Source organism: Ictalurus punctatus, chromosome 15, assembly GCF_001660625.3.
Source record: "Ictalurus punctatus breed USDA103 chromosome 15, Coco_2.0, whole genome shotgun sequence".
Lineage (NCBI taxonomy): Eukaryota > Metazoa > Chordata > Actinopteri > Siluriformes > Ictaluridae > Ictalurus > Ictalurus punctatus.
In genome coordinates, this window is record NC_030430.2 from 462,911 (window position 1) to 534,999 (window position 72,089).

Sequence of the window (72,089 nt, forward strand, 5' to 3'; positions counted from 1 at the left end):
TATTTATATCCCTATGGTTTCCTTTATTTAAATGGTTAGTAGTCATATGGATCCCAGCACAGCTGGGACAGGCATGCCTTTAAGATTTATTAGTTGGAACGTCAGAGGTATGGGTAATCCTGTCAAGAGATCTAAGGTTTTTACACATTTGAAACGTTTAAACTCGGATATAGTATTTTTACAGGAGACGCACCTACGTATTAAAGATCATCAAAGGTTACTCTGCCCTTGGGTGAGTCAAGTCTTCCACTCGAACTTTAATTCAAACGCAAGAGGGGTCGCTATTTTAATTGACAAAAGGTCACAGTTTTCCTCCACTAACGTTATCGCTGATGCGAACGGTAGATATATTATAGTTGCCGGTACTCTAATGCAAAGACAGGTGTTGTTGGTAAATGTACACGCTCCAAACTTTGATGATGTGGAATTTGCTAATAGATTGTTGAGCAACCTCCCTTTCTTAAATACTCACCTGTTGATTTTCGGGGGAGATTTAAACTGTGTTTTTGACCCAAACTTGGATCGGTCTAATTCCCGTACTCTGAATCAATCTGCTATGTCTAAAACATTTTCCGATTTTATGTGTCAGAACGGTCTCATTGATCCCTGGAGATCCCGTAACCCCGCTCTTAAAAAGTTTTCTTTCTTCTCCCAGGTGCATCATTCCTATTCGAGGATTGATTATTTTTTTATAGACAGCACTCTTTATCCTTGTGTAGTTTCTTCTGACTATTCAGGTATTGTAATTTCTGACCATGCGCCTCTACAATTAGATATACATCTTTCTATTTATAAACGTAGCCCACCGCCTTGGAGATTTAATTCTCTTCTTTTAGCAGACAGTGAATTCTGTGAGTTTATTTCTACTTCTATTGATGACTTTCTTTTCTTCAATCAGAATGACTCCACCTCTTATTCATTGTTATGGGAGACACTTAAATCCTTTGTCAGAGGGCAGATTATTTCTTACTCTGCTCTCTGTAATAAAAAACGCACCGCTAGGGTTAATGAACTTACATCTGCGATCAGTAACCTCGATCAGAGATGTGCATTGAACCCTTCTCCAGAACTTCTTAAACAGCGTCTCGACTTACAGGCAGAATTCAATCTTATTTCGACTAAAGAGGCGGAACGCTTGTTGTTGCGTACTCGTGGTTCACACTATGAACATGGCGACAAGCCGAGTCGTTTACTGGCACATCAGCTACGGCGACAGGCCGCTTCCCATCTCATAACCAGTATTAAAAACACTTATAATATCGTCACTACAGATCCCATGGAAATTAATGCTACTTTTAAATCGTTTTACTCTTCTCTTTATAAATCTGAATTTCCTGCAGACGATACTAAAGTGAATGCATTTCTTCAAAACCTTTGTCACCCTGTTATTGATTCGAATACTGCCAAGCAACTGGACTCCCCACTCTCTCTTGAAGTAATTTTAAATTCAGTTAAAACTATGCAATCTAACTAAGCTCCTGGCCCGGACGGGTTTCCAATCGAATTTTTAGAAACGTTTATTGTAAAATTAGCTCCATTGCTTTTGGCCATGTTCAACGAATCCTTGGAATGTGGGTCTTTGCCTCCGACTCTGACACAAGCCACGATAGCTCTCCTTCTTAAGAAGGGTAAAGATCCATCCTCCTGTGGTTCTTATAGACCGCTGTCTCTGCTTAATGCAGATGTAAAGGTGCTGGTGAAAGTAATGGCATCTTGTTTAGAGAATGTACTCGCTTATATTATATGTGAAGAACGGTATTATAAAGGGACGTCAGTTGTTTTTTAATACCCGTACGCTCTTTAATATAATTTATTCAAAGCATTCGTCTGTGCTCCCTGAGATTGTGATTTCATTAGATGCTGAAAAAGCATTTGATAGGGTTGAATGGGAGTATTTGTTTGCAGTCTTGAGGAAATTCGGATTCAGAGATAAATTTATTTCTTGGATTAGCCTCCTTTACTCATCCCCCAAAGCCAGGGTTCAGACAAACGATATTTATTCGGATTATTTTGCTCTCGGACGAGAGTGTTGTCAAGGCTGTCCTTTATCCCCTCTGCTTTTTGCTGTCGCCATCGAGCCGCTGTCTACTGCACTAAAATCTTCTCCCTTGTTTAAAGGAATAGTTCGATACGGTGTCGAACACAAATTGTCGCTATATGCTGATGATTTGTTATTGTATGTAACCGATCCTGTTGCCTCTATGCCTGCTGTCTTGGGTGTTCTGGAGTCCTTTGGTGTTGTCTCTGGTTATAAATTAAATTTGGAGAAAAGCAACTGTTTTCCTGTCAATACTGCAGCATTTTCTCTCCAACAGTCAGATCTACCTTTTCCATTTAGTCAGTCAGGGTTTAAATACCTAGGTATCAACGTGACACGTTCTTTATCTAATCTTTTATCAGCTAATTTCACTCCCCTTATCTCAAAGGTAAAATCCAACATTCAGAGTTGGGGTAACCGCCCCCTTTCTCTAATTGGCAGGATCAGTGTTGTCAAAATGAATATATTACCGAAGTTTCTTTTCTTGTTCCAGCAAGTGCCTCTTTCTCTGCCAAAATCACTCTTCGATTCATTGGATAAGATAATTAGTACTTTTATTTGGGGTGGGAAGCCACCAAGGGTTCGTAAATCTTTATTGCAGAAATGTAGACTTAGTGGAGGACTTGCATTACCCAATTTTCAATTCTGTTACTGGGCTGCGCACATCCATAAACTCTGCTACTGGGTTAAATCTCCTGGATCTTCTTTGTGTAAATTGGAGCTATCTTCTTGTAGGGAATCCTCTTTACCTGCTTTACTTTATTCCTCTCTACCTACAAAACTCTCCCTATATACTGATAATCAAGTTGTCCTTAACACACTTAAGATTTGGTATCAATTTAGACAGCGCTTTAAATTTGTAGGTGCATCCTCTTTGGGTCCTTTAGACAACAACCACCTATTTCCTCCATCGTGTTTGGACTCATTTTCAGTGTGGTATGACAAGGGCATTAAACAAGTTAGAAATGTGTATCCCGATGGTGTGTTTGATAGCTTTGCCAATCTGTCATCTACTTATGACCTCCCTGTGACGCATCTCTTTCGATATTTTCAAATTCGGAATTTTGTTTCTAGATGTTTTCCTGATTTCCCCTCTGCGCCTCCTGAACAGGCTTGGGAAAGCTTGTTTTCAAACAATCCAGAGAGGAATTCCTCAGAGTGGAATGATTTCTAGGATTTATGATTTTATTCTGGCGCTAGGTAGTGAGTTGAGTAACAAAATTAGGAATGCGTGGGAAACGGAGTTAGGAGTACAGATGAGTGAAGAGTGTTGGGAAGGTGCTATAGGGAGGGTTCAGTCTACCACTTCTTGTGCTCGTCTTGGACTTATACAGTTCAAAGTTTTAAATAGAGTCCATCTGTCCAAGTCGAGACTTTCTGTGATGTATCCGGACGTAGAGGACAAGTGTGATAAATGCCATGGCTCTTCCTGTCATCTTGGCCATATGTTTTTCTTCTGCCCTGATCTCCATGGTTTTTGGTCTGGTTTCTTTACCATCATGTCCACTATTCTCAGAATAGATTTAAAACCTTGCCCATTGATTGCTGTATTTGGGATTCCTGATGTCTCAGTTCCATTGAGCTCGATACAAAAGGATGTTATCGCTTTCACATCCCTTATAGCAAGACGTTCCCTACTGTTGCATTGGAAGTCTGCTAAATATCCATCTATCTCCCAGTGGCTAAAGGACGTGATGTTTTTTTTTAAAACTCGAGAAAATAAGGTATACAATGAGGGGTTGTACTGACAAGTTTTTTTATATATATAAATGGCAACCTTTTATTGCATATTTTATGGAGTTATAGACACGTCCCACTTAAATTTTTGTGCCTGTTGTTGGGTTTTACAATATCTATATAACCAGCGATAGTTATTGGTTAGCCATGATGAGCCGGTGATTTTATCGTTGCATATGGGAAGCCAAACAACTCAAAAGCTGGTCCAAAGGGAGCTACTCAGAAGAACTGCGCAGCGCAGACCAAATACCTGTGTGACTCACCGGGTAGCCTGGCACACACCACTGAAGAACGTAACACGTCCCAATTCACCTAAGTGATCCCAGCGTGATCCATGAGACCCGTGCGACCCTCTGATCAGTGTGCTGCAAAATAAACTGGGAGAGACATAGATTTTCATTTGATTACTTAAAACCAAGCAAATAGGCTTACAGTTATGTGTTCTTGCTCTCTAAAGATAAACATTTACTTTACATTTGTGGCATTTGGCAGACACCCTTATCCAGAGCAACTTACATTTATATATCTGAGCAGTTGAAGGTTAAGGGCCTTACTCAAGGGCCCAAAAGTGACATCTTGGCAGCATTGGGGTTTGAACTCATGACCTTCCAATCAGTAGGCCAACATCTTAACCACTGAGCTACTACTGCCCAAGCTGATGATGAATACACTGCAGTGAGACCTCTGATATCTGAAGAGTTTTCTTATGTTTGCAAACCGTTTTCTGCCGTGTGTCTAAATATTTTTTCTTTCAAGGGCTTCATCAATTCCATTAACAATTTTAGAATTGTAGCTTTTTTAATTAGTTTAAAAGCTACTGCTACTGGTTGCCATAGTAACATGGGTGGCGCAACATGGGTGGCGATGGCATTAGTTAAGGGAAAAGCCAACCCTATAGTTTTCGGAAGAGCTCCGCTAAGAATAAAAGATGTTTAAAGGTTTGAAAAAGGTGTTTTCAAAGTGCTAAACACCCCCCCCGTATAGGCATAAGGTCTGTTTATTTAAGTTTACTGGTTGGTCAAATGACTATTGTGTATGGTTAAAGATATGTTAATGTAAGAGAAAAGGGTAATGAAAAAGAGCATAATGCACAATTGTATTTTGTTTTACCATTCAGCTCTCATGGTGGTTTGCTGGACGGAGATATTTTAAGGAAGATGTGTTATGCAATAAATCCTAGGGCTGAGCAGTACAGCTAAAAAAATTATACAATATAATGTTTCATGTCATTCTGTATCGATAATTATTGATAAATTTTTATATTTTTTAAACAAAGACCAGTAGAAAAAAAGGGTTTGAATTTAACCACTGTATTTTTAGTTTACCCACTTTATTAAGGCAAACAACAAATAATTGTAGTTTTAACAGTCAAAAACAAAATAGAATTTAAACAAATATCTCCTTGTCACGATCCGTAGGCGGAGACGGAAGCAGTTGCAGGTATACAGAATCAAAGCAATATAATCCAAAGGGAAAGGCAAAGTTCATTGTCGTGAAACAGGCAGGGGTGTCATGTATCAGGAAACTCTGGACTCCAGTTCCCATCAGCCACTACACTGCACTACATGTCACATGACCACCTGCACCTGATTCACATTCTGTTAATGCACTCTTGTGTATATATAGTCATTGTCTGCACTGTTTCTCTGTCTTTCGTTGTCTTAGACTTCTGTCTTCTATGTCACGGTGTTATGCCAAGTTGTCTTCGTGTCTTTGTTTTGTTGTTTAATTGTATAATAAACGTTAATATATCTGCGATTGCTTCTGCCTCAACCTCGGTACGTGACAAGGGGTCAGGTGATCAGGCAAACAAACAAAACAGGGCAAGGCAGAAATAGAGGTCGGGGACGGAAACACTGGTCAAAGTCAAGAAGAAAAGAAACCAAAAAAACTGCCACACTGGCAAGCTGACAAGTCCTTTTTTATTCACAATCTCCTCAGCAGGCACAGCACTCATTTTTGCATGTGTTCTGATGTTACATGGTGATGGCGCAACCGAACCCCACAGATACGCAACTTGTTATTGGCTGTTTGCTTGTCACTCATAGCACACTCTTTTATCAAGGCATATGATTTTATGATCCAGGGACAGTGCACGCTTGAGGGTTGTTCATGCACCCAAAACAGACCGGCAGCTGATGCACAAAAAGGAGAGTGCTCCTGCCGCGACTGCTGCTGGGGTGCTGAAGAGACAGCTCCGCTTCAGCACGCCCAATGTTTAAGCAGCGCGTCCACTCTCCACCATCCAGCAGAAGAAGGGAGAGTATAAAAGGGCAATCCTCTGCTAGCATAGGGAGAGAGGACTCTCCCGGTGCACTGACTAATGTGTTATGTTTTTTGCACAGAGCGCAAACACGACCGAAGGCTCCGCCCCATGGCTGTATCCGACCGTCTGAAGGACCGAAGGACCGTCTGAAGGACCGAACCCAACTCCAGACTCTCGGAAAACCTCCAGCGCGGTACTTACCGTCCCACGGACGACCCCGGTACACGAGCACTTTCCCTAGGGACCACTCCTGCACACACACGCTATCACAAACAGTAAATAAATTAACTTGTTTAATACTTAAACAGCCTTGTGTCTGTCTGTGCTCCATCCACTGCTGGCTAAACTCGCTACGTTACATTTTATCAAGTCTTATATGAGCATTTTTTCTATCGTTACCGATAAAGGTGTACCGTTGATAAATACCGATACTGTTTTATTGCCCAGCCCCAATAAACCCTCTTTAAAATTGTCAGCAAAGTTTTGGCCATCATTCAGATGGGGTCAGATCCCTGCTGCACGCGCTTGCTCAAGGTTAGATGATGATAAACGGACGGCAGGAAGTGAGAGTCAGCCTGATGGTCAGCGGAGATGGGGAGGCATAAAAAGTGAGATGACCATGGAAAGGGACACTGAAACTCATGGGTATGAAGGCTTGCCTCAAACAAATAGAAGGCATAAATTAAAAGGATATTAATGTAGCTGAACTCCTTCGTCGTTCAGAACGTCCACATAGAAAATGCTTGCTTACCAGAAAGATGAATGCAGTCTATTGTCCAGGTCACACCTCCAGCCCCACAAAGAGGTATGCTGAGTTTTCTGGGACTTACAGACTATTGTCATTAGTTAATTCCTGACTGCTCACAACATGACAAAATTCTCAGACACCGTTGTCTCAAGGACTCTCCACAGAACATTGAATGGACTAAGGAGATGATGAACTCTTTCTGTTATCTAAGAAAGGCATTAAGCTCAGCCCCAGCTCTGGGAATCCTGGACACATTCCCATTCCACCTTGGTCGCTGGTTAGGTGACGCTGTCCCTGAGAAATATGGAAACCCAGATACTGGGCCAGTGTCTGACAGAGCTGAAGTTTAGTTAGCGAGGCCTTGAAACCACATTGAGCCAAGTGGGTCAAGAGTTTTAGAGAGCCCTCGGTGCAGAGCTCATGTGCTTCAGCTGATAAAAGAATGTTGTACGTGTACTGAGTAGATAAGGCCTGACGTACCATGGACAAGAACACAGCGGGGGAGTTAACAGGTGCGCTGTAGGGAGATACTGTATGAAAGACCATGCCCTGCGCGAGTAAAGAATCAATCACCAAATGTATGCCTAAGTCCTTTTCTGCTGATAGCGGATACTGTTTGCAGTAAATGGGCCAAGTAGTTTTGAGCATAAGGGGTTACCTGAATGAGTCCTACTTCATTAGTATGCTTTGCCCATAAAGTTTTAGGCACGGCCGCTAATGCTTCAGGCAGTGGATACTCAGTCAGACTAGTGTGTGGAGAAGCTCTCCTCATTTACTGATAGATGTGCCATCAGCACAGCGACAGCAGTGCCATCAAAGAGACAATCTCCCAGATGAAAATTGATGGAGAACTTTTGCCAACCTTTCTTTTTGGCAACTTTTGCCAATAGCCAGGAATGTCAGAAATTTGTTAGCCAGTATTTGTTTGACAATAAAGTTTGACTTGTTAAAAGCTATAGCTGCTCAGCCGTATGCATGGAAATGCGTATTCTGATTTGACATTATACTTCGAAAATTCACGTTATAATGTTTTGCTCTTTTATGTTTTAATGTTTTAATGTTATGTAACATTAAAAAAACAACTACTTTGCAACTGTTTGCATTAATATGATTTCTGTTTTTTCCTTAACTTTATTAAAATCATTATTGTTCAGTAGTTACATTTACAGATAAACAATTTTAAAGCCATTTATAATGCATAATTAACACATTTTCATGATTTATTAGCATTTACATTATCGAAACTGCATCTTATGCTTTCACTTTACTATCAACAGCAATATAAAATAATTCACTTATTGGAACTAGAAATAAATCTGCATTACTAATAAGTAATTATAACTATATTATAATAACATTACAAAAATGCAGGCTGCATTTAATAAATGGAACCATAAGACTGCCTAATTAATACTTATAAATTGGTGTATAATGCATTATGAGCATGGGCACTGAAAAAGCAAGTGTATCACTTATAAGTAATTATAACAATAATATAAATGTAGCTGTAACTGTTATTATAATGAAGTATAGGTCTTTATGCACTTTCTTACCCCAATAAAAAAAGAGAACTCTCAAACCTGAAATGTTCTGCATGCACATTATACTTACCTAGGTACCCCCTAAAAGAAAATTAAGACTGAGACCTGAACCCTTCCCATTATAAATTGACCCTAAAAATGTAACTGTGACCGATCTTGAGTAAGTCTAAGGAACAAAGATGTGCAAAACGTTTATATATGTCCATGTACCTTGTAATGTACTCTAGAGATGAGCCAAGATTTCTGAGGTTTCCGTAAATAGCTGTGTAACCAGAATTTCTTGTGTCAGTGCCAATACTTAGATGTAATCACACAAAAAAAAATAAAAAAAAAAATAGGGAAATTAAAATTGGTAGAGCAACCTGCATTGGATCACTTGAGATAGAATGACCCAAAATTGTTTTGTACGGTCTTTCACAGTGATGCTTGTTGGTAAATGAAACCTTTTAGCTGTACTCATGTTCGATACAAGTAAATTGAAGGGGGCTTTGGCTAAATGTGCATTGTAATGATGTCACATGGGATGTTGTGATGACATCACATGACGTGTCTTGGCCCAAATCAGCAGAAAATCTGAGGTAATTTTGAAAAATTGCAAGCTACTGCGAATATTGCAGCGTTACCTTGAGTTTGCATTCATTTCTGTGGTCATAAAATTGCAAAACCTGATTGGACTGATTGGCTAATAGTGTTTGCCTGATTAGCTTATGATTATTGTAAAGATTTTTTTTAAATACCCACCTTGAAGGGTATTCAGCAAATATATAGAGGGAGCTCTAACCCTGTTAAGGAATGCAGATATCAGAGTCTTATCTTATCTAGATGATCTGCTTGTCTCCACACCATGTCAACAGCAAGCGGAAAGAGATACGAACATGTTGGTGACACATTTGGTAAGATTGGGTTTCAATATAAACCAAAAGAAGAGCTGTCTGATTCCTTGGCAGGAAATCATTTACCTGGGTCTCAGATTAAACTCTGTGGTGTTTCATGTTTTTCTATCAGAGGAGTGCATCGGAATGTTTCACAGTTGCATCACCCTCTTTCAACGAGGGAGATCATTCTCTGTCCACATGGGTCTTTGGCTACTAGGCTTAATGGCCTGAACAGTAGCAGTAGTTCCCTAGGATTACTGAGAATGAGGAATTTCAGGACTGGGCGGCATCGCAGGGCCAAGAGCCAAGAACTGTCTCAGCCACAGAGTGCTTGTCTTGCCAGAATGCATGAGGGCTCTCTGTCATTGGAGAACCCCATATTTTCTCAGAACAGGATGCTCACCATCAATTGAAGCATATCAATTGGTTGAAGCTATTAACAGTGTTTTTTCAGTGTTTGAAACATTTTGTGCACTTTCTCAAAAATCACTATGGATTATCTCATCTCGTTTAGATTACGTATTGATCATAATATTTGCACCTCGCCTCGCTACCGTGTAAAATGTCCATTCACATCAGCTACTGCACCAAGTTTCATCAATAACCTCCCAGAGACATCAGTTAGATTTGGATCACCGTCTGATCCCATAGAACTCGATCAGGTGACTGAATGCTTAGAGTCAACACTCTAACTCTAACACTACACGCTAGATAGAGTGGTTCCACTCAAAAGAAAATTAATTAGAGAGAAAAAACTAGCACCCTGGTATAACGATCAAACACGTACCTTAAAACAGACCACTGGACAATTAGAATGTAAATGGCGTCAAACCAAATTGGTAATATTTCAAACAGCATGGAAGGAGAGCCTACTGAACTATAGACAATCTCTTAGTGATGCTAGAAAAGTCTATCTCTCCACCTTAATAGGAGATGACAAAAACAATTCTAGATTTCTATTCAACACGGTAGCAAAATTAACCGGGAATAAAACCACTACAGAAAGAAGCACTCAATCACTACACAGTAGCCAAGATTTCATGGATTTTTTCATTGGTAAAGTTGAAAATATTAGCTGTGAAATTCAGGCTATTAAATTAAAACCAGGCAGTTTTAAAACTAACCCTGTAGATGATAATATAGCAATATCAGATCAATGTTTAGAATGTTTTACTCCCCTTAGAGAGACCGAACTAGCTTCATTAATCTGTTATGTTTTACTCCCCTTAGAGAGTTAATTAGCTTCATTAATCTCTTCAGCAAATTCATCAACTTGTATACTAGATCCCGTACCTACATGTTTCTAAACAGATTTGTCCAGGAGTAATTGAACCACTTTTAAATATAATCAATTCTTCCCTAAGCACTGGCTATGTACCTAAATCACTTAAATTAGCAGTTATTAAACCCCTGATTAAAAAACCTGACCTTGACCCCTCTCAACTGTCCAGCTATAGACGAATATCAAATCTCCCCTTCATCTCTAAGATTTTAGAAAAGGTTGTACACAGAAGTTCTCGTACTTACATAGGAATAACATTCATGAAATGTATCAGTCAGGACTTAGACCTCATCATAGCACAGAGACAGCGTTAGTTAAAGTAGTAAACGACCTTACTGACCTCTGATCAGGGTTGTGTCTCGCTGCTTGTGTTACTCGACCTTAGTGCAGCTTTTGATACTATAGATCACACTATTCTCCTTGATAGATTAGAAAATGTTGTTGGTATTAAGGGAACAGTCCTCTCCTGGCTCAGGTCCTATTTGACCGATTGTTATCAGTTTGTAGATGTAAATGGAGACTTCTCCACGCATACCGAGGTTAAATTTGGTGTTCCACAAGGTTCTGTTTTAGGCCCACTGCTTTTTACTTTATATATGCTACCCCTAGGTCAAATTATTCGTAAACATGGAATTAGCTTCCACTGTTATACTGATGATACACAGCTGTATGTTTCAGCGAAGCCAGAGGACAGACAGAAGCTTAGTAATGTTGAGGAATGTGTAAAGGACATTAGACGTTGGATGCTTATTAACTTCCTCTTACTTAATTCTGATAAGACAGAAATACTTGTACTAGGACCACATGTAGCTAGAAGTAATCTTTCTAATCTCACAGTAACTCTGGATGGTCTTTCTGTTTCATCATGTACAGCAGTAAAAGACCTTGGAGTGATTATTGACTCCAGCCTATCATTTGATGCTCATGTAGATAATATTACTAGGATAGCCTTCTTTCATCTCAGAAATATTTCTAAGATAAGAAATATAATGTCACTACATGATGCGGAAATACTAGTTCATGCTTTCGTCATCTCTAGATTAGATTACTGTAATGCCATACTGTCTGGATGTTCCAGTAGGAGCATAAACAAACTTCAGTTAGTCCAGAATGCAGCTGCTAGAGTCCTAACTAGAACTAGAAGATACGACCATATCACACCGATATTATCCACTCTGCATTGGCTCCCATTAAAATTTCACATTGATTATAAAATACTATTATTAACCTATAAAGCACTAAATGGTCTCATGCCACAGTACCTAAGCTAACTTTTGGTCGTCTATAATCCGCCACGCCTACTTAGATCAAATAGTGCAGTCGATTTGTTGGTACCTCAAATAGTGAAGCCTAAAGCATGTGGAAGAGCTTTCTCTTATAAAGCCCCACAGTTATGGAACAGCCTTCCAATTAGTGTTCGGGACTCAGACACAGTCTCAGTGTTTAAGTCTAGGCTGAAAACACATTTGTTTACTCAAGCTTACCATGAATAGACTTTCTGTTACGCTAAGCACAGTCCTAATAATCTTTTCTCTCCCTCTCTCCTTCTGTCGAGCCACAGACGATTTTATGGAAATACTAGAGATCCTGATCCTTTCTGCTCTCCGGACCTGCCTGACCCGTTTCGGATGTCCTGCCTCTGGATGGAGCTCTCATCTACTCCAATTCCAGACTGCTGGGACTACGGCTGCTTCTAAGGCCAAACAGACTTCATATAAATCCATAATGAACTTTTTCACACTATCTGTTGTTACCCAGATGAGGATGGGTTCCCTTCTGAGTCGGGTTCCTCTCAAGGTTTCTTCCTCTTAACATCTTAGGGAGTTTTTCCTTGCCACCGTTGCCACTCAGTGGCTTGCTCAGTTGGGATAAATTCACACCTTTAATATCTATATACCATGTTGATATTTCTGTAAAGCTGCTTTGAGACAATGTCTATTGTAAAAAGCGCTATACAAATAAAAAAATTGAATGCACGTTCTAGGAACAATGAACAGGGGAGCAGACTTGCTGTCCATATGGAATCCTCTTCAGGGGAAATGAGATATTCACCCTCAGCTGGTTGTCCTGGTGTGGCAGAGATTTGGGCAGGCTGTGATTTGTGGCAGAGATTTGGGCAAGCAACAATGCACCATTGGGTGTGGATGCGCTGGCCCACGAATGGCCGGACGCATTACTGTACACATTCCCTCCGCTAAGCCTAATTTGGCCGACACTGCAGAGAGTATGGGAATGCGGCCATATGATGATTCCGATTGCCTGGTATTGGCAAGGGTTATTATGGGTGCCGGAGTTAGTCTAGTATCGTATGGCAGAATTCCCATACTCTCTGCAGTGTCGGACAAATTAGGCTTAGCGGAAGTGTACAGTGTACAGTAATGTGTCCGGCCATTTGTTGGCCAGCGCATCCACACCCAATGGCCATTCAGGGGTGTCAAACTCATTTTCACCAAGGGCCACATCAGCATAATGGTTGCGCTCGATGGGCCACATTAACAGTATGAATGTAATAAAATGCAAAGTAATTTAAAATAAATTAACTACACCTTATTATATTGTTAAACAACTGTTATTATATTTATTATGTATTCCACTTACAAATATTACATATGCATTTGCACAGATGTAAAAATAAATGTTCAGTTTGAAACCCACATTACTTGAATCAGTGTTCAAACTATTTAAGCAAAGAAAAATATTGTAAACAAGTTATGATATTAACTCTTAACTTCTTTCAGAACTTTTTTCAACACAGTCAAGGCGGGACAGAACTATGGCACAACCAACATGTATTACAGAAGTAGCAGTTTGCAAAAAGAACAACAACAGTGAGGTGATGCTGCCTGTCCTTGAACACATCAAATAGATCCGTCCTCACCCTGAGACACCATCTCACACACATCCTCATTCAGATCATGTTCTGGAAATAACAAACACAAAACAAAATGTATGCACAATCATTAAATTGTACACATTCTACTGTTCTTAGTCTTGATTTAAATTCATTCTATTATTGAAAACATCTGTTCGCACAGATAGGTGCTCCCAAACATGGACAGAATATGAGCAGCATGAAGTCGGAGCTGTGGCATCAAACCAGGGGGCAGTAGACGGTAAAAGTCCTCGATTGCAGCATCCTGGAACTTTGCTCTCAGGCCACTATCGGTTTGAAGCTCAATTAACTCCATCTGAAGGTTATGGGGCGCACTGCAGACGTCGGCGGTGAAAAGATTGGGAAAGATGTCAAAACCAGAGTGCTGCGCTTTAAAATCAGAGAAGCGCCTATCAAACTCATTTATTAACTGGTTCAGTTTGGTAGTCAACCGAGCACATGAAAAAGCACTGGGAACTGAGGCTGAGATGATCTGACAAACAGGAAAGTGGGTGAGATTGTCCTGCTCCACTTGACCCTTCCAGAGGTTGAGTTTACGCTGGAAAGCTGTGATCATGTTGGACATCTGTGTGATGTCTTGTTTACGTCCCTGCAGTTTCTGATTCAGCTGAGCCAGATGCTCGGTTATGTCACATAACATAGCAAAGTCACACAGCCAGTTTGGATCTGATAGTTCAGACAAGGGTTTTCCTTTGCTCTGCATGAAAAGAGTAATTTCTTCTCTCAGCTCAAAAAAATCATTCGAGGACTTTGCTCCTACTCAGCCACCTTACCTCTGTATGGTATGGCATATCTCCATGCTCTGAGCCCCCCTCCTGCAGGAACAGCTGGAACTGGTGGTGATTCAGGCCGCGCGCCCGAATAAAGTTCACTGTTTTCATGACCGTGGTCATAATATCAACCAGCTCCAGAACCTTTCCACACAGAGCTTCTTGATGGATAATGCAGTGATACATTATCAGGGGTGTGTGACAGTTACTTTTTTGCAATTTCTCCTTCATTAGTCCAACCAAGCCTGTTTTTCCTCCACACACCGCAGGTGCACCATCTGGAGTTAGTCCCACCAACTTTTCCCACGGCAATTTATTTTTGCTTATGGACTTCACTGCATCAAAAATGTCCCTGCTCGTTGTGGTCCCATGCATGGCAGCTACATCCAAGAGCTCCTCAGTGACACAGAGGTCCAGCTTCACGCCTCTAATAAAACCGGATAGATGCGCTGTATCCATGTTGTCTGTGCTTTCATCCACCGCTGATGAAAAAGCTTCAGCTGCGTGTCTCTTCGGCCAGCTGTGTTGCTCAATTTCCTGCTAGTTCCTTAACTCGGTCCGTGATGGTGTTTCTTGACAAACTGATATTTTGAAAAGTCTGTATCTGGTCGGGACACGCCTGCTCACACGCCTGCTCACACGCCTTTAGCATGCGCTGCTTCAAAAATGCACCCTCTGAAAAAGACTTTGAAGCTCGGGCGATTTCTTCTGCCACAATAAAACTTGCTTTCACTGCTGCATCCTTTTTGGCTGTAGCTTTTGTGAGCACATTCTGTGCGACTGCAGTTTGCCTTTTAATTCTTCTGCAATTCTTTGTGCATCAATTTTTCTCTTCTTGGACATGTTGAGGTTAATTGTTGAGATTTCTCAATTCCAAATCGCCTTGACGTGACTTTGCTGCAGATGTAGTTTATGTGGCCCTCAGTATGATTTTTTTCTTCTTCGATTCTGAGAAATAAAGTTTTATTCGTATGTTTTGGATAGCGGAAAGGCCTACACTACCCATAATCCTCGACCACCGACGATTTGCCACGCCCCTAGGCGTCTGATACTGACCCAAAAGGGACCTTTCTGCGTCTGTATGAAACGCTCTGGGTTCTCAATTGACTCCAATGTAAACCCGTCCGCGGCGGTAAGAGACGCTTAAAGCAGATGCTACAGCCGTCCATTCACTCCAATAATCACCGAGGACCCTCTGCCAATCAGATTGATTTATTATTATTATTTATTGATTTGATTGATTGATGCTCACTGCGTCATATATCGCCGTGATCGGGTTATTATTGGAGTGAATGGATGGCTGGAGCGTCTACTCTGAGCGTCTCTTACCGTCGCGGACGGGTTTACATTGGAGTCAAGTGAGAACCCAGAGCGTTTCATACAGACGTGGAAGGGTCCCTTTTGCGTCAGTATGTGACGCCTAGGGGCGTGACAAATCGTCGGTATTTTAGGAGTTGGGAATGAGAACAGCAAAAACATATGTTAAGCCAATCATGCACCTATCACATTTGGCCCGCGGGCCTTGAGTTTGATACATGTGGTCTAGCTGCTCTACAACCAGCCCTGGCCATTGCTGGTGCACAGGGATCTCCTATCACAAGCTTGAGGGGAATATTCCACCCCTCTCCTCAGAAACTAGCTTTTTGGGCCTGGCCCATGAGAGGATGAATCCAAATGCAGCCGGTTTACCCTCGAAAGTGATTGATACAATTGAGAATGCGAGGGCTGCCTTGACGTGCCCTTTATATAATCACAAGTGTGTAGTGTTCGAATGATGGTGTGCAGATCAGAATGTCGTCCCATACTTATGTTCCATTTCGGCTGTGTTATGACTTCTGCAAGACCTCCTGGATAAAGGCAGACCCTTTTCTACGGTGAAGGTTTATTTGGCTGCTATCTCGGCATGTCATATTGGACTTGACTCAGGTTCTATAGGCCAGCACCCTCTCATCTGCTGATTTATGAGAGGAGCATGGCGGTTACACCCATTATCTAAACCACTGGTCCCACCTTGGGATCTGTCCGTGGTCCTGGAGGAACTCTCAAAGCCACCTTACGAACCCATCATTATCATTTCTTTAAAGACACCTTTGTTACGTGCTCTCACATCAGCAAAAAGGGTGAGTGAACTGCATGTGTTATCTGTACACTCCTCGTGTATGCTGTTCACCTTAACTCAAGAACCAAATATACATTTAACTTAGGCAGGAACACTCCTCTAAACTAAGACATGAACACACCTAACTGTGGCCTGAACACATCATTTAACTAGAGCATAAACTCCAGGTTCCCCGTGACCCTGAAAAGGAGTAAGCAGTAGAAGATAGATGGATGGATGAATGCTTCATTTAACTAGAGCATGAACACATCTTTTAATTAGAGCATGAACACATCTTTTAATTAGAGCATGAACACATATTTTAACTAGAGCATGAACACATATTTTAACTAGAGCATGAACACATATTTTAACTAGAGCATGAACACATTTTAACTAGAGCATGAACACATATTTTAACTAGAGCATGAACACATATTTTAACTAGAGCATGAACACATATTTTAACTAGAGCATGAACACATATTTTAACTAGAGCATGAACACATATTTTAACTAGAGCATGAACACATCTTTTAACTAGAGCATGAACACATCTTTTAACTATGACAGGGCAGAAGCACTCTTATCTATGACATGGCATCAACAGTCTCAACTAGGCATAGAATAAACTCTCTTAACTACGACAGGACACAAACACTCAACTATGACAGGGTATAAACTAAGGAACAGGAAAAGAGACAGAGCATGGCAACATCACAACCTGGCACCATTAATCATTCCGTCATCTTCTCTGTTAGTCCTTACACCATTAGTCCTTTCTCCGCTTTACTTTACTTGATGTTACGTTAATGCCGCGCGATGTGCGCAGCAACGCAAGGAGTTTAAGTAACCAGTCTCTTGATTGCCGACAGCTGGCAACACTTGACACAGCTTTAGCGTCCATGCGCACTTCAATCACGTGCGCGCTCTCAAGCCGCTCGTGCACGTTGTCGCCACAGCGCCATCTGCCGGCGGTACCGTGACAAAAAGCCTGTAACAAATTTATGGAAAAGTCAAAGTGTGGAGAAATAAATTCTCTGCTCAAGATCCCAAACATACAAGCTCATTGGTTAAGTACAGTGGAGGTAGTGTAATGGCTTTGGCTTGCATGCCTGCTTCTGGAAGAGGCCAATTTACAGAGTAATGCATCAGTCTAATTGAGAGGAACATCATCCATCAAGACAGTGACCAAACACACTGCCAACACAACAAAGGACTTCATCAGGGCAAAAAATGGAAGGTTTAGGCCAAGTCTAAATTAACACATCTTAACCCAATTGAGAATGCATTTCACCTCCTGAAGAGGAGACAGAAGAGAGAAAACCCCCTAAACAAACAACAACAAAGAAACTGCGGTACAAGCCTGGAAAAGCATCACAAATTAAGAATGCAATGGTTTGATGAGGGCAGTGAGTAGCCAGTTTGATTCAGTTATTGCAAGCAAGGGATATGCAACCAAATATTGTTTATTGTTAGGTGTCATCTATTTTAATTTACTATAAGACTATCTGTTCCAATACTTTGTTCACATAAAAATCTAAATGTTAATATCAAGAAATGAAAGCTGAAATACTGATCCATCATCTGATATTTATCTTTTGATCCCAAACTCAAACGTCTTTACTATATAGCACAAACTAAAGAATTGGCCTTGCCATTCCTATACTTTCAGAGCAGACTGTATAGACAACACACAAGTCTTTTACATTTGTAAAGTTAAATAATTCATACATTTAAAATGTATACACTGCTGGCTCAAATTTAGCCTATTACCCAAAAACACTTAAAATTCAACATAGAAGCCAATACTCACATCTACCTCTGAACCCAGTTGGAGACAGAAAAAAAGACACCAGCCGTGAGTGTGAAGAAGCAAGGGTCCAGATTTATTGGTTCCGTTCCACCACACGAGATCCACACCGATGAGAATTCTCAGAAGTGATCTGATACCCTGAGCTTAAGCTCCAGTATTTATACTGTATTTACTCAGTAGATAACCAATATGTTTCAAGAAGACTATGATATCAATACCAATAGGGTTAAAAAAGAGCTCATCTACATTACTATGATGTTCTAAAAAAGGGCTTTTCAACTTACTATTATGTTAAAAAAAGGGGGCTTTTCAATTTACCATTAGCTTCAAAAGTGGAGAGACAAAACAATTTAATAGTGAGACCTTGGTCTCACTATTATCTGGGGGGGGGGGGGGGGGGGCAGCTTGACTCAGCTACCCTTATAAATGCCTCCTCATGGTTTTCTCTTAAAATTAAGGCCTTCCTTGCGAGACAAGACTCTTCACCATCTGAATTATGAGTAAGTTACATTTTTCTGTATTTCTAGTTTATAATTTATTTTCATATTTGCTCTATATCTCTATTTTATATATAGTTATACTGCTTGAAAACCAGTTTACTGTACTTCCTACTTCATAATATCATTATATTACCCTTCTACTGTCCTACATATCCTACTATTCTATATTTTATAAAGAGTTTTCTATTATTATAAGATATTACCCTTATAATATCTTAATACTACTTTTTATTATTCTTATAAAGTTATAATGTTATGTGTGTGTGTGTGTTATGTCTACATGCCCGCCCTTGACTGTGCGAGAGTGTGTGTGTGTGTGTGTGTGTTAGCACTCCTCAGCTCTTATACTTCTTTTTGACTCTTCGACTAATAAACCATAGTGTAGTACTCTTCAAGATCTTTAAAGTGCAAATCCAATTTGTCAATATCCGCCTAATACCGCTTCTGTGTGTCTAGGTGCCCATCGTCAGTCCTTCCTCTCCCCTTTACTGAATCTGGATCTGGATCTCGATCTGGACACTCATTATCAGCTTGCGCATCTCACTGCTGATATCATGGTGCTACTTAACTTTCTTCGCAGCACCCCCTCTGGAAATGGAAATGCGGGGTTCCCCCCCTCTCCGATACAGAATCTGCCCCGTGAACGTGTGTATTGATGCCTCTACACAGCCAGAACCCCCCTCCAGCTTTCAGTCTGAGGAAGATGTCACCTTCTCTGACCTGGGCCCCGACCATTCTTCCCTCTTCTCACCTGTCAGTCCGCCCCACTCTCAGTGGTCCTCTCACTTCACCTTCGCTGACTATCCCATGTCCCCAGGACGCACCCCATTTTATTCCCCCCACCACTCTCCTCAAGATTATGCACCCACCAGTCCTGTGAATTATCAATAAAATTACATATTACTCATACTAAGTCTCCCTCATGTTTATTTCATGTCATTTTTATCCACAACAACATTGTCTGGTGCCAGGTCACCAATATGATAAATCTGGCCATATACACATTGGAGTCCTGGGTTGTGGGTGGTAGTTCCAGCCCTACACAAAAGTGACCATGCCGTTTTGCATTGAGATGCAGAACTATTTATTTTCTTAAGATTTGGACACCATATATTCTCATTGGGAGCTCAGAGCCCCAAAAGGTTTAACTCAAGAGTGGTGATGGGTACTATTATGCACTGTCTATTGCATTTTTCACCAAAGAGCCATTTTTTACATTTTGGTTAATGCATTTTTTCGAAAGAGCCATTGCAAAAACTGATATTTTACTATTATAAAAGCACACGGTTTTTCAATAATAAATTTCAATAACAATTACTTTATTTAGGTCCATAGACAACTTAAAAACAAACAAATATGCAACAAACAAAGCTAACATTGCAATATGGAATTAATTTTATAGGCCTTTCACGTTGAGGTCTTTTTTTTTGTATACAAGACATAGGATCACAACCACTGGTTTACTGGGTCTTATTTAATATATAAAATGAAAGAGAAGAGATATTTCTGTCTTTTATCTCTATATATTAAAATGAAAAAATACAGTTTGCACTGTAAGCATTGTTTGTAGCCATGTAACATCAAGTAACATCAGGTAACACTGAACACAATCCACCATGTGAGTTTTTAAAATAAAGGGGGTTCGATTCCCACCGTGGCCCTGTGTGTGTGGAGTTCGCATGTTCTCCCCGTGCTGCGGGGGTTTCCTCCGGGTACTCCGGTTTCCTCCCCCAGTCCAAAGACATGCATGGTAGACTGATTGGCGTGTCTAAAGTGTCTGTAGTTTATGAACGGGTGTGTGAGTGTGTATGTGATTGTGCCCTGTGATAGATTGGCACCCTGTCCAGGGTGTATCCCGTCTTGTACCCCACGATCCCTGGGATAGACTCCAGGTTTCCCCGTGACCCTGAAAAGGATAAGCAGTATAGAAGATGGATGGATGGTTAGCACTGATTTGAATTCAACAAACCGTCATGTAAACTTTTTTTTTTTTTCGAAGAGGTAACTGTGTCGTTTCATAAAAATGAATGTTTTACATTGTAAAGGGACTTCAGTTCCCAGCATGCTCCACGGCAGCGTACACGTGATGTCACTCTAAGTATAAATGGATCTCGTGCAGCGTTTCATCCCCTATTGTTAGGTTGTAAGGAACTGTAGCAGCGCGGATGATCCCCGGTGCTCTGGCAAAGAAGAAATCATTATTGTTCTAAAACAACACCTTCCGCGCTGGCTAACGATATTAACATTTGATTTTACTTGAGGACATCGGTGTTTAAGACGCCCATTAAAAAAAAAAGAAAAAAAAAGAAAAGAAAATGGACTCGAACTGGCCTGCTCTCGGTTTGGTCTATTTGAATACAGCTAGCTCTTTGCTAAAGCCAGCTTCTTCATCGTTTGTTGGCTGCATGTTCTCGTGAAAGTGTTACCTTTTTAGTTTAGCTGACCAAGATTATTGTCCTTCGTTCTATTTCCGTTTTTAAAGAACTCCACCGATTGTCAGCACCATTTAAGTCATCGCCTCATATACCCGTATCACAAAATAAGTGAAATACCACCTCAACAGCGCACAGTCATGCATTTTAATCGCTTTGTTATAGCCTAATATGTCTAAATGTTGCTGCTTAGAGAACCGGCGTCTCTTTTCTGACGAGACCGCTTTCTCTGGGCTGAAGTCGCCTTTGTCTCTCATCTGCTAACCTTGTGGACCACCGGTGAATTTTGCTAACAATATTCCAGAAGGAGGAAATAACGACGACCCGAGCAGCTCACTGTCTGAAAGGCTTTCTGTTTGTATCCAAGGTAAGGACTCGGATTAGGTTTGGGTTTCACCCTGTCTTGGCTTCTATAACCCAGGAAAAGAATCACGGATTCGATGGCCATCAGCCTGAATGTTCTGCACGCAAATAAATATCTGCCTTGTCATAGCCCGCTGCGCTCATATCCTGCGACTGATGCCACTAGCTACAGTTTGGGGTTAAAGCAGAATTCAGCTGGAGACTCGTTTCTTTTCTCGCATCCTCACTGGCTTTCTCAGCTATTGTGTAGCCCTTGCTGCTTGCCACCATGTTGGACCGCGTTCAGTTCTCAGCTGTAGGGGTTTTAAAAACACATTTCCACAAATGCGCCCTATTGTGAAATGTGGATGAATTCTGCGAAGTTGTTCGGCGTGACGTCATCAGCGTGTCTGGTTGGCTGGAGGAAAGCGTGACGTGTTCATGCAATAAACACACACGCACACTAAAGTCATAATTACCAGTCTAATTCTTCTCTTCACTTGGTCTGGGATGTGTTCAAAGAATTTGGATATATTGCAGCATCTCAGACTAGTTTCCACGTAAACCCAGTTTGGGGTAGATGTATATTTTTCAGGGTGGACATATTTGGCATTTACTGTAACGGTGCTTTTAGTCAGTAGCAGAAATTGGGAATGTAGTCTAGGAAGAAGATTTAAGACTTTGATGCATCACCTGTTCCTGTGACACTGTCATCGTATTTGCCTTGTAAATTATTACACACCTGAATATACATGTATAGAAGGGGACGCTATAAGAGTTTGAACGTTATTTGATTTTGACAATGATCAGATCATTAAAGTTGTCATGTAAACTGTATGGTACCCTAGATTAGACTTGCCATGGTATATGGTCATACTGGTTATTCTGGTTAAGAGGGATGATACCAGTGTGAAATTTATGAATTATGAATGAAACTTATTGATATAGGAACTGTTAAGTATCGTAACAAATAGAACTGCCTTAAACAATGTATAGTCACCTGATGAAGTTTGCGACTCAGGCTAAATTAAATGAACACATTGAAAGTTATTTACAACATCGCATGCACGCTGCAAGAAGACTTTGTTTAACTGACAGGAATAATTGTGCGAAGTCAGAGGGGCAACACAAATGTGTGTAAAATAAACAGAATTCTGCAAGGCTATCTATCTAGCCATGTTTAGAAGACAAAACCTAGACTATTATTGAAATGATAAAAAATACTTAATTCCTAAATAAGGAGCCCTACTGTACATGGGCTATATTTGTTGTTTGGTGTGTTCGTTTTATACAAAGGCTATGTTTGCTGTTTGTGAAGTTCCCTGATGTGGGGACAGGCAAACCTAGATTATGTGGGGGCCTCAGGCAAAAATAGGCCTAAATTGTTACGCAAGTGCATATATTTTGCACAGGGAAAAAAAAAAAAAAAAAAAAAAAATATATATATATATATATATATATATATATATATATATATATATATATATATATATATATATATATATAAAACACATACATACACACACACACACACTTTTTTTGTCAACTCACTTCATTTAAATCTTTCAATGGTGTACTGGCGCTTTAATTCTGCAGGAGCAACGCGTATATTAAAAAAAAAATAAAATTGGACTCGACGCAGAAACTCCCGCTTCACTGCTACAGTGTCCGGTGTAAAATTGATCAGTGCAGAGATTACAGACTGCAGTTTTGTCATCATTTCACACAAGAAACATCATCTTTACACACAGCATGAAATCCATGTGTTTTCCTGCCCTTTTTTGATTAACAGGATATAATCGCCCTGATCATCGGATGTTTTTAAACCATTGGCCGATAGCGTGATAATTTGCCTTTATCGGCCGATACCGATTATTGGCCGATACATCAGTGGATCGTGTGTGTATGTATGTGTACATGTATTCTTTTCAGTCTTAAGTTTATATTTGTAACAGTCAGTCTGTGGATTTTATTTTAAATAAATGGGAAAAATGGTACTGAAAGTTTGCCCCCTATCCGATTAATCGAAGAAAAAAAAAATCTGCCAGTTAATCGATTATGAAAATAATCATTAGTTGCAGCCCTAATACAAATACAATAAACCTCAATGTTCAGTGTTTGAAGTCTGCTCCTCTTAAATATATTTAAAGCTGCACTATAAGACATTTTCCACTGTCATGGTTCTGGGCTGGAGTCAGTTCTCGAACCGCTGTGTGTATATTGTGTATATATCTGAATAATCTCATATAGGATGTGATTGGGTGAGTTCATTTTCCCGTCAGATGCAAAGCGCTTTAGTTTAATGGTGTTCATTACTGATGCTCTGATCAGGATTTTTACAGCCAGCGCTGATCCAGATACCAATCTTTTTTATTTAAACTTTAATCAGGAAGACTGTCATAAACAGTTAAATGTAAGCTCTCTGCTCATGGTCACTGTTAATTGAATTAAAATAATAGCAATGAGAAATACTGTTGGTCAATTGCTAAATAAACAGCATAAAATATTTATTTTTAAATATCTTAAACAAAGAAAGAGTCCTAATTAAAAGTAGACTAACACAAACATGATCCATCTTAGGAAAAAGGCTAATAGCCTTCTAAAGAAATTGCGAACTAAGCTATGGTATTAAATGCAACCCAAAGTAATGAAACATTATTTTATTTGTCATTGTATTTATATTTTATGAATTTATTAGATTTTTTTTTTATATTAAGTTAGTTATTTATAACTAAGCACATTTTCTGTCTTTTCTTTTGATTTGCATGATCAAAACATGAAAACTGTAATTGACTTTTCTAGTGATATCTGGCAACCGTGAGTTTAAATGAAGTGAATGCCCTGTCTATTAGAGTTAGTAAATAGAGAGCAGCAGTGTACTGTATGTTTACAGACTGAACAGTTGCTACTCTTGATTATGATTAGTGAGGAATTATTTAATAAAGACATTTGCATTAAAACCCCCATTGTAGCATTAGCATTATTATTAATTTACTCGCACCCAACACCACTGTGTCTACACGAGTATGTCATAGTTGCAGGTTCAGTCATTTTGAGGTTCTCTGCTTCTCTGCAGTATTTACACACTTGTTTGGTTGACTGACGTGATGAAAAGCAGTGTGAAAGTAACTGCTGCGCGGTGTAGCTGTATTTTGGACTTCCAGTAGTTTTTATTCCGATTGTATTATACAACTCCGAACAGGTCACTCACACCAGTGCGCCTAAATATTTATTCACATTCACACAAAGTACTTTTCAGTTGCAAATGCGAGTGAAATGGTCGCACTGTAGAGCCCTGATTGATAATGATCGTTTTTCACACGTGGCAATAAGAAAAGATAATTGGGGATAGGGGCTTGGGGCCCAGAGTACAAATTAGCCAGGGGGCCCAGAAACCCTAGCAGCGCCCCTGAGTTGAGCAGTGTAAATTCTTTTGACATGTGGTATTCATGTTGCACCATGATGAATAATTCGCTACATATTTCTTTTTAAATGCTGCCTATTTCCATTTATGTATAATTAGCCAGATTTGATGGTAATATTTGCCTACCGGCAGTCCCGCACTAACATGCACTTATTTTCAAACACTTTTGTAACATCTTAAATTTTTATTACATGTGTCGTGTGTTATCGGAGTCCTTCGCATTAGAATAAGATGGTGAATTGTTAATGTTGAATTTGGATTTGCAAGGATTACATATGCCTGGATCAGGTAGCGTTGCATGTTATGTAATGGTTTCTTGTACTGTTGATATAACACGTTGTACTGATATAAGGTCTCCTTACAGTGACATGTTTGTTAGTTTAGTTCAATTACAGTCTCTTTGCAACAGTGTGGTTTGAGTGACTTATTTCTTTTCTGAACTGTGGACTGTTGAATAGAATAAATTAGTGTCAATATACAAGTGTATATACTATATACTGTGTGTTATGTACAGTATATGCACTATATACCCACACCATCATACTGAGGGTATGGCCTGTTCAAACGGAGGTGGACCAGAAAGCCTGCAACACTACTGACTGGAAAGCAGATGTAGGCACTTTAGGAATATAATTCAGCCTAGGATACAGGAAAGCTTTGGCTAATCCAGGAGTAAAGTCAAGGCAGGAATGGGCAACAGAGAGAGCTTGTAAATCTCCTAATCGCTTGAGAGATGTCATGGTCAGCAGAAGAGCGACCTTTTAGAGTCAGAAGCTTCTCAGAGGCTGACTCTAAGGGCTCAAATGGGGCACCTGACAGACCTTCCAGGACCACAGAAAGGTCCCAGAAAGGTATGCGTGGTCTGCAGATGGGCCTCAGCCGCCTGACACCACGCATGAACCTTGAAGTTAGAGGATGTTGCCCCACAGAGGCTCCATCAATAGGGGCGTGGCTGATGGAAATGGCGGCCATACAGACCCTGATTGGTGGAGGAGCCAACCCCACTGAGAAACATCCTTATAAGAACTCCAGGACTGTAGCTATTGCACAGTTCACTGGATTTAGCTGACATTCCTCACACCACAAGACAAAAATTGCCACTTGAGCACATACAATTTCCACGTTGATCGTGAAATAGCATTCAACATGAATCTATGGGCCGGTGCCCCTCAGGGGCCAGACCTACAGTTTTCATACTTCCAGCGGCCGCTGGTGATGAATCACCCTTCCAGCTTGAGACAGTAGATCCTTGCGGATGGGAATCTCCCAAAAAGTGACTTCTAGCAGGGATATTATCTCTGAGGACCGTATTCGAGCTGGCCAATAAGGTGCTACAAGCAGCAGACCTAGACGGTCTTGGCAAACTCTTGCTAGAACTTGTGGGAGCAGAGCGATTGAGGGAAAAGCATATAGATGTGACCTTGGCCACGTGTACCATGGCGTCCGGCCCTAATGGTGCGGGAGGGGTGAGGGCGAACCACAGCGGGCAGTGTGTTGTCTCCTCGGAGGTGAACACATTCGGCCTTGGCCGAACCTCCACCATATGGACTCCACCACTTATGGATGGAGCCACCAATCCCTGGGCCTCAGCCCCTGCCTCAACAGGATGTCTGCCCCCACATTCCAGTTGCCCAGAATGTGCATTGCACTCAGTGACAAAAACTTTGCCTCTGCCCAGAGAAGAATTGGTTGCGCCTGCCTGAACAGGGGGCGCGAACATAATCCACCCTGGTGGTTGATGTATGAGACCACTGCTGTGTTCAAGCTCTGGACTGGACCCGGTAACCATTTCTATGGTAGACAGAACCCATAGAGACACATTTGGTAGTAGTTTCCATGCTGTCAGATGGTCTTTTAGTGACGTTAACTATTCCACATTCTATTGGAGGGAAAGCATGAGATTTTCGTTGCCCTGTGACTTTTGTGGATGCCCGGTTGAACTCGACACAACAGGGAAGGAACTGGCTGAATGCCGCTGTATGTTGAGCTCACTCAGCAGTTCTGCTAGGTAGGCCTGCAACACTGCCATTGTCTGCAGTGACCCACAAGCAAGACCCACTACTGCATACGCCTTGCCCACCAATGCCGCGGTGGCCTTACATGGCTTGGATGGCAAAGTCGGCCCCCCTAAATCACCTGCCTTTGATGGAGACGTGGCTCGCAAGTGCCTCCTCCACCTTCAGCGTAACTAAAGTCATTCCCCAAGATAGCCGAATAATCCGACATCATGGGGTTATAAATATAGCTTATGCATGGTTTTCCCTCAGAAGCCTGATATTTTGTCATGCACTTCTGGGGAAAAATGGGAGTTTTCTGAAGTGTGAGGGAGATTTTTCACTAGGAACAAAAGCTCATCCAGCCTTAGTAATCACTTCAAGCAGCTTTTTATATGCTTGAGAGCTGCTCAGTTTTTAGCACACCCTTCTGGCTCCTTGGAGTCAGAGAGGATTTTTTTTTCTTTTTCTTTCAACCCCACCCCCCCACTGGAGCAAGGCATAACATCCTTACTGAATTCTCTCTCACTCATACTTTTCTCCTTTTTATATATATATATATATTTTAAAATAGACAAAAGTAGAGATTTTTCTTTCTTTTTTGAAAGTCATTTTGCGAGTGTTACACTCACGACCGACATGCAGTCTGGAATGGAATGAACTTTTAAGGTAGGCGGTAATCTTCCACGGCCAGTGCCAACTGCTTTTCATTATGGATAGATGGATTTCTATTACTGTGAGAACAAATTAAGACATAAGACTTGTTTTATTTGTGAAGTGAAACATTCAAAAATTTTCAAAAAGTTCAATTTTCAAAAAGCTCAGGGCCTTAAACCCTCAAAGACCCCCTCGCAACGCCACTGGTTTTGTGTAAGACATGCTGTTAGCCGTTTCTGGTTATAGTTTGGTTCTAAACTCAAAAAAGAAACGTCCCTTTTTCAGAAGACTTTTAAAGATTTTTTTCAAATCCAAATAAGCTTTACAGATCTTTATTGGAAAGGGTTTGAACAATGTTTTTCATGCTCATTCAACGAACCATAAACAACTATTGCACATGCACCTGTGGAACAGTCCTTAAGACACTAACAGTTTACATGTGGGAGGCAATTAAGGTCACGGTTACGATAACTTGGGACACGAAAGAGACCTTTCTACTGACTCTAAAAACTGAAGAAACATAAAACATAAGAAAGATGCCTAGGGTGCCTGCTTACCTGCGTGAGTATGCCATAGGCCTGCTACAGGGAGGCATGAGTACTGCAGATATAGCTAGAGAAATAAACTGCAATGTTTGTAATGTAAGGCCTAAGACAGTTCTACAGGGAGACTGGAGGGACAACTGATTGTTCTTGCAGTGGTAAACCACATGTAACCATGCGTCCCCTTAGATGTGATCGAGAACTTGAGAATGCCTTGGTTTAAGAGTGGGGTAACATCTCACAGCAATAACTGAACAAATCTGGTGCAGTTCATTAAGATGAGATGCACTGTAGTATTTACAGCAGCTGGAGGCCACACCAGATACTGACTGTTACTTTTAATATTGATACCCCCCCCCCCAATAAATAAATAATTCACAGCATCTTTCAACAATGCCATTAACATCTCATATTTAATGTTAATAGTTATGGGTTTGAAGAAAACTGGTATTGTGTGTGCAGTTAAAGGCTGCCTTAACTGCCACAAATGAAAAATTTTCTTAGACTATGTGCGTTTTAACCATAAACCACACACCAGAGCCAAATGTGGATATGGGATGTCGTATGATCTCCAGCTGTCTCCTAAACATTAAGAAGCTAATCAGCTTTGGTTAAACGTTTTGAAAAAGCAACTACTGAAGTGACCGTACATTTGCTCTTTTGACTTTCGTCTACAGAAACCCATCAGAGGAGCTCTGATGCTCCAGTGAAAACTCTGGTGGCCTCTTGTGAGGAGAATACACAAATGTAAGTTAAACTGTGTGTGAACAAAGGTAAATATTATGGAGATTAGATAGTTGTTAATAGCCAAGTGATGTCTAGTGTCCCTAAACAGCAGCTGATTCACGCAAGGATAAAGTTATTTCAGGAGTTCTTTGTTGAGATAACCATGAGACTGGCTAACTAACAAACTAACATTAGCTGTGTTTGTTTGTAACAGTAGCTTATAGATTCAAAGAGCTATGCTCATAGTTCATAATTAGCAGCCAATAAATGTGAATAAAAGTAGATGTTTTCTGTGTATATTTCTGCTTGAGTTAAACTACAAAAATACTTGGAAATCAAAGCAGTTAATGCAGCTAATGAACAATTTCTAATAAAGAAACCCAAGTGACTGCAGACAGAAATTAGCTGCTCATGTCTTTCCCCCACACATGTCTCATTAACATAAAAAAACAACTACTATTATTACAGCTAATGGACAGTCTCAACATTAACCAGAGCAATTTTGGAGTCTCGATCTCAAACCCTCTAGTGCCACCAACTTTTTATAGTTGCACTCACTTTTATGCTAATAACTTTTGAACCATAAGGGCTGGAAACAAGATTATTTTTCCTATAATTCCTTGGCTCAAGATAATTTTCTGCCATTTAGAATTTTCCGAAAAACCTACTTTTTCGAACTCCTAGGCGGATCGTTCGATTTTCATACAAATTTATTCAGATGATCTTCAAAAGCTTTTTGAGACTGTTCTCGTATAGCACGTCAACGAATTCAATGAAGACCATGCCAAAATGGATGTGAGGCTGTATCTCTGAAACAGTTTGGCGTATTAAGACAAAACTTGCTGTCATCACAAGCATGGTCTGAGGGTACCTGCACAGTTTGAGTGCAGTGACACCTAGTGGTCATGAGATATGAAAAATGGATAATTTTGCTTATACCTTCCGAGATTTGACTCATTGCATTCGGTATGGCGTACAAAGTCGAACGGCACCGATTTTTCCATGTTGGCCATTTTGAGTGTCGGCCATTTCAAATTTTGTAGTAAAATGTTATATTTTACGAACGCATTGGCCATTACAAAACTCTGTATGTGTAATCGGCACCATTCTCTGAAGGTACTCAAGAATTTTCAAGACAGCGCCACTTTGTGGTCAAAAAGTATAATGAAATTTTTAAAAAGTCTAATAACTTTTGAATAATTTTGCCTATTGTAATGATCGTGGTCAGTGATGCCAATTATGCCATAGTTGGTCAAACTTGGTGTCTGCCATGCATCTGTTTGTTCACACAAAACTTCTGAGGTCATATGCCAGTGGTTGGGAACCTATGGCTTGTGAGCCACACGTGGCTCTTTGACAAAAATCATGTGGCTCACCAGGTGTCTCACCCTTTACCAACAAATGATCATTAAAACACATCACTAGAGATCAGTTTCCTGCAGAAAATGCAAAGTCAATTACAATTCCTTTCTTGTACAGCCTACTGAAGTTAATGAGAAGTCAGTTTACAATAGTATATTTGAAGTTGTTCCAGCCATTGTATGTATGCAGTGCTGTGCGCGAGTGTCATGATGCCAATCAATGGTAAACCACTTATGTTTCTATGGTAACTTCTCACGCTCAGATTCAAGCAGCTACCTAGCTAGTTTGTGGAGATGGTGAAAAGAAAGTATTCAAAGGAGCATAGAAAATTTAAAAGTGACTGGACTTAAACATATGCTTTTATTGAAAGCTCTGGTGCTCTGCTGTGTCTGATTTGCACAGAACGTGTTGCCTCATTTAAAAAATCACATGTTAAGAGACATTTTGAAATCCACAATGCAGGTTTTGTAGCAAAGTACCCAATGGGCAAAAGCTGAAGGAACGTAAACTGCAAGCGTGGACAGGGGCAACTGGAAGCCTGAATGCTGCCAGCCTTGCCGGCTCATTGGAGATTGTAAGACAAGGAAAACGTTTTACTAACTGAGGATATGTAAAGTTGTGCATGTTGAGTATGGTAACTGAACTGTCTGTGGATTTCCCAAACAAGGAGAAAATCATTCAGTGCGCCTGTCATCTCGAACAGTGCATGACCTAGCTGTCATGATGGCATGAGATAGAGAGGGAAAAGCTATCGTCATGAAACTAGGTTTGGTAGGGACCCAGATGCAATTTAAAATGTGCTACTGGGGTCATTATTCATATTTTTGCTTAGATAAACAATCATATATCTTTGAAAATAAAAGGCATAGTGAAAGTTCTTGCTTGTGCTGAGTCCCTGGCTCAAACCATTTAAATTGGCTATTTTAAACATTTAGTCCCGCCCACTCCAATTTACCATAATTTGCATAATATGCTAAACCTACTTTTCCAAACTACTCCAAGGTCGAGAGTGTGAACCTCAATAATTGTCAAAAACATTGGTTTCTGAACAGTATGACTACTACATGCCAATCAATCCAAGTGGGGTGGATTCTGAGGTGATCTGCAGAGTTTGGGGCATGACTTTTGAAAAGGGGTAGAGTTGAAATAGCCATTTCTCAGCAACCAAAAGTCAATTTGAGCTGAAATTTGGTGTGCTGAGTCAATCTGATATCTGTAACTAAATATTTAATCGCCACTGAAGTACTTCAAAAACTTCAGCTAATCAGCAGGCATTTTACACAACTAGCATTGAGGTATTGTTACAAAACTTGATAAGTATGTTCATCTATGGTCTCTTTTTGTTCTATGTCAAGAACCGGCCACTAGGAGAGAAATTGGCTAAGACCCCAAAGAGAATGTGTCTGTTTATTATTTGTGGCTATATTTATTATTTGGGGGCCAAGCACCAAAGGTGTGTAGACACCTTGTTTTTGTTGTTCTTGCTCTTCTTCTAGCCCATAGAACAATTTGGCACACTGATTGGGGAGGGTCTAAGGAACATTCTGACCAAATTTGGGCCAAGTGCTGCCAGATTTTGTTAAAATCTGTTTTCGCTACTCCTTCTAACAAGCCTCACAGAAGTTATCAAAGAATTTCGATTACTCCAAAGGTTTGCCTGTAATGAGCTAACAAATCTGACAGTGAAGCCGCCAAACAGGAAATGATGTATCTCAGCAATGACTTTGCTCACTGACACAAAACTTGGTAGACATTTTCAAGGCCAAGACCTGAGGCTATGTAACAAATTTTGTACCACTGTCACCTGTTGGTCAAAAGTAACAAAGTTACAATTACATGCTAAAAAATGCTTACATTTAACTGCCATTTTTGCTGCTACTCCTCCAAACAGTTTAACTTGTCCTGCCACATAGGACATAATGAACCATTTCATTATGAACTGAAAATATTTTGACACTTCTCATAATAACACAAAATCTCTTTTGGGCGATTGCTTCAGCAAAGCATCTCTCAATCCAAGTCAGTCGGACCCCCCCCCCCCCCCCCCCCGTCAATCAAAATGCTCCTTTCCGCTCCCCTCCTCCCTGCTGTATGTGTGCATACTAACACATACCTGGCTGCGTCAGAGCAGAGACACCCAGGCAGTTTGAGGATGCAACATTGTTTGAGGTAAGTAACATTAACCTCAACGGTTGTTGATTGTTTACATTCACTGCACACTATTACCATGACAATTGTATTTAATCTTGACAAAATGTAAGTCATTAGAAAGATTTAGGACTCTAGCATTGATATATGACCACTGTTTAAAAAAACAGCTACAGTGACAGTATTTTTAAAATATTTTAAGGAATACACATCAAACATGCAAAATCAAACTGGTAGTTATTGATATTTTTAATTAAGTAATGAGACATACAAATTCAATTGCATCTGTTTATTTGTTTGTGATCATAGGGCTTTGCCAAACAACCTCCAAAAGTGTGTGCATTTGGAGAAATATTGATCGATTGCCACATGCTTACTTCACATTTCTTTAGACAGAATCATCACTTAATTGTTAAATTGTGTGATCTGATTAGAGCTGCAACAACTAATCGATTGAAAATCGCTAATATTATGAAAATCGTTGTCAAAGAAACTCATCGATTAGTTGGTCTGCTCGTGGCACAGGGGAGATTTACTCATTGACGCGATTTCTGTTCAAAAACACGCTTTGAAAGTAAATACTAAAGTTGTGTCCCAAATGACGTACTGTACAATTACACTATGCACTGTGTGCTCTACCGTCTAGTGCATGAAAGGTAATATCTCAAAACACACTAGCGGTTTTTCTACTAAACCTGCGCATGGAGTATCGTATAATGCGCTCCCTCTGTCTCGATACTGGGATAAATTCACAGACAGATGATTTTGCTATAGATCTGTCAGTCATATTGTGTGTTCATAACTCCTACCTTCCGCAAGACGAAGATCCTGTATACAGTTCCATGTTCTGTCTTTGTACATGACTAACAGATAGAAACATTTCTACAGATGAAACATGAAGCCACTAAATGTACGATTACGACAATATATGGTTTGTATGTGTTTCATGCAATTTGTATTTTTATAAGAATAACATGCTAATATGAGAAATGCTAAGCAGGTGTAGTGTTTAGCTTAATCTACAAAGCTACAAATAATATATTTCTGCCTCATGATAAACTGCATATTCTACTTAACTAAAATAAGAGTATAGTGTGCTCCAAATGCACCTTTTATTTTCATTTATTTGGCTAATTGTGGTTACCTTCATTTTCAGGTCAAATCAGATCTTCGCAACGGGTTGCAAGGAGAACACCTGGCTGCCTGCTATCAATGGGCTTTTGAATGGGAAATTCAACTACAAAAGGGCATTAGAATGTTTTTTCTCAAATCCAAGGAAAATTAAATGTACAAATTCAGGGTGCAATGTTTGCCAATAGGGATGTAGGGAAAGTCAGTCAGTACCATGTCTTCCTCATCCAGTATATATTTTTTATTTTCTGAAAAAATAAACCAGTTCAACACAGGTAACTACTCTTGCTTCAATTATTTTGTCTCAAATGTATGCTCTAATCAATTTTGTGTTCTGACCATTTGTGAATCCTGTTAAACTCTCATTTGCCATGCTTTGTGGGTGTGACATTATAAACCATGTGAAAAACATTGAAGTAAAGTGGTGGAGCATATTCATCTAGATATCAATAGTGGTAGTTTGACAGTTGTCCAATGAGCTTATCCTAAGACTGGCTTAGTGCAAATAGTGTCCCAGCACAGTGATGAGCTGTTGTACAGTGTTATCGCAGTTGGTATAAACAACCTCCTGTACTGCTCCTTTCTATTTTGCGTGTCCTCTTTTCCACTACCACCTTGAAACTAGCCAGAGAGCACCTCAAGATCGAGCTAGCTTTCTTGATCAGTTTGTTGAGGTTTTTTGCATCTCCAGCTGTAATGCTGCCTCCCCAGCATACTGCTGCAAAGAAGGCTGCACTGGCTACCACAGACTGGTAGAAGATTTCTAAAATCCTGCTGCGAACATTAAAGGACCTGAGCTTCCTCAGAAAGTAGAGTATGTTAATCCCTTTCTTGTATGCAGCCTCTGAGTTGACCTTCCAGCTTGTTGTAAAGATGGACACCAAGGTATCTGTAGGTGTCAACTTGTTCACTGTCCTGATCTATGATGGTAATGGTGTTAGTTGTGGTCCTCTTCCTCCTGTAGTCCACCACCATCTACTTGGTCGTGGCCACACTGAGGAGCAGATGATTCCTTCCCACACCTCTCAACAAAGTTGTTGACCAGGTCACTGTACTCCTTCCTGTACATCCCTTATGCACCCGACCACCACCGAGTCATCAGAAAATTTCTGAAGATGGCGGAGATCTGACCTGTACTGAAAGTCTGTGGTGTATAGGGTGAAGAGGAGGGGGGAGAACACAGTTCCCTGTGGTGTTCCAGTGCTGCTCAGCAGGCACTCAGACAGGCAGGCTCCCAACCGCACAAACTGGGGTCTGTCCGATAGGTAGTCAGTGACCAAGGAGATCATGGACATGTCTACCTGCATTCTTCTCATCTTATCTCTCATCAGATGTTGGATGGTGTTAAATGTACTCAGGAAATCAAAGACAGTGATTGTCATTGTGGTGGTGTTGTAGACCAAATCGGAGTGGGCCCTTTGAAGTAGATATATGACCACATCATCCACGCGTACCTGTGGCTGGTAAGCAAACTGCAGGGGGTCCAGCAAAGAACTGACTTGTGGTCTTGGATAGAACAGCATCAGTTTCTCCAGGACGTACATGTGATGTGAGGGCTACTGATCTATAATCATTCAGGGTAGAAGTTGTATTCTTCAGAACTGGAACCAGGCAGGATGGTTCATAGCACTGGCATAGCTCTTGTACCTTCTCTAGTAGAAGGCTCATGCTGAAGTTGTGCTGGAAGATCCCACACAGCTGGTTAGTGCAGATCTTCAGTGCTCTGGGATTGATTCCATCAGCCCCTGCAGGTTTCCACTTCTCCAACTATCTCTTCAGCTGGCTGGTAGTGACAGATAGGTGGTGGGGAGTTAGAGATGTGGGGGGGGGGATAGAGGTGTTAGTCCTCTGAAGAAGGACTGTGTGATGAGGTGGGGTGAATGGTTGTGAGATGAGCAGGGAAGAATTGGTGTGGATGACTGGGTGGGAAAGGATGTTTGATCTTGATTTGGGGGGGGGGGGTTAGGAAAGAGTGGTGGTGAGGGAATGGAGGAGATAATGTGAGAGTGCATCGTGCTGAACTTATTGAACAAATTCAGCTCGTTGGCACTTTCTAGGTTGCCCCCCACAGGTTATGGTCTTGCCTGGAAGCTTTTGCCCAAACCTCCTTTGCTTTGTTCTGCTGAAGCATACTCTCCAGCTTCCTTCTGTTGGCTTCTTGTTCTCCCTCAGTCTCGCCTTCAACTCTTTCTCCAAGGTTGTGGTTAGACCTTCCCAGTGGGGGCAGAGCAGAGGACGTGTATGCACACTTGCATAGAGGAGATCCAGTGTTCTGATTTCTCTGGTACCACTTGACAAACTGGTGAAACTTTGGTAATGTAGTGGAGAGTAACACATGATTAAAATTCCCAGAAATGACAACAAAAGAGTTCAGATGCTGAGTTTGGAGTCTTGTCATAGCAGAGTGTATGACATCACACGCTGCTTCTCTGTCGGCTGCCGGTGGGATATAAACAGTAAACATAATGGCAACCGTGAATTCCCTCGGCAGATAATACAGATGTAAACCGACAGCCAGTAATTCAACATTAGCGCAACGGTGACGCTCCTTCACAGTAACATGTCCTTGATTAAACCGTCTGTTATTTACAAACACTGCGACCACTCCACAGTTCCCAGTCAGCTGTGTCTAAACTTTGGTACAATTATAAACTAAATGGGAAGGTTCTAAAAGGAAAACATACAGGTATACCAAGGAAGATGGAAAATGTCAGGATGGAAAACTCAAAGCAATATGCCTTGAAAATAGAAAATCCGCAACAAAACAAATGAAAAACAAATTGGCCGAGACAGGAGTCAATGTTTGTGATAGGACTGTAAGAGATCGGCTGAATGAAATAGGATTTACGTATAAAAAGAATATCAGCATTAACAGGTAAACAGAAGAAAACAAGGTTACAGTGGGTTGAAGAGAAGTAATCATGGAGTGTGGCTGATTGGATGAAAGTGATATTCAGTGAATCACGAATCTGCATTGGCCAAGGAGATGATGCTGGAACTTTTGTCTGGTGCCGTTCTAATGAAACATATAAAGATGAATGCCTGAAGAAATCAATCAAATTTCCCCACTCATTTATGAAATGTGGTTGCACGTCGGGTAAAGGACCAGGAGACACCTTAACAGTCAATGCACAAGTGTACACATGGATACTTTTACTAAATTTTGGATACTTTTCTCATTCCATTGATGGAAAATAGGTTTGGTGGTGATTAAGTAATTTTTCAGGATGATAATGCATCTTGCCACAGAGCAAGAGTGTTGAGAACTTTTCAGAAAGGCATATCATCTCAATGACATGGCCAGCAAACAGTCCAGATCTCAATCTGATTGAAAATTTATGGTGGAAGTTTAAAAAATTGGTCCAATGCAAGGCTTCATCCTGCAAAGCTGATCTGTCAACCACTTCCAGAAAGTTGAACCAACTTGATGGAGAATATTGTTTTTCATTATTGAAGTCCATGCCTCAAAGAACTCGGGTCGTTATAAAAGCCTGAGGAGGGCAACAAAGTACTCATTGTTAATTAATTTATTTATTTATTTTTTGATGATTCCATAATTTTTTCCTCAACATTGAGTGATTCCATATTTTTTTCCTCTACTGGAAAAAAAACATGCCATTAATTAAAACAACTTAATTTGTTTCATGAAGCCAGAATGTTTGGCTGTTAAATAAAAATTGTTTTGTGTCATATCTGTGATATGTTTATTTGCTACAAAATAAAAAAACCCGGGTAAACATCCTGTAAGTGTGGTTATTCCATAATTTTTGCCAGGGGTTGTTCACATGTGAAATATCAAAACGCTTGGCTCAATGAGGAGAATTGCATTATGGGTATTCTAGTGACATCAACTTTACAAGTACTGGCACCCTATTTACAGTCGTGAAAAACTAAGCACCCTCCATGGAAACTGTTGGCTTTTTTGACAGGTTTGGAAAAGCAAACATTTGATCATCTTTGAAACAGTGCCTATTAATTAAGTTCATATTAATTAATATTAGATTTTTCAGTCATTTTTACAACAAATATCAATAGATGGGATGTTCTTCTGGAAAATGTAAATACACCCTTGGCCTCAGAAGCTTGTATTGCCCTCTTTAGCAGGAATAATGTCTTGTGGGCGTTTTGCATAATTGTCCGCCAGGCTTGCTGGAAATTTGACCACTCTTCCATGCAATATTCTTTCAGTTGCAAGATTTTCGAGGGTTTTCTTGCATGTACTGCCTGTTCCAAGTCCCTCCAACATTTCCATGGGATTTTACTAGGACATTCCATAACCCTCTATTTTTTTCTTTTTGAGACATTCTTTGTTGGATTTGCTAGTGCGCTTAGGATAACTATCTTGTTGAAAGGTCCACTTTCGGTTCAACTTCAACTTTCGGACAGATGACCTCACATTATCTTCAAGCACTCTTTGATATGATGCAGAATTCATAGGTGAATCAATGAATGCAATTTGTCCAATCCCTGAGGAAGTGCAGCAACCCCAAACTATAACATTTCCACCACCGTGCTTCACAAATTAGTATGAGGCGCTTTTCCTTAAAAGCTGTTTTTGGTCTGCGTATCAAATCAAGCAGTTCCTAAACTTACAGCCAGTCACTATAGAGTGGCGCAGGGGTGACATAATTTTGTATGCCAAAACCCGGAAACGAGTTAGCATTTTAGCCCTTCCAGTTCCATTCCAAAGTCAATGGGTTTTTGAATGGGATTTTGGTTAAAAACCTGAAATAAGGTATGTGGTGAACACAAGCTCAAAATATTTTTATGTTTTATTCTGTGACACAAAATACACCAGTAAAAAACCACTCATAATTTTTTCTTAAGCTTTTACGTGTATTGAAAAAGGCAGTTGCTAACTGTCATGTAATGAGGGTTTAGGACGGATGCAAGTGCAGATAAGAGCTTTATTGAAGAGAGGCAGACAAATCCAAAATGTGAGACAATAGCATGGTCCAAAACACGCAAAAGGGCATAAACTAGCTTAAACAAGAATCAAACAACGAGGTAGAGAACAAGATCGAAACTATGAACAAACGCTTGGTACACTGAAAACTCACGCATACTTCGCATCGAACAATGAGACACGAGGGGTTTGAATGACGAACGTAATCAAGTGTGAACACAAAATAGCTGAGACTAATGATGACACATAAGGGAACAACCAATGACGATGCAGGGGCAGAGACAGAACAGAAATCATAACAAATGCACATGTAGAAAGTAAACAAAGTCAATGTCACTAAAAAACCCAGAAGCGTGCGCTCTCGTGCTGCAAGCTTCGCTTAGGGTTTCAGAATGTGCTGCGTGCTCCAGCGCTTGTGCAAGGGTAAATCATGACACTAAAAAGTTGCTAAATGAGACATTGTCGGGGACAATAAACGTCATCATGCCGAACAGGAAAAACTTTGCAGATAAACTGATTCATCCACAGATTAAATCCATATTATGGAAAATGTTTTTAAATCAAGTTTGGAGAAGTTGTTGGAAGCTCGGTGATGGTGACGTTGAAGTGGAGCGACCGTGATGTTTGTTTATAGCGTACGGTTAGCTGTTTATTTCTGGAGATTGTATTTAAGCTTCAAACTTCGTAACAGTTGTGTTCATTTGTGAAAATTATCTTGATAGACAAAACGTGTTATTATTGTAAACTTTTGTTGATCACAGAGATTATCTTTTGCAATAATCCAAAAGTCTATGTGAAAATCCTATTGGGTTTTTGTTGAGGGAACCGGTGTGATGATAACTTCCGGGTTCCGGTACAAAATGACGTCAACCACTCTACTGGGTGATTTGTCTGCGTCTCTCCTCCTGTAAACACTGTTAATGCCTTTTCTGCATACGCCTGAACTGTTTTCATTTGGTTGTATATTGTTATATTTGATGCATATTTTCATTTGGGTGATGGTATTTTTATTTTTACATATCCTATATTTTGGGTACAATTTTATTTTGCTTCTACGAGATGATGCACTTTAAGGATCAGTCTAATTTGATGAAAAGATTTGTACATTAGCAGGAATGTAGCACAACATGTAAATGAAAGCAGAGGTCTGTTTATTTGAATGTGAAAGTGCAATAAAAATATGTTGTCCCTAAAATCAATGAATAATCGTGATAAATAATCGGGATTATCATTTTGGCCATAATCGTGCAGCCCAATTAGAAGATTGAATTTTAAATTGAAGATCCATAGGAAGAACACTTTGATCAGAGATACCAAAATTGTACACCTGGAGATTGTTGATAGAAGCTGAGTTACTGATGACTAAATCAAGCATATGCCCTCTTGGTGTGTGTAGGGACAGTAACATGCTGCTTTAGGCCAAGGCATTCCAGTAACTGTACAAGCTGCTCTTTGGAATGACTCGATAGGTTGTACCTTATGTACCTTGAGTTTGAAGAAACTTGAATTTTGTTTTTGTGAACGTTAAATATGGTGTAACGTTAACTGAATAGGGGGTTTGCTTTTAAGTGCAAGACATTCAAATGAGGACAATTTAGGCAGAGCAGATGGATCTTACTCAGCTCTCTGAATGTTGGATAGACCACCACTACAGTCAGTGCAGTGAACCTTCTCAGTGTTCTTATAGCCTGGTGGACAGGATTAATATAATGCAGAGTAAACCCCTTGCTGATGCCAAGTTTCAGTTAGGCACATAAACGAAACTCATTTGCTAAATGTGATCTTGGATAAGACATGATTTATTTGTGAGGGACTATGTGTTAAAGAGTTCCATAATCAGCATAGTGGGGACTGTAATGTGTGCTTCGTCATACAGGTCGAAATAGATGGAAATCCACTCCCTGTTTTCTTTCCTGCTCATTGCGTGGAAGTCTTGCAGTGTTTCTAAGAATGACATGAATGTTTTTTCTCCTGGCATTTAGTACATTCTATAGCGTGATTCTCTATGAATGTAGCGGAGCCTATTTCTTTAAATCCTTAGTTTCTTACAGTTCAATAGTTTCTTCTTGAAGAAATTATTCTTTACTTATGGTAGCTGTATGCACTACATCTGAGAGTCTATTTCTGCCTCGTCATTTTAGGTGTGTGAGCTATGCCTTTTATGGAGTTTTGTGGGCATCACTAATTGCAAATCATCTCTGCTTGGCACATGCCCGGTAATTTACGAGTCATTTATCAACTCGTGATTTTCTTTGTGATTGTGAAGAAAATCGAGTTTCCAAATTGTTTTTGTTTGTTTATGAGCGCTCTGGTGGGTTTTTTTGCTCTCATCATCATACGTGCTATATTCTTTACATCCTCCTGCCCATAGTTTAAGGTCTTGCTGTGTAGCTGTATGCTGGATTTATTTACATTTAGTCTTTTTTTTACCTATTTTTTATTTTTGTGTGTATGTGTGTCTGCCACTAGATGGTGGATGTATTATGTTTTGGGGTTATCCATCTGTCTGCCCATCAATGTTGGGTAAGTTACTCAAAAAAAAGAATCAGCTACCGATTACTAATTACTACTATAAAATTGTAATCTGATTACATTACTGATTACTGCATGTAAAAAGCATTACTTTACTTTCAAAACCTAGCAAACCTGCAAAAATACACCATAAAGTGAAACTCATTGTTCTTTCAGTAATTGTAGCATGTGTCAATGTATGACATGATCAGAAAAAGTAGAATAGACGTCATGTTGAGACTGTTGAATCTCCGGATTACACAGCTGCACTTTTGTTTTATCATGTAGCACACAGTTATAGAAGGGATGTATTTATAATTACACTATACGTTGTTACCCAGATTAGGATGAGTTCCCTTCTGAGTCTGGTTCCTCTCAAGGTTTCTTCCTCTTAACATCTCGGGGAGTTTTTCCTTGCCGCCGTCGCCTCTGCTCATTAGGGACAAATTTATCAATTTAAAATTTAGATGGGAAATTTATATATTTCTGTGAAGCTGCTTTGTGACAATGTCAATTGTGAAAAGCGCTATACAAATAAAATTGAATTGAATTACTTTGTAACGTGTTACAACCAACTCTGCTGCCCGTTCATCTTTGTGTCTATCTGTCTGAGATTAGCATGATATCTCAAGATTGAACTAGTTGAATATTTGTAGTATTTATATGGAATTATCATTGTGAACTAGGTGACAGCAAGGTCAGAAGTCTGAAATAGTATTTATTCATTAGATTCGGTCCTTTTTGAAGCATGTGTTAAGGGTATTTCAGGCATAAAAATTAGTAACGCAAAGGACTGTATTTGGTGGTGGTGGTGGAGGTATCCCCATCATGCTATTGGTATTGAATTCAACTTGGTTTACATAAGACATGTTCAGATTTTTTTGAGGGGGTTTGCAGATGATTGTTTTTTTTTTTTGTTTTTTTAAACACTAAGTAGCCAAAAATGCTGCCTCATAAGAATATGGAAAATAATGAAGTGAAATAAATATCTCCAGTTCCAAACTCCTAACTGTAAATGTTTTCTTTTGAGACTTGAGAATGAGTTGTATATTTTAATACTTTTGTTAACTATGTGACAAGTTTACCTGTTTGTTTTGTCTTGTTCCATGTTGTACATTAAAATGATCATTGACAGCAGACACATTATCAATACAGACAGGCTGTCTTATTTTAGATATAGTGGCTGTCAATACCAAGGGTGCGGCAGTGTTTGTTACAACAGCGAGTATTAGCATGATATTAGGATGATATTATGCTGCATGACTGAATGTACATGTGAATTTTGGCCCATGCTGCATGATATACAGTGCAATTATGCCATACTTCCTGTTTGCATTGTGTGACATGTTAATTGATCTCCTCACTATGACAATGCTGTACCAGATTTCAACATTTCTTTCCCAATTCAATATCATGGACATACTGACATCATTCTGTCTATATGCAGTGTACTGTATATACGAAGCGCAGGGCACTTTTGTGTACTGTTAGGGAGCAGTTTGAGGCAGTTCAAACAGGCTTTGTTTCAGGGTCTTGGCAAATGTGCAGACAAACCCTTAACAGAAAAACATGTTTGTGTCTCTGTAAGCAGGTAAACATTCTGTACTAATCTAAATGGCATGACATGACCTTTTTAGGCATGCATCCTTGCACAGGCATAGAACACAACTTACTGCATGAAATAAGACAATTTCTCTTACAGCACTATGAATGTTCTGCATCCCTCTTTGAAAAGTATTTAAAAGGTTTGTTTATTACACTCAGTAAACAGAGGGGGTGGCCGTGGCTCAGGTGGTAGAGCTGGTTGCCCACTAATCATAGGGTTGGTGATTCGATCCCCGCTCCACATGCCTCCACATGCCGAAGTGTCCTTGGGGAGGACGCGAAACCCAAGTTACTCCCGATGTCAGGCTAGCACCTTGTGTGCGTGTGTGTGTGTGCGCGTGTGTGTGTGCGCGTGTGTGTGTGCGCGCGTGTGCGTGCGCGCGTGTGCGTGCGCGCGTGTGCGTGCGCGCGTGTGCGCGTGTGCGTGCGCGTGCGTGTGTGCGTGTGTGTGTGTGTGTGTGAATGGGTGAAACAGTGTAAAGCACTTTGTAGTGCTTACACTTATATTTATATACGTTGTGTGTGAATCCATACAATCAATCATGAGTTCCAGCTCTCCGAGTAAATTATGCTCCATCTCTTTAGAAGTGATTGATGTGTGGCTGCCATATTGTGTACAATTGTCAACGAGCTTTTGATGATTATTGAGATTTAGGTTCTGTTGAGTGAAACCAATTTTGTGAATTCATAGCAAAAAAAAATTTTTGGACTAGTTTCTAAAAGTAGGTTTTGCCTATTAATGAAATTAGCTCAAAATCTACATGTCAGCCTTAGAGGCTTTTTTGTTTGGGAGAATGCATAGAGTCATTTTGAGGGGTGGATTTTGCTTGCATGACTTATGGTTCATGAGATATGGACTCCAATGTAAAACCCTATGCCAGGAGGGAGTACTAATGATATGTTACTAATGACAAATTATATATCTAACAATATAAAAGACAGAATGCACCAATTTAAACAAGAATCAGGATTTACACATTGCACATATTTTGGGGGTAATGCAAGGAAATAATCCTCCTTCAGATGATTATTAATCTTATTTTGGTTTCATAGTTTAAACAAAGTATTATTGTCATGTATATTTAGTAGGAGGATGTGTTTAATTAATTTCTACAGTCATGCAGAGTTAATTTGACTGCTGCTGCTTTTATTTGTCTGTTGTGGGTTAATTAGTTGTATGAGCTAAGCATGTACATCATGTCCTCAGAACATCAAGTTTCCATGGAGACGGTATCAGCTCTTGGCCTAAAGCGCAGATTTGAGGAAGTGGACAGTGGCTCACCATGCTCAACACTCAAAGAATCAGATGATGACGTCTCGAGCAGTGACAGCGTGGATAGCTGTGACAGTCTCAATGCCCCCTGCAGCTCCCTCACACGTAAGAGTGGAATGAGATTATAGGTCAAGTCATCTGAATTATTGGCACCTCTTATGTATATATGGGATAAATAAATGCAATTCGTGATATCTTGAGCTTAAAAATACAGGAGCTGTCATTCTCATTCAGTAACTGCATTATCCAACTTGGTGGATCCGGAGCCTAGCCTGGAAACACTGGGTGCAAAGATATGTTTATGCAGTCCTTTTTCTTCTTTTTTTGAAAACATGCCAATGATGTCAAAGTTCAAAAAGTTTAATTTTACCTTCAGCTGACCTTAACACATGATTACAACTGTAGTTCCACTGAGACTCTTTTTCTGGCTTTTTCTTTCTGGAACAACCCTTTCAGCTAGGTTAGTATTTTAACTGCATATGTATTTTTTATTATTATTCTTGTTATTTATGTACTTTATAGCCTAAGGAACCAGTACAAGGCAACAATAGACCTCCTGGAGAATGAGGGAAATTTTAAACAAATAGATTTTTATTTTGGGGATGACTATTTCTTTGCCTGTATAATGAGATATTATTGATTATATTTTTGCAGTGATTTTTGTTTGAGGAAATATCTTTAGTTTTTGTTTATATTGTCTAGTTTTTGTTTTGGTTCAGTGTGAAATTTGAATCATGCATAATGTTTTATACTTTATAAAGAAAACTATCTTTTTCGCCTCATTTTTATGAAGTGCCGTTCTGACAAAAAACTATACAAGATTTGTCATCTTATCCTAGTGAGACAGTTTTTACATTTTTATAGCCATGCAAAAAAGCACAACAATCTTTTAGAAAAACCTAGCATTAAAATGGTAGGTATGCTATGATAGCATAAGTATACTATCAAATAAAGGCAAGTAAATTATGTATATAGCAATTGCTCGTATGCAATGACCAATGTAATTTGTGATTCTTTTTGTATTTTAATGCTTTTTATATTTTATTAATAACCAGGTCTAATAACCATATATCACAAATGGTAAATATAGTCTTCCTAATGCAGGAAACAGCCACTCTTAATCAGTTCTTTCTAATTTCTCCTCTTAGCCACCTCCATTCTTAGGAGGGAAAAAACCTCTCTGGGCCATAAGCGGGTGCGTTTTGACGCAGTGACAGTTTACTATTTCTCCAGAAGGCAAGGCTTCACCAGTGTCCCTAGCCAAGGTGGCAGCTCACTGGGAATGGCACGACATCACTGTGCTATACGTCAGTACACACTGGGGGAGTTTGCCCGAGAGCAGGAAAGCAGCCACCGCCACATTCTACGCCAGCACCTGCGTCAAGAGAAGCTGAATGCTCGCAAGATGAAGGTTCAGACTTACTACTCTTTAAAACAAATGTGCTGTGATTCATCTTATGTTTTTCATATGTAGCACTTTAGTGCATTGATTTCTGTTTTTCAGGAAAGTAACAATAAAAATATTACAAAATTTTGTTGTAAGGCAAGGTTTGATAAATGGAGTAATCTTTTTTAAACAAAAAAGTGAATTTTGGGGTATTGAGTTTCACGATTTAATCAAATGTGTGTATGGTTCTGCTGCTTCCTGCAGCCAGTTGATTCTAATGTGAATTAGGCAGAAAGGAGATTGTGTTGTAATACATGAGGGTAATGTGGTCATTGTCCCTGGCCACTACTGCTGTGCCCTGTAGCAGCACCAAAAGTGTTGAAACACTGTATCTTTGTCACATTTGGAAGAAGAAGGGGTTGAAAAGGCAAACATGAAAGAGATCTTTGGAAAGTTATAAAAATAAAAAGTTAGAATAAAATAGATAAGTGTTTTGAAGTTTAACATTTAATAATTCCTAGTTGACGCGGAACGGCACAGTGCATTGTGCCCAAGCTGACCTGCTGACACTGGATGATGTGTCTGATGAGGATCTGGACGTGGAGGGTGTCGAGGTGGATGATTGTTTCTTCCTACAGCCACTGCCTACCAAGCGGCGACGGGCATTGTTGCGTGCCTCGGGTATCGCCCGCATTGATGCCCGAGAGAAGATGGAGCTGCGTGCCATCCGGCTGTCACGTGAAGAATGTGGCTGTAACTGTCGCTTCTACTGTGACCCCCACCAGTGTGGCTGCAGCAGAGCCGGCATCAAGTGCCAGGTCAGAGATAGTGTGTGTGTGTGTGTGTGTCTGTGTGAGAGCTTGTGTGTAAGAAAGGAATGTACTCTTGCCAAAAATAATTTGATGTACTAGCTCTGCATTAATGAATAAGCAAGACACTGTGGTTAAAAATTAGTCAAATAGTTTTATAACAGTCCTTTAACATAATGTTCCTGTCCTGAAATGCTCCTTCCAGGTTATTCCTACATTCTTCTTAAAAATAGCTGCCATATGAGTCTTAATATGGCAACAACAACAAAAAAAAAAACAGATTAAATCATGAACTGAAATGTTCTTTAGTGAACCAAAAACAGCTCATTGGCAAAATTGCATTGCTCACAGTCTGTCTATGGCACCTTTTCACTTATGACATTGTATAAATCAAATCAAATAGACTGTATATTTTGAGCAGACCTGCCAACCTTTATGTATTTTGTGTAGGACTCCCACATTTTAACATCGGAAACCATTCGTATGGGTTATTACCTAAATAAAAAACCAACTTTTTTTCTGCAAAAAAAAAAAAGGGCAAAAAAAAATTGTGCAAGCTACTGTTATGAGCAGAGTTAGCTAATTTAAGCGTACTAGCTTGCCAGTCTCATGGATATATCAGAGAACAAACAAGTCATGAAATTATTGTATCCTTTGTCTGCAACAGTTGCTGTTTAGGAACATTGGACACCACTGGGCTATCAAACAACTAGCTAATCTCAGTAACATTTAACTTTGTTCACATGCAGTATAACACCTTTATGTGCTGATATCCTTTTGACAAGATGGTTTCACTGGAGCATCAGAGCCCAAAAACTTCATTGGATATGGTACTCCTCCACAAGGCTTCTCTCCACAAAGTGAACAGTGCAAACATATGGTTGTTTCGGTGGTTTCTTTAGATTCCAACTGAAAGTGTCTTCATTTGTAGGAGGCAGATGGAGATCCTATGGCATCTGAAATCCACATTCAACTCCAGTGCACAGTTTATGGTCAAAACACACCTGCTCTCAGAAAACGTTTCATTTGCGACATTTTGACAACCCAAAACTGCACAAACAATACCAGTTTTTCTGCAAATCCATAACTAAATGGCCGTGTCAGATGCTGCGATGAATACAAACTAGTCAGCTGAAATAACTGGAAGTGTCTAACCAGAAATCTTACCCAAAAACCGTCAAAAATAGTCCACCGGAATCCTGAAAATAGGGTGGATAAAAAGGAATATATAAAAATGTACTGTTGGGTTTAGTTTTAGTTTTTTTTTTTTTTTTTTAATATAAAGTTTACTATGTTTTTTCCTGATACCACACATTATTTCTCTTTGGGGTTGGCAGGTCTTTCTATGACGTTCCTTCACTTTTCTCTTCTCCATGTCTCTATCCCAGGTGAAGTGGATGCTAGTCCTGAGTTTAATCTTATATTTTATATTACATAAGATAGATTCAATGTTGCCAGCATTGGCTGATCTTCCTATGTTAATCCCTTTTCAGGACTTTAATATGAACGTTTTTGTAGCAGTTAGAGTTAGATTATTTAATAAAATAAGGCAGATCAATGCTCTCTCATTTTTCCTCTCTCTTTTCCATCTCTCTATATCACAGGTGGACCGCATGTCCTTCCCATGTGGCTGTTCTCGAGATGGCTGCCATAATGTAGCAGGACGGATTGAGTTCAACCCCGTCCGTGTTCGCACTCACTTCCTACACACAATTATGAAGCTAGACCGGGAGAAGAGACACGTGCTAGGCTCCAAATCTGGAGAAGATTGTGGGACAGAAACTGAGCTGAACCCTGGTCCTTCAAGTACCCGCTCTTCCCTGGACTCCGGAGTAGAGATGAAGATGGGGCCCTTGAATGAGCAGGAGCTACTAGAGGAGCACTGCCACAGCCTGGAGCATGAGAACGAGACAGCTGTGCTCCACCTGCAGAGTGCCGAGGAGCAGGAAAGGAGAAGGGAGCAGGAGGAGGAGGCACACAGAGGGGACGTGCAGAGTCCCAGTCCGGAACTGTGTCTTTTGCATGAGGAGCTGAGCAGCCAGAAGGAGGTTGAGAGTATGGTTGAGGTAGACCAAATGTTCTTTCATGACACTTTTCCAGGAGGAGCAACCCTGCTATGCATCAAGGAGAACCAGGAGGATGCTCACAGTCTGAATGAGACAGCTTCTGTCCTCTATTATCAGATAGACCATGTGGAGACAGCCACATTTAAGACACATGACAAGCAAGAAGAGGAGCCCAGAAAAGGTGAAGAGCCCCAAGGTGAACAAGTAGAAGGAGAGGCAAGGAGCAAATGTCACAAATCCCAAACCTGCAGGCAGGATCAGGCTGAGAGCTCTACTTCTGAGAAACCTCCTCCTTCATTTCCAGAGAGCATTAAAAAGGCTGAAGAGGACCACTCCAGCTCTGAACATGGCCCAAGTGGCACAGATTTTCAAGAGACTTGCCCACTGTTGGAAGAAGAGGCAATAAAGCTTCCTCCAGAAGTTTAGAGCCTGGCAATGCTGCAGATATTTTGCACAAGATTTGTAGTGAAGTTCAAGACAGCCAACTCATAGACTAAGAGATCTTAACAGTTACTGACATTGGTTTGTATTTAGAAATAAGCATGCACTATATTTGATGTAGGATTTTAAAAAAATTTATTGAAAAAAAAAAATAGAATAACAAATTATTCATATATAATATAACATTAAAAATAAAAACATAAAGCAGAGAGGGAAGACTTGTACTGGTGGAAATTGTGGCCTTTATGCCTTGGAGCAAACAGGATGGCCCAGGTAAGTCCTTGCAGCTTTGCTGATGCCTTGAATTTTCGGTGGATTGACCCACTGATCCATTCAGACTATTAACCATAAATCAGTAGCTTGAAATGCTCCATGGGTGTTGATGGGATTTCAGTAGTGAAGCTGAACAAGGGCCCCTGATAGCCACCATCTTTATAAATAGACATTACTCTGGAAATACTTGGTTTTTAAGTACTGTAAAAGTGTTTGCTAAGAGCAAGTGACAGGGAAAAGAGAGAATCATGCACATTAAAGACTTAAAGTTAAGCAGCATGGTAAATGATTGTGCAATTTTTTTGCACAGGTATTACATTATATGGTTAAACGTTTGGGTACACCTGACCATCACATCGATATGTGGGCCTTCCCTAAACTGTTTCCACAAAGTTGGAAGCACACAGTTGTTTAGGATGTCTTTGTATGTTGTAGTATTACAATTTCCCTACACTGGAGCTAAGGGGCCTAGCCCCAACATGTTCCAGCATGACCATGCCCTATGACAAATCCAGGTCCATGAAGACATGGTTTGGCAAGGTTGGAGTGGAAGAACTCGAGTGACCTGCACAGGGCTCTGACATCAACCTCACTGAACACATTTGGTATGAATTGCAATGACGACTGCACCCCAGGCCTCCTTGCCTGGCATCAGTGCCTGACCTCATGCAATGCTCTTGTGGCTGAATGGACAAATCTCAACAGCCACACTACAAAGTCAAGTGGAAAGCCTTACCAGAAGAGTGGAGGTTACTAGAATAGTAAAGGGGAGACTAAATCTGGAATGGGATGTTCAAAAAGCACATATGGGTGTGATAAGCACATACTGGTGTCCACAAACCTTTGGCCATATAGTGTATTTGCTTGATAGAAGCTCTTGATGGAACCAATCACAGATCTTAGAGCAAATGTATGAACTGGTGCCAAATTAGCTGTTCAAGAATCTTTATTTTGTGAAACTGTTTATTGGATGCAAAGAATAATGTGAAATTCTTGGAAGTTAAAAGTGAAGGTTCTGAAACTCAGATTACATTTTACCACTATTAAAACTTGTGTATAGAAAACAAATTAAGTATGAAAGATCTGTAATACCACTGTTTTAACATATAACTAAAACATATTTAATGTATTTGTAGTGTATCTTATAGCTAACATGTTTCACAGACTTCATTTATCTTATTATAAAATTAAGTTGGGATACATAGTCCTTCCAGATGAGAGCACTGCCTCTTTCAAGTAGTTAACACTCTTTCTTTCAATAATTGCTATATCCTGGTAATACAGTGCTATACACTGGGCATGAAGTGGGAGCACTCTGGGTGGTGCATCGCAGAACACCATATGTGCAAACACGTTCACACACTCATTCATACCTTGGGACAATTTAGAGTAGCCAATCCAACTGCATGCGTGTTTTTGAGAGAACATGTGACTGTACAGGCAGTAACCCAAGCTCAGGATCGAACCAAGATCCTGGAGCTCAGAGATGGTGATGAGGTGGCTAACAAAGACTTTGTAATTATATTGTGAAAGTCTTTAGGGTGTATAAAGTCTAAATGCTTCAGATTTGAATCATAGTAAATACTCATAGCAAAGGGCTGTGAATTCACAGTTTGGCTGCTATAAATATATATTTCACAAAACTTTTTTGAACCCAACAAACTTTTTCATAGAAGTTGATGCCTTTGACATCACTTCACATTATCTCTAAGCTCTGTGATGATTGTGTCAAGCATAGTGATTTAGCGTAGAATAACACAAATTTTTAGTCTTTCCAGAGTCATGAGGGCAATGGCAACTGTGATTTCAATCATTGGTAATCATAAACCTTTTTTGGTTAATGAGATTCCATACATTTTATTTGCACACCAAGTCTGTGTGGATTAATGAAGGTTTTTTTTTTTTTTTTTTTTTTTTTTTTTTTTGTATATGCCACTTGTGTTTACTCCTCTGATCCTAAAAAAACAGAAATGTAGGATGACTAGCCTATGGATGACTAGTGTGTATGGAAACTTGGAAAAGCTATGACTTAGAAACCATTGGCTGGGAAACAGGCTAAATATGGTGTAGCACTGGATCAAAACGTTTCATCGGTTTAAGATTATAACATGGCTTGAAATTTGTTACTGATGGCCAAGTGCCAATAATATACTGTAAATCTGCAGGTCTCCTCAGTGTTGTGCAGTGCTCTAAGCAGATAAGAGATTTACATTTGAGAAAATAAACTTTCTTACTCTTATCACAAGAATATTAATTTCTTATGCCTTGCCTTGTTGGAATTTGTTGACAATGACAGCGAAACCTCTACAATTTCAGTTAAATTTTATTTGTATTATGCTTTTAAAAGAGACATTCAGAAAAAGATTTTATACGGTATCAAGTTTTTTTTTGTTGCCCCAATTCACGCTGGTAATATAAAATAAGAAGTATTTCAGATTAGATTATGATGTTAAATTATTTATGTGTAAAAATGTGTCTCTGTGTACCCTATACAGAGAAGAAGAATGGGTGTTACACCAGACAGAAAATAAGTGTGTGTATGTGATAGTTTTTGCATATGCATACAGTGGTGCTTGAAAGTTTGTGAACCTTTTAGAATTTTCTGTATTAATGCATAAATATGCCTTAAAACATCATCAGATTTTCACACAAATCCTAAAAGCAGATAAAGAGAACCCAGTTAAACAAATGAGACAAAAATATTATACTTGGTCATTTATTTATTGAGGAAAATGATCCAATATCTATGAGTGGCAAAAGTATACGAAGTTTTGCTGTCAGTATCTGGTGACTCCCCCCTTGTGCATCAGTAAACATTTCTGATAATTGTTAATCAGTCCTGCACATCGGCTTGGAGGAGTTTTAGCCGTTCCTCAGTACAGAACAGCTTCAACTCTGGGATGTTGGTGGGTTTCCTCACATTAACTGTTTGCTTCATATTCTTCCACAACATTTCTACTGTATTAAGGTCAGGACTTTGACTTGGACATTCCAGAGTATTACATTTATTCTTCTTTAACCGTTCTTTGCTAGAATGACTCGTGTGATTAGGGTCGTTGTCTTGCTGACCCACTTTCTCTTGAGATTCAGTTCATGGACAGATGTCCTTTCATTTTGCTTTAGAATTCACTGGTATACTTCAGAACTCATTGTTCCATCAATTACTTTAAGTCGTCCAGGCCCAGATGCAGCAAAACAGGTCCAAACCACGACACTTCAACCACCATGTTTCACAGGTGGGATACAGTTCTTCTGCTAATATGCAGTGTTTTCCTTTCTCCAAACATAACACTTCTCATTTAATCCAAAAAGTTTTATTTTGGTCTCATCCATCCACAAAACATTTTTCCATTAGACTTCTTGCTTGTCTGTGTGAACTTTAGCAAACTGCAGAAGGGCAGCAGTGTTCTATTTGGAGAGCAGTGACTTTCTCCTTGCATCCCTGCCATTCACACCACTGTTGTTCAGTGTTGTCCTGATGGTGGACTCATGAACAGTAACATTAGCCAATGTGAGAGAGGCCTTTAGTTGCATAGGAGTTACCCTGGTTTCCTTTGTGTCCTCGTGGACTATTACACGTCTTGCTCTTGGAGTGATCTTTGTTGGTCTCCACTCCTCGGGAGGGTATCAGTGGTCTTGAATTTCCTCAATTTGTACACAATCTGTCTGACTGTGGATCGGTGGAATCCAAACTCTTTAGAGATGGTTTTGTAACCTTTTTTTCAGCCTGATGAGGATCAACAACCCTTTTTTTGAGGGTAAACAGAAATTTCCTTGGTTCATGCCCTGATACATTTCCACAAACGTGTGTTATGAAGAGAAGACTTTGATGGATCCCTGTTCTTTATATAAAACAGGGCACTCACTCACACCTGATTGGAAACACCTGACTCTAATTTCACCTTCAAATAACTGCAAGTCCTAGAGGTTCACATACTTTTGCCACTCAGAGATATTCAATATTGGATCATTTTCCTCAATAAATAAATGAGTAAGTATAATATTTTTGTCTCATTTGTTTAATTGGATTCTCTTTGTTTACTTTCAGGACTTGTGTGAAAATCAGTTGTTTTAGGTCATTTATGCAGATATATGGAAAATTCTAAACTATAAAGGGTTCACAAACTTTCAAGCACCACAGTATGAATGTGTATTGAACCTTATGTTTGTATGATGTGTTGTCATGTTCATAAAGGTGCTTTTGTGTTAGTTTACATATTCGTATGAATGCTGTATAAAGAATACATTTCCTGGTCACAGACAGAGATAATCATATAGCTCTTAAAGCTATACTACATTTTAAGCATTGCTGCAATCTTTTATCCACAGGAGGTTTAATAGTACAAATTGCTCAGTTTATTTATTCTGCTTCAATTATCCATTGCTATGCATGGATAATAGTGAGTCTTTATTTAATTTTACTACTCAGTACTCACTGTTGAGTAACTTGACTGAATATCATGACCTTTTGTGATCATATAGAAATCTCACAACAGCTTCTCAACACTGTATTGAGCCAAGCATAACATTTTAGGCAAAAACTGCAATAATAATCATTTTGCAAATCATAAGAGAAAGTATATTTGCTAGGTACTGTGTTTTTGTTGTGTTTTGTACTTTACTGTGTATCTTATATTTGTACATGTGACTGATTCAATGTTCAGACTCATTGTGTGTACAATCTTTATCACATTGAAGTGTCACACAACTATGCGAAAGTGATGCACCTAGGCCTGAAATTGATGAATTACACTGAAGATGTGAAGTGGTATAGGTATATATACCTGCTATAGACCAAACCACAATGCACTGGGGGATGGGGAAGTGGGGCGTGAGGGAGGCTGGGGGGAGGTGGAGTCAGTTTGGTATGTGTTGTTTTTTTTTTGTTGTTGTTTTCCCCCACACCTTTATCTGTTATCTTGATGTAAAATTAACGACAACAGTGGTCTCAAACATGGCTTAGAGAAGAGACATCACTTATGTTTGGAGATGTGGAAAGATTTCATTTTATGTTCCCTTGATGTTCATGTTATTTTTGCTTCCTTTCTTTTTGACTTGCTCAGTTTTGGGACCACTGCACTAAATAAAATTGTGTGTGTGTGTGTGTGTGTGTGTGTGTGTGTGTGTGTGTGTGTGTGTGTGTGTGTGTGTGTGTGTGTGAGTGTGAAAGAGAGAGCAACAGCATGTGTGTCTGCTGACATGTTCTAAAGATGCTTGATAAAATAAAAAAAACTGATTGAGATTGGAGTTAATAGCTGCAAGACACTAATACTAACTGTTGCCTAAGGAACAGGAAAAATGCCCATTTTATATGAAAATGTGACAAATAAAGTAAAATGAATTTAAAAATTGTTGTTCATCCATTATTCTCAGTACAGTCCCTTTCATACATTTTGTTTGTACCAATAATTTTGACTGAGAGGTGGTTTGTATGTGTCATATCACTAATTGGTTTTGACAGAACTAGGTCAGAGGTCATGAATTAAGTGTTTGATAACATATGTTAACAGGTGTAGGTCAAAGGTTAATGGTGATAGTACTGTTCCCACACCCACACATATATAACTTCCATCTGTTGAAATTAATAAGACCCCAAGAATATTATGTCTGTCAAAGGTTAATGGCGATAGGACTGCTCACACACACACACACACACACACACACACACACACACACACACAACACACTATAGATGTTTAAAAAAAAAAAAAACAACAATGTGCAAATGCTAGTAATGTTCCCACACCCACAAATCCACATACAACCACTTAAAATATCAAGTCCAAAATGTCTGTCAAAGGTTTATGGTGACAGGATTCCGATGAGAAATGTCATTGTGGTTAGAAACGATGTTAAAAACATATATGTAAAGAATATCCATGTGATATGAAATCCACATGCACACACACAGGACTGTTCCCAAAAAACAATATGGAGTGTTAGCTTATAAAGGCTAACACTCTGAGAAGTTTCACATTCTGGAAATTTGTCAAGAGATTTCACATCTTTCGAAAACCAGCAAAGGTTTAAAGAACTTCCAAGCTCTCCTTTAAAACTTAAAGAGACCATGGACTTTTCAGAAGGTAAGAAGATGTCTTTTTAAAATGTTAAAATCTGTTTGTTTGGTTGGTGTTGTATGTTTAATTTGAAAAATTGCTAATAAAGAAACCTTGATCCAAAAAAAAAAAAAAAAAAAAGTTAAAATCATTCCATTTTAATTGTATTCGAATATTTGTAAACTTTAAATTTTGATGTTTAACCTATGCAGTATTTCAACATATTTATTTGGTGTCCTCATCTGCTGAATATGAAACAAACAAAATATAAATGCATACAATGAATGAAAGACTTTACAATATCTTGGATTCAATTGGCCTTGTGTAGACGTTTCAGGAAACTCGTCATCAGAAATAAAGAACGTTCACCTTCTAAAATAATCAGTGAACAAATAAAAATATTCTCTTTGTAACGTGAGTTTAGGTGTGCAGCAATTTTTGCCAACCCTATGAATTCATATGGGAAAAATATATTTGAAGTATATTCTCATTGATATTTTACATTTTTTAAAACACGAGTGACTAGGAACAGGAAATTGTTTCAACAATGACTTCCGGTTTCACAGGGGTATAAATATGAGGTAGCACATCTTCCGAAGAAGACTCAGAGCCGTTATCTTGGCAAAGGGAGGTAGCACAAAGTATTGACTAAAGGGTGCTAATAATTGTTGCACACCTATATTTAACAAATATTTTTTTATAAACCTGTGTTTTGTTTGAATTGTTTGATATCATGAAAGCAGAGCATTTTGTGAATTTCTTTTAACAAAAGGTGAAACAATTAAGACAATTTTTTACAGCCTCCTTTGCTCATATTTTCCAAGAGTGACAATATTAGTGCAAGGCACTGTAGTTGGTATGATTTGCCATTAGAGGGCAGCAATATCCTGTGTATTTTAAATGCTTCATCTAATTTTCGGTTTGATTATGAATTCAAGTGCACAAAAACCTTGGTCAATTAGACTATATTATATTACATCCATGGATAGATATTTATCACACTTCTGCTGTATTATTATTTGGTTCATTTCTAGTATCAATTCTATGCATACTCCTGAATATTTTTGTGCAAATAAGCACTTGATCTTGCAGACCAATGCCTCAGGAGTCATCTTGGGCTTTTAACTCTCTAAAACACAGAGCGAGTACACCATTAACTAACATCTCCCTGTGTGCTCACATTTAGTCATTAACCAAATATCACCATCAATCCCTGCAGCATGTCTTTGGGCTCAAACACTGAATAATGGAGCTGTTGATACAATCACAGACAATCTGTAAATCAACATACCTAACGCTTTGAATAAACAATTTCACTAGATCTCAGTAGGGACATAAAAATGGAAGCAAGGGATATAATGAATACGTTTATAATTGGAGACACACTGATAAAATATTTGTTGGCAAAGACCAGAATATTTCAGATGCCTCTTGTAGGGTAGTTTCCTGAGCTAAAACATTTTAGTCAAATCCCTGCCCAATGTCCATATAATACACAATTTATCACATATTTTTGAACTTCTAATAATTTAACAGAATATTAGACAATTTCACGTAAATTGCTAATTCCATGTATTTGTTTCCAAAACTATACCAATAGTTGGGTTTACATGTTTTCAAACCCATTACACAACCACCTACTGTAATATTCTTGACTCAGTCATTAACATACCAGCGGAAGTGAATGTCATGCAACTAAATGTCGAGGGCGGGAGGAGTTGGCCGTAGGACATGTTTATGTTTGTGTGCATAGTGAAGTCATGATTAACATTTACAAACTGATAAAGGTCAGTCAGATAACCAGGAAAGAGTCAGTTAATTACAGCAAAAAACGTTGGTCTATATATGGTCATGTATATGACTTTTTTTTTTTTTCTTTTTTAAGGATTTTAGATTTTAGAGTGTAGGTTTAATATTGCCTTTAGTCTTCCCAAGCAAGAAGTTTATGTTTAACACAAGTTAGACTGCTTCTGTTATTATTTGTTTAAAAGCCATATGTATCTAGCACAACTTGTTCAAACAAAACAAAGCATTAAAAAAACTGATTTTGAGGAGGAACGCTGCTAAATAATATTTGTATTTTGGATTGGAGTAAAGGTCTCTAATCGTGTCACTTCTGGTTGTATTGGTACATAACTAACATTTCAAAAATCTATCTGTCATGTTGACACTAATTCCAAGAATCATGAATGTACAAGACAAGAAAGAGTCTTGTGATTGACTGTGTTGAAGGCTGAGAGGTCTAGAAGGTTCTGCAACAATGATAGACTAGTGGTTCTCAGTTACAGACACAGGAGCAGCTGCCATGGAGTCGTTTACAATACACGTGATAAAGGATAGGAAGTCTTGAGAAATAGTGTGGAGCACTGTGGAAGGGGTGGGGTCCTGGAGACAGGAGGTAGGATTGCTGAATGAAAAAAGCTGCAGAATGTATTTTGTAGAAAGGGGAAAAATGTATCTTAAGGAGATGGGAATGATGGATAGTGTAGTGTATGTGTAAACTATTGTGGAAAACTTGGATCAGATCCACTGCAGTTTCACATGAAATTGTGTGAGATCTCCTTCTCCACTCAAAAGTACTGACTCATGATAGGAAGAAGCATTTTGTAAAATTGGCTCATGGAAAAAAAAAAACTGTTACAAATGCATGGATGTATTTGTCATTGAATTAAAACAACAACAAAAAGTTCATGCAAGGAGTAGGGTGTGTAGAAAAGAACCATCACTATAAGTCCTCTCACTCTCTCTTTCTCTCTCCCTCTCTCTCCATTTCTCTCTTGCTCTCCCCATCGCTCTCTCTCTCTCTCTCTCTCTCTCTCTCTCTCACTCTCTCTCTTGCTCCCCCCCCTCTCGCTCTCTGTCTCTCTCTCACTCACTCACACACACACACTAGTAGCCTGTATGCTTTAAATCATGTGTATTCTTCATGTACCCTTCTCTTACTCCTATGAACTACTAAGAACTTCTAGTTAATTACAATACGGATGTTAGTAGGAGTTCACTATTAACCAAGTTTCCCAATACCTAATCCTTAACGTCCTCCTGGAGATCTCCTTCCTAATATACCTCAACAAATTACAGTACTTCAGTGTCTAAAACGTTAATGCCTATATGAGTTATTATAGGTCTCTTCTGAGGACCACAGGGTCGGTGTGTAGTTTTTATTTAGCCAGTCAAGGTCTAAAGGGAGCGATGGACAGCAATAACCTATAAAAGGCTGTAATTGAACAATTAGTTCTCCATTAGTTCTCCATTAGCACACTTTGTGTATTTAAGTATTTAAATCATTAGTAATTAATTACCATGTAATACTGTTCCACATAATCATTTAACTACTGAAAAACACAATAGTTTACACATACACTTCACTATCCATCATTCCCATCTCCTTAAGATACATTTTTCCACACACAGTATTACACAGTAATACACAATACTTCAGTCAGTCGCTTTCACTTTATTGTTTAAACTCATTCATTAATATATGCAAATATTCTTATTTAGAGCTCTTATAATGGTACAAAGCAGGGTTGATGAATTTTAGTTACATTCCAATTACTGAAAACAATTAAATAATAATTAATGATAATAAACCAACAAGCTTTAACATTAGGACACCTTGTATTACATTTGTTTGTATTACGTAAAACATGGAAAGTAAAAAAAAAAAAAAGAGCTGCCTTTTTTAAACGAAGAAAATAATGACTTAGTTTGTTAAAATTCATTTCTTATATTACCTACAGTAATATTTTAGCCCAGTTCGCATTTCCTAGCCTACTTGAATCTGTGTACTGTAACTCCACGAAAGTGTTTTTGTTTTTGTTTTTTTTTAAACACAAGCTGTTTGAGCCGGACCAGAAAAAATTAGACCCAACTTGCATTATTTGAGTCATGTATAATAGTATACACACTGTAGATTTTCAGCTGAATGATGTACACTCTGAACCCCTTCTGAATGTATTTACTGCTGTTTTGATCACTTCAGTTACTCAGGAATACCTCTCAACATGTAGTAAATTTACCATCAGTCCAATTTCACTTCTTTGTCTTTATAATGCCATGGCATTTCCTTTGAGTTCTTCGTATTACTAAATTCACCGATTCGAATGTTATCAGTGTTCCTTTGGATTTTCCGGCCTTTGGGAGTTCAGCACAATGTTAAGACAGAGACAGGAAGAGTGAATAGCTGAACAATAATGCTCACAGTTAATGCAGCTCCACTACAATTGTTCTCTGCATTCTGACTCATGCAAACAATGTGTAACATCCACTCATAATACCAGACCTTCAGACTCAGTGTAGTTTTAGCATTATTGAAGGGAAAATAAGTGACTAAGAAAGCCTACGGATGTTCCAGCATGTTCTGGTTATTTGAAAAGTTTTGCTGGTGTGTTTTCTTAATGTGTAGTAAATAATAATTTAGATTGTGTAAGTGACATAAACAAGGGCAAGAAAATACCACAAGTTAACATTTTCTGTGACATATGGCACAGGACACATGGGTCATTCCACAGAATGGGTGTCATTTGCTTGCTGTAACTCTTCACAGTGAAACTTTTTAAAAAATTTTATTTAATCTTTTTTCAACACTGAATCTCAGGTAACTTTATTTCATTTTTACAAGGTATCTAAGATGTCATTTAAATGTTGACAAGCATGTCAACTAATTATTCTGTTTTCCCCCTCAAGAAGGTGTTTATTTTACAGAAATGGTTGGTTACATGTTCAAATAATTGATATTTGTTATGAAAAAAAATCACTATATGTACACTCAATAATTTTTCTTAAAAAAAACCCAAAATGCAAAAAATTTTTTCCTTTTAGTAAGGCTATCCAACCCTCAATTTTATATATATATATATATATATATATATATATATATATATATATATATATATATATATATATATATATATATATATATATATAAAGTATCATGTAATTTATTAAACAATTGGATAAATGATGGACCAAACATAATTGAAAAAATAATGGTTTAATTTTATTTATTTATTTTTTATTTATTTATTCTTATTTAATTAAAAAAATCTAAACAATTTAGTAACAGGAATGAACATTGGGTAACAGGAATGTGTTTGGATGAGTGTGTGTGTGTGTGTGTGTGTGTGTGTGTGTGTGTGTGTGTATACGCATGGCTGTGTGTGTGTGTGTGTGTGTGTGTGTGTGTGTGTGTGAGAGAGAGAGAGAGATTTCTGTGTTGAAGGGATTTGCTATGTGCTTGCAGTTCTTCACAGCGAAGGAGGAGGAAAGACAAAGTAGGAGAGGGGGAGGGACAGAGAGATAGAAAGAGGGAGAGAGAGGGAAGGAAAGAGAGAGGGAGGGAGAGACAGAGAGAGGGGCGATGTAGCGGGTGGTGGGTGTGTCCCGCTCCTTCCCCTGCAGCATGCCATGGGTGGGGGTTTCTGGTTCCTGCATAGTATGGGTTCTCTCCATCTTCTTCTACAAAAGATAAGAAAGGCAAAAACTTGAAGGTATTAAGTAAGTTCTCAGATTTCTAGATTGACTCCCAGTACCTAAGATCAATTTGAAAATATTCTTGCTTGTCTACAAAACACTAAATGGTTCAGTTGCAAAAACTATATCCAATAGTGGTTTACAGTAGCTAGAATTGAATTAAAGTCATGAAAACAACTTGCCTGACCTTTAAATAGAAACCTTCTCTGGTTTGTCACAGACATCTTTCTCAATCTCCATGTGATGACTTGTGATTGGCCTTGGGGGTGGGATGATGTACAGAATGTCCTCAAACAGGTACTGAAGAATGTCTTTGCGGGCTGGCTAGAAAAACCTGTTGACCCCAATCTTTTGCATACAACGAACCTCAACATGTGTTTCAGTTGTATCTGTGATGATGCCATGGTACAGGTCAACACCGTACTTTAGCAGATACTGTAACTTCAGGCTGTTTAGAGGGGTGATGAGGTGTAGTAGAGCCTCTTTCCTGACTTTGATCCTATGGTAAGTCCCTCTCCACTTACTGTGATGTCTGTGCTTTTCTCTCACACTGAGGTCATTAATTGTTTTCTTCCTGCCTGACTCTAGGTCCTTCCTGTATTTATCACATTCCTTCCCTAAAAATTTTTCTCTACTATCTGGGTCAGCACTGCATCCAGCATGATAGTGCTGCTGCTTTGCTGCAGCACTTAGTGGTGGATTGGCTCCCTGTGAGTATGGTATTCACATTGTAAAACTGATCATAAATGTCAACAACTTTAGTCAATTTCAACTGTAAAACTTAAAAATAAGGTGAATAGTATTATACCGACTAATATTCACACTTATAAATCAATAAACCAGAGGACGCTACTCACTCCTGTTACTGCTACTGTTAGTTTTTAGCATAGAATTTGCAAATGCATAAAATATAACCACATGGCATAATAGCATGAGGACACGAATCACATTCTATTTTTATATATTTTTTAAATAAACAAATAAGAAATAATTTAGGTAACATTTCAGTCATAGTTAAAATATCAAATATACAGAAAAGAAAATGAGTTAACTTACTTACTTTTGGTCTTCCCATGAGTTTCCCAAAAGTAAATGGAATTTTATTTATAGCATTTTCTCTCTCCCATTAAAAAAAGAGAGAAGTCTCAAACTTCTGCATGCACACTATACTTACCACTATACTTGATTTTTAACCCAGTACTGATGACGTAGTTAGTTTCGGCCACACGTCACTTAAGCTGGTTGTATGAGCAGCACCGGCTAAGGCATTTCACCTTAACAGTATGAGAACAATCCAAAAGGGCTGTTTAAAAAATTATAATAATTGAAAATTAGAGAGTTTGCCAACTGACTTAACTGAAGGATTTGTGAGAGTCTGGATCTAGAATCCAGATCTGGAACTAGAGCCTCTGACATGCAAGAGTAAATATCACAAATATTAAAAAATACAAATAAATGAATATGCATTACTAATGAATAATAAACTAATGACTAAACAAAAAATGCCAAATTAACACATGAAAAACAATATGAGGTGAACACTGAATGAATAAATGCAATGCTTTTGAGTTGAATGTAGCATTGGAAGAGAATAATATGATAGCAAACATCTTATGGGTAAACCACTTAAAGGCTCTGGCAAATGATGATAAATGAATGCTTATTTATCATTAAACAAATAATCTAACTATTATTTGTTATGAGCTGACTCCAGATAAATGTTGTATAATTAATCAAAGGCTGTGCTGGAGAATGCTGATCTCCTATTGCGCCAGGAAGGTCCTTAGAGTCTGGACCATGCAATTGGGTCAGATGAAGTCGTCATTGCAAGGTCCTTTGCAGGCTGGGCTGCGTCACTGAGGAGCCATGTGGGTCAGGTAATATCTGCTGCTGTGGGGGATTCTTACAGTCTGGAACACACAGCTGAAGAAGCCTTCTCTTGCAAAAGCTTAACCTTAATCATATCGTTGCCTCTCTCCTTGTCAGATAAGAGATTCAGGATGATTGTTTCTAGATTCAGGTAGAATGTCTTCTACCTCACAGGCCGGATTTGGGCCCATGAGAGAACGGTCCCATGTAGCTTGTTTGGGCTATGGACAGCCAGGCCCCATGGGTAAGGTCCTGACCACCAGGTGCTCACTGACAAGCTCCCACCCAAGGTCTTGCTCCAGGGCGGGGCCCTGTTTTCTCTGTTTTGGGCAAGGTATCTGGTCCTTGAGTTTTCCTTTCATAAGGGTCTTTGAATTGCTGTTAGTCCAGCCCCTCACCTAGGACCAGTTTGCCTTGGGAGACAATACCAGGGGCTATTCGTCCCCAACAACATAGCTCCTAGGATTAGTAGGGCACACAAACCCCTCCACCACTATAAAGTGGCAATTCAAACAGCAATAACTCACAGTACTTTTGTTACCTTAATACATTTAAAAGAACTGACCTGGTAGTCTTGCACTTCAATGACGCAAAATAATGTGGATTTGTATATCAGTGTGTCACATTGTTTTGTAATGTTAAGTTCATCAGTTTCTTAGTCTCTTTGTACAGAACAACAGTTCACCTTATTAAAGATGTTTGATTTGAGATCCGGCTGGTTGTTTCATAAACACTACCTCACTTGTTGACATCAAAAAGTCTGAGTGGACTCCCTGCAGTAATCTGATCTAGCCTGAAGTAGCAGCTTTACAAACATATTTTACTCATATTTTATAGAGTTACTCATGAAACTATGAGTTTTTGATAGTTATAATTTTTCAATTTTTGGAAAAAAGATATTATTATATCAGTATATATATATATATATATATATATATATATATATATATATATATATATATATATATATATATATATAAATTGGTAAAAAAAAAAAAATAGCATACCAAAGGTTATCACATAATATAGAACAGGCACTATGAGCTCTTATTCTTTCATAGAAACTTCCAAGGCACAATCATGGTGGTGCTATAGCACAGGGTTTTATGTTATGAGGAGTAAAAACAAAATAGTTTTTCTTTTTATTCTTTGATGTCTCAGAAAAACTGTAATTTAAGAAAATTTGCATGATGAAACTTGAAAGTCATATACAGGATAAGATTCTGAGGTCATAAAGTTGGGGGCATGGTCAAACATAGTGGGTGGAGCTAAGGTAAGATAACTGTTCCTCAGGAACCGTAAGTCTGATCAAGCTGAAATTTAGTATAAACAAAACAACGTTCCTCAAAGATCATGGTGCTGCATAAAACAATACAGAATGGCAAGAGACTACACAGAACTAAATAAAGACCTACTGATTTCTATGTAAATTTCACATGCCAAAATGTGATACAAGACAGTAGAATAACTACTAAAACAGACAATAGGCACAGTAAGAGACATTGTAGTGCCAGCCAGTTCACAGTTCTAGTGTGGAAGTGTCAGATACAGTGCTGTGAAAATGTATTTACCTATCATCCTAAATAGTTATGGATCTTCAAATGAAATATAACATAAACCAAAGGCAACCAGAGTAAACACACAATACAGTTTTTATTTATTTATTGTGTTTATTGAAGCAAAAAAGTTATCCAACACCTATCACCAATGTGAAAAACTAATTGCTCCCTTAAACATAAAATCTGGTTGTGCCACCTTTAGCAGGAATAACTGCAACCAAAGGCTTCTGATAACTGGAGATCAGTCTTTCACTTACTTCTAGGACTAGGCCTTACTCCTATGCTTTGCATCATTGTCTTTCTGCATAATCCAGTTTCAATTTACAGACTGAAGACTGGACATTCTCTTTTAGGATTTTCTAGGGAACAGAATTCATATTTCCCTCAATTATTGCAAGTTGCCCAGACCCTGAAGCAGCAAAGCATCCCCACACCATCACACCTCCACCACCATGCTTGACCACATGTAAGGTGTTCTTTTTGTGAAATTCTTGGACTTGGACGTGAGCAGAGCTTGGCTGTCCATGTCAACAGACACCTGGGACAATAACTGGGCATTACAGTGGACCTCTGGAGCTGAGACCCCCTCGTGGGTCTCAGGTTGGAGCTCGGAGGTCGCCACGTGGACCTCTAGCTGGAGCTCGGTGGGTGATCCAACCTCATGGGTCTCAGGTTCGAGCTTGCGTTCCGAGCTTGACATGTTGACATCTGGCTGGAGCTCCGAAGCTGAGACCTCCTCGTAGGTCGCAGGCTGGGGCTCTGAGGTCGCCAGGTTAACCTCAGGCTGGAGCTCTGGTGCTGAGACCTCCTCGTAGGTCTCAGGCTGGGGCTCTGAAGCTGAGATCTCCTCATAGATCTCAGGCTGGGTCTCTGAGGTCGCCAGGCTAACCTCAGGCTGAGGCTCCGGAGCTGAGACCTCCCCGTAGGTCTCGTGCTGGAGCTCTGAGGCTGCCAAGTTATCCTCTGGCTGAAGCTCGGCAGGTGAGACCACCTCATAGTTCTCAGGTTCGAGCTTGGGTTCTGAGGTCGCTACGTTGACTTCTGGCTGTAGTTCCATAGGGGCTTTTCTGTGTAGACGCTTGTGCTGATGCCAGCTGCTCTTGAAGCATTCTTTAGAGCAGAAAAATGCTTCCTGGAGACCCAGCTTCTTGCATGTGGGACATTGGAGCTGAGTCTCTTTCCCTCAGCCCTCAGTCATGCATCTTGGAGACACTTTCCCCATGTTGGCCGGAACCTGAAGCGAATTGGTGGAGGCTGCCCTGTTAACCCCCTCATAATAGAGCTTGAATGGCAGGTCAGCCTGGGGCTGTCCCTTGACTGTCCACCCCAGTAAATCCAGACCGTGTAGCTGCCCTGGCTGTGTGAACTCCTCCATACAAACTGAGTTACATCGTGGAGGGCAGAGGACCCAGCACTTACCAGCTGCTCCACCCAGTCACGGGCCAGACCGCAAAACATGGACACCAAGAACCTGATCCACTGTCTCTTAGTAGGTTTGGGACACGCCAGGCTGCAGAAATATTCCTGGCAGCTGAAGAGGAACTCCAGCGGGTAGCTCCCCAATCCCGCTGTCTCCAGCGGGAGTTCAACAGCGTACCTTTGAGGGAGCTCCACAGACAAAAAATGCAGCCCGTAATCCAAGCGTTTCAGGATGAGGTACTGTCCTGCTACTTACATGGTTTCTGTAGCGTGACGTCTCCCGTGTCTTCCTGCTGCATCCATGATAGGCGGAATATTCTGTCACGTCTCGAGACGTAACGCAGATAAGGACGGATGCAAGTGCAGTAGAAACATTAATGAGAGACACAGGTAGATAAATCCAAATCGTAATCCATGAACATAATCCAAAACATGCAAAAGGTCAGGTGATCGGCAAACAGGCGGAAAATGGAAAACAGGGTCGAGAAACAAAACAAGAAACATAAACAATGACTAGAAACTGGGAGCGGAGAAAACAGCGTGAACTAAACTAACATGGAACATAACATGGACAAAGACTATGACTATGACTGAGGTAAACTATCGTAAGGAATCTAAACTAAGTATCTTAACTATTTTAATCTATTCTAATATTCCGCGCCATGTGCTGGGAGGCGCGCGGTATATATACAAACATAATCAGCGCGTTTAATTGCTGACGGCTGACACCAATCTAGACAAATGCTAAATAACGGCCAATGACAGAACAGGGAGGAGACATAACAGAAACATAACAAACGCACGTGTCCAATGTACACCATGTCACGATTGTCAATAAACAAAAAGCAGGTGCTCACGCCATGGTTTGCACATGCACTCCAACGCACTGCTTAAAGGGGAAACTGTGACAAATAATAACAATAAAAATGATGTGAATGTAAACATACTATCACATAGTATTTAGCAGATAAGCTTATACCATATATAGTATACCATATTTTGCTTGTATTTCCTCATTTGTAAGTCGCTTTGGATAAAAGCGTCTGCTAAATGAATAAATGTAAATGTAACTATATTGATATAGCATTTATTGGGGTAGAAATTAAATACAATGTTTCTATAAATACAGTAGCAGCAAAAATGAAGGTAGTCAATAAAGAATTGTGCAAAAATGTATGAAGTTCAGTTGAGCATGTGGTGTAACTGTCTGTGATGGGGAAAGAGAGACCCCGATGATCTTCTCAGCTGTCTTCACTATCTGCTGCAGGGTCTTGCGATTCAATGAGATGCAATTTCTGAACCAGACAGTGATGCAGCTGCTCAAGATGCTCTCAATAGTTCCTCTGTAGAATGTGGTGAGGATGGGAGGTTCAGCTTTCCAATCAAGTGCTGAGGAATGATTGTGTTGAATACTGAACTGAAGTCTATGAACAGCATTCGAACGTAGGTATCCTTTTTGTCCAGGTGGGTGAGGGCCAGATGTAGGGTGGTAGCGATGACATCATCTACTGAGCGGTTTGTGCGATATGCGAACTGCAGCGGGTCCAGTGAGTGGGGCAGCAGGGTCTTGATGTGCCTCATGACGAGCCTCTCAAAGCACTTCATGGTGATGGATATGAGTGCAACAGGACAGTAGTCACTGAGGCAGGACACTGGAGATTTCTTCGGCACGGGGACGATGGTGGTAGCCTTGAAGCACTTTGGAACGATGGTGCTGCTCAGGGAGATGTTGAAGATGTCAGTGAAAACATCTGCTAGCTGATCTGCACATCCTCTGAGCACTCTGCCAGGAATATTGTCTGGTCTTGCAGCCTTCCGTGGGTTGACTCTGCATAGAGTTTTCCGCACATCAGCCATGGTTAGACACAGCACCTGGTCTTTGGGAGGAGGGGTGGTCTTCCTCGCTGCCACATCATTCTGTGTGTCACACATCACACCGAGTGTAGAAGTTGTTCAGCGCATCTGGAAGGGAGGCATCACTGTCACAGGCAGGTGATATTGTCCTGTAGTTGCTGATTGCCTAAATGCCCTGCCACATGCGCCGTGTGTCACTGCTATCCGTAAAGTGACTGTGGATTTTCTGAGCGTGTGTGCGCTTTGCCTCTCTGATGGCCAGGGACAGTTTGGCCCTCGCTATTCTTAGGGCCGCTTTGTCACCTGCTCTGAATTCGGATTCTCGGGTCCTCAGTAGTGCTCACACCTCCGCAGTCATCCACAGCTTCTGGTTGGAGCGTGTGGTGATGGTCTTGGAGACGGTGACATCATCAGTGCACTTGCTGATGTAGCTGGTTACTTACGCCGTGTATTCCTCGAAGTTGGTGGAGTTGCTGTCAGTTGCAGCCTCTCTGAACATGTCACAGTCAGTGTGCTCAAAAGAGTCCTGAAGAGCAGAGATGGCTCTTGCTGGCCAGGTTATCACCTGCTTCAAAACCGGTTTGGAGCGTCTGATGAATGGTCTGTATGCTGGGATTAGCGTAACAGAGATGTGGTCTGAGTAACCGAGGTGGGGGTGAGGCTCTGCCTTGTACACACCGGGGATGTTTGTGTAAACAAGATCCAGCGTGTTCGCCCCCCTCGTTGCAAAGTCAACATGTTGATGAAATTTAGATAGCACTGACTTGAGATTCGCATGGTTGAAATCTCTGGCAATAATAAACAATCCATCAGGGTGTGTGTTCTGCAGTTCGCTAATAGCCCCATTCAGTTCACAGAGCGCCTCCTTAGAATTAGCGCTGGGGGGAATATATACTCCGATTAACAGAATAGTAGTGAATTTCTGCGGCAAATAAAATGGTCTGCATCTAACAGTCACAAACTCCACCAGCAATGAGCAGTAACTAGAAACTAGCACCGAGTTCTTGCACCATTCCTTGTTGATGTAAACACACAAGCCACCACCACGAGCCTTACCGCATAGAGTTGCATTTCTGTCAGAACAAAACGAGGCGAGCCCGACTAGCTGAATGGCGGCATCCGGAACACAGTCGCTGAGCCACGTCTCAGTGAAAACAAAGATGCAACAGTCTCTAAACTCATGCCGCGTTGCCTGCTGGAGTCGGATGTAAGAGAGCAGGATAGACAGGAGAGCCGGCCAGTTAGGGTTTGCTTTTAGCCTAGCACGGACCCTCGCCCTATTCCCACGCTTCCGCTTCCTCGCACACCACTTTCGACGTCCCCTCCCCCGGCCACCAGCATCAGGCGACGCCGAGGATTGAAGGCCTGGTCTCCGCAGCAAACCGAGATCACGTAGCTTCTCCAGCAGATCATCATGCAGGTTGGTTGTTGCATGATTTCTGTATTTTAGCAGTGTCTGGCGATGGTAAACATGAACACAAGTTTCTCTGATGTCCATGTGCTGTAAAAAGACGGGCTACAAGACAAAAATAGAAAAAAAAAATAGCACCATTTGGATCTGGAGAGGCTGCTGCATGCTACTGCCGTGCCGCTATCTTGTGACAATTCTCAGTTTGGTGATGTCAATGGGTCACCGACTTGAAGCAGTCACTGCAGGGAATGGATATGCAACCAAACATTAGCTGTTAGACTTAAAGTAAATTAAAGTAAATATCTGTTCCAATACATTTGCTCACTTAAACATTGGTTAGTCTCCCAACTAATCTATTGTCTCATTATCTTTTGATCTCAAACCCTTGTCTTCAATGTATTGCAAAATCCAATAATTTTTCTTGCCATCGCAATCATTTTAGAGGGGACTATATGTTTTTAATCGAAAACTTGTTCTGTTGCTCTTATTCATTTGAAGAGCCATTAGTAAGTTGAATCAAATACCCTTAGGTTATGGGATTTTTTTGTCTACCTCAGGCATTTTGCAGTGGGATTTGTTACATTGTGCAAGTTTGTGGTTTTGTATTTTTGGACCTCTACCCACCTTTTGTTCTTTAGTCACAAAATAAAAAGAATAGCACAAAAAGCTTTTAAAACTTTGAAAAAGACAGATTATTTTTCACTGGAATTCGGTGCCACAACATGTATGGTCAATGGACTTATGACCATGAGAGACTTTGTGGTTCATTAAAAAAAATGTGACCTAACTATTCTTTCCTCTCTCTCTCTCTCACTATTCCCAGGGTTAATTTTCGACACAGTGAGCACAGCCTGTGCAACAAATGAGATAAGGAAACAATTAAGGCAAAAGCCAGCCATGGGAACATTTTACTATTTAAAAAACAAACCAGAGGGACTCAAAGCTACCCTGTGACTCTGTCAGAAAAAAAAAAGGATCAGCCATTAAATTATTAGATTCTGTAGAAAAGATTTTATTGTTTGTAGTATGCATACAGTACAATAGATTTAAATATATATAAGTCTACACACCCCTGTTAAAATGTTTTTTGGGTTGTAAAAAAAATAAACCAACATATATCATGTAAGATCTTTTTCAACCTTTAATTTAAAATAATGTATAATTATAATTATAATAATGCAAAAAAAATAAATAAATCAGGTGACAAACAAATAGAAATGGTTTAAGAAAAAACAAAAAACTTACAATAACCTGGCTGCATTTCACAGGTTTTCAATAGGATTTTGATCTGGGCTTTTGATCTTTTTCTGAAGCCATACCTTTGTTTACTTGGATTTGTCCTTTGGGTCATTATCCTGCTGGAAGGTAAAACCTTTCTTTATCTTCAGCTGCCTAATAGAGACCTACAGGCTTTTTGCTAAAACATATTGGCATTTAGAGCTATCCATGATTCCCTCTATTTTGACTTGAGCATTAGTCCCAGCTGAAGAGAAGCAGCCCCATAGCATAATGTTCCCACCACCATTTTCACTGTGGGTATGGTGTTCTTTGGGTGACAAGATTGCATTCTTTCACCTGTGCAATATTGCACAACTTTGACCTATGCTTAATTTTAAGAATGCTCAAACAAATTCATTTACTGATCTTCTTGCCAGAACATTGCCAGACTTCAATATATTCAAAATCCAGCTGCTATAGTTCCAAATATTACACCATTATTATTATTATATAACATACTGTATATTGTTGTATAGAAATATTACAGTAATATTCCATCCACTTCAGGCTCATGCTCTTTAGATCACACTGGTTTATCATCACCTACCATATTCAATGCAAAATCCTGCTTCTCATCTACAAAGCCTTAAATGATGAACTATTATGCTCATACACCCCTGCTTGTTTGTTGACATCCAGTAGTTTCTCATCACTTGTGATCTGCAGATTTAGTCTTTTTTCCATGAGTTGCAGGTCTTTCAGTGGTGTACAAACCAAGCTCAATTCAATTAAATTGTATTTATATAGTGCTTTTAACAGAACTGGGATCCCTAATGAGCAAGAAGGAGGTAGTAGCGGCAAGGAAATACTCCTTTAGATGAGGAAGAAGAAACCTTGAGAGGAATCACACTCAAAGGGGTTATCCTATTCTGGGAGATACCAGATAGTGGGGTTATGAATCATAACTCTACCACAATTGTAGAAGAAAGTAATACAGTACTGAGTGTGTTGAAGGGATATTTAGTATGGACATAATAGTCTTTAGTGATTACAGCAAAAGATTTTAGGTGCAAGTCTACAATTCCCTTCCCTTTTCTCAGTTGTATCATTCTCTTGTTGATAACTAAGCAGTTCCTCTAGACCCTAAGTTTGAGAAACACTATGTAAATTAAAATAAATTCAGCTTGTGTGATTGTGAGACCTCCCCAGATGCTCCAGCTCCGACTTGGCACACACACTCAAAAACACCAGATACATGACGTAGTGCACTAGTGCACACATGTCATGCAACACATTGTTCTCCACCCTAGCAACCAAACTGCACACACTCCAAACCTCCAGTGACAGTTCACTCAGATGTTCCAGACTCTGGTCAGGAGCCTGTATTCTGCTTGGAAATGGGAGGAGTGTGGATTTCTGACTGTGTGTATTGTAGGACATGATAAAAGGTTGCCAGGGTGTGGGAAATGACAGCTCCTGTGACCATACAAAATGCTGCAGGGGCAATCTGCCAAATTTCTTAATGTAAACCAGACCGCTGGCAAAAACCAGCGCAACTATTCAAATGCATAGGAAGGAAAGTTGAGGTATTAGAACATGGGGCCCACTTTACATACTTTTTGACACAGCTGTATAAAATCACATGCTTTGAGGTATAAGGTTGAACGACCTGTTCCAAAAATGTGTTACTTTAACCTTTTGAACAGGCCTCTCCACTCTTATCTTCCATTTAGAAGCTTGATGTCAATGGTAACACTGGTTAAACACATAACTTCAATAGTATGGTATGATGAGTTCACTGGATTTATACTGGTAAGATGATGGTTTAATATGTTCTCTCATGAAGTGCAATGCTAAATGACGCTTGGTGGTCGATCTCTGTTGATAGCCATACATGTGTTCCTGTGTGAAGGCTGTTTGAGGCTGATGTACACTGCTATGAAAGTGGATAAAGGGCAGCTGACAGGCAAAGAAAAGAACATGAGTGTTATATGTCTAGTGATCATAATAATGAACATATTTAGAAAATGTTAAGGTTCAACCAAAAAGAGCTAACGAGTGGTTATTTCTAATTTTGTCTTAGATGATTCATATTGAACTGTAATTCATGCTCTCTTTCCTGTTTTCTGGGAATGCTTTTGAGTGATTATTTGTTCAGCTGTCAGATGAGATAGAAAGTACAGCATTTCCTAACCTACTGCATGTCTGCAATTATTCTCAGCCCTTATCAGCATATCAAGTATGCTATTTTTTAATTTTATTTTAAATCACAATATGTCATTATCAATGGTCATGAATGACATGGATATTCCTATAAACAAAACAATGCCTGATTTCTTTGTGCAGGACACACTATTATCCCTTTCTAAGTATGAATTAAGAATGTCATCTTCAAACATTGTGAGTCACATTCAGCTGAGCTCATTTGGTAGAGCACAGATGGCTATAAAAGGTGTTGTCTTGGTGGATGGTAGAGTAAACATTTTGATATGTGCATGTTTCTCTGATGATGAGCTGATTTAATCACACATAGCGATTACTAATATCCTGTGGATAAACAGTATAGAGTTGCATTTAGATGAAAATTACTTATGTCTTGAAAATGTACAATATTCTACATGAAAAAACTGTTCTT

The 72,089-nt window shown here is 39.6% G+C and overlaps 1 protein-coding gene and 2 long non-coding RNA genes across 4 annotated transcripts in view; 1 reads left to right on the forward strand and 2 right to left on the reverse strand.

The window, feature by feature from the left end:
- Positions 1 to 19,851: 19,851 nt before the first annotated feature.
- On the reverse strand, positions 19,852 to 20,736 carry LOC128635122 (uncharacterized). The gene is made up of 2 exons (XR_008398004.1): positions 20,601 to 20,736; positions 19,852 to 20,470 (listed from the first exon to the last, which is right to left on the reverse strand). It is a non-coding gene; the product is annotated as an uncharacterized LOC128635122 (long non-coding RNA).
- Positions 20,737 to 21,227: 491 nt separating this feature from the next.
- On the forward strand, positions 21,228 to 54,170 carry csrnp2 (cysteine-serine-rich nuclear protein 2). 2 transcript variants are annotated; one of them, XM_017486581.3, is made up of 6 exons: positions 21,236 to 21,363; positions 28,633 to 28,702; positions 43,552 to 43,722; positions 44,766 to 45,028; positions 45,526 to 45,822; positions 47,418 to 54,170. In XM_017486581.3, the coding sequence occupies exons 3-6, from the start codon at positions 43,566 to 43,568 to the stop codon at positions 48,303 to 48,305; spliced, it is 1,605 nt and encodes a 534-aa protein (XP_017342070.1). In that variant the 5' UTR covers positions 21,236 to 21,363; positions 28,633 to 28,702; positions 43,552 to 43,565; the 3' UTR covers positions 48,306 to 54,170. The 2 variants fall into 2 exon arrangements, with proteins under 2 accessions (XP_017342068.1, XP_017342070.1); XM_017486579.3 differs by lacking the exon at positions 28,633 to 28,702 and having other exon boundaries at positions 21,228 to 21,363.
- A 7,033-nt stretch (positions 54,171 to 61,203) lies between these two features.
- The window catches only part of LOC124628970 (uncharacterized), a 17,070-nt gene continuing 6,184 nt past the window's right edge, over positions 61,204 to 72,089 (reverse strand). The window contains exon 5 of the long non-coding RNA XR_006983760.2: positions 61,204 to 61,427. This is a non-coding gene — a long non-coding RNA (uncharacterized LOC124628970). The remainder of the gene's footprint in view (positions 61,428 to 72,089) is intronic.

Excerpts from the sequence above, each read along its gene's own strand:
- csrnp2 (XM_017486579.3), top strand. The coding sequence starts at position 43,566 with ATGGAGACGGTATCAGCTCTTGGCCTAAAGCGCAGATTTGAGGAAGTG. Across the intron at positions 45,029-45,525 it reads TGAATGCTCGCAAGATGAAG|TTGACGCGGAACGGCACAGT; the intron begins GTTCAGACTTAC and ends AATAATTCCTAG. Across the intron at positions 45,823-47,417 it reads GAGCCGGCATCAAGTGCCAG|GTGGACCGCATGTCCTTCCC; the intron begins GTCAGAGATAGT and ends TCTATATCACAG.